Below are 72,089 nucleotides of genomic sequence, written 5' to 3'. Positions count from 1 at the left end.
TGTTGTCACTTCTTTCAACGTTTGCTCCTATTGTTCGCTCACTATAGAGAGCTATTTCGAAAGTGCAGCCAATTATGTGATTTTGGAACTTGACTCTAGCTTACCTCCTTTAAGTCTTTGATTTCTTTTTGTTCCTTCTCATCTATTTCAATGACGTTATCATTGAGAGCAATGACAACTTCAAGCCATGCATAGTGAGCTTGAGTATGTCCTGCAAACTTCAAATCCAGCCTTGTCTAGAATACACATCTATATTCATTTTTTCACATGATCCCATGGATGTAATTAGTGTACTCTTCATTGTCGTTAGGAGGGGCCATCCATGAGGTGTCAACCTCCTCTTGTCCTCTTAAGTCACCTTCTCCTTGGTTACCTTTGGCTTGGTTGTTCTCTAGATCTTTTTGTGTCTTCTTGTAGATTAGCCCCTTTGTGCTCTATTTCTTTTGGATCCTCTTTGTATATAGGTGATAGCATAACAAGTTCTGTTGCATATTCTGATGTGCCTTTGGCTTCTTCTTGGGGTGGTTCTACAGGTGATATAGTAATAGCTTCTTCCATTGGCTCGATAGTAGGAATGGAATCTTCAATGCTTGCTTTGCCTTTTCTAGTTTCGTCAACCTTTGCAAGGAGTTCCTTTGATTTTTTGTTCTCTCCTTGGGTTCACACTTCTTTTTCTTCCTCATAACGGAATGCCACCTTTGCTTGTAGGTCATCTTTTTGTTTCTCCTTCCCTTTTTGACAGCTTGAGGGCTTCTACCACTATGTCTTTGAAGAAATTTTCCTCAACCGGTGTGTTATTGAGGTTAGATATAGTAGCATTTCTGTCTTCTTTGATGGATGATAGTAACTCATAGACCCTTTGGATATCCACATTGCAAGGTAGTAGCTTTAGAAGTTCCTTCACGCCCACCTTCTCTAGTAAAGGCTTTGATATGGGTGCCTTAGCCAAATCTATGGCCTCTCTTGGTAGCATGTGTAAGTCAACCTTTTCCCCATCTACATCCTTGAAGACCCCATGGTAAACTATTACCTGCTGAGCCACTCACCCATGTGACATTCACTTCTTTCAATGATGCTCTTATAGCTGGTAAGGTGGCACTTTTGTCACCTTTGCCTTCATCGATTTCTTCTTAGGGGATACCTTTGCAATAAAATTTCTCTCATAATTAGGGCCAAGATAGAAGATTTAGTGTAGGATTTTCTTTTGTGTGGTTCTAGGCAGCTCAACACTTGTAGCAAAACTACTAGGAAGCATGCATAGAGAAGGGAAACCAAAAAAATTAAAGTTTTTAAATTATAATAATAGGTGCACCTATTATAAAAATGTGTGCATATGGACTTGGAATTGGTGCAGCTCATAAGTGATGGATACTTAAGTATTGTAGAACATATCTGTGAAGTTTGGTTTGGTTTGGAGTACACTTGTGGGTGATAGGCTTAGAACATGTCTGTTTTTCCGCTATCTAACTTGATATGGGGTTATCTTGAGGTGTGTATGGACATTTTGAATAAAACTTGGCAAAGGGGTATGGGATCATGTGTACATGTTAGCCAAGACTCGATGAAAATTTTCCCCCAAACAAGGTACATGGATATCATGTGTGCCCAGTATTTAATAGTTGGTGATTTGAATTTCAGAGTTTGGACAATGGGTTCTTGGAGGTAATTCATGGCCTTTCATACATTTTACCCTTCACATGGTTGATTGGGATCAATGTTTTCTCAAATTTGGCTTTGTGTGTGTTTTTGGCCTCTCATGGGTTGGATATGACTTTTAATGATGATGAATGTGCCGAATGTATATGATATGAGTGGAAAAACACGTGAAAGTAAGATGAGGTGCACCAGATGAAAAATTTTAGCTTGGTCTAATAGAAATTTACCAAAATTTGACTTTTTCTCTTCCCTACTTCCATACATGGTGTCTAGTAGCCTGTTGAAGTTTGTTTGTAGCCCTCATTTGTTCCCATGATGCTTGAGTTGACTCCTTGGTGCTTGAGGCCTTTGACCTGGCTAAAAAGTGGTGTGGTACCCATACATTACTTTGTTGAGTAAGTGGGGTTGAGAGTGGGTTAGACATGTGAAGATGACGTCATGATTAAGCCCCTATGAAGTTTAGTGGTCATTGGGCCAGTAGTTTCCCGTTGTAGCAAAATGACACTTTGTAATTTTGAAGGGAACAAGAGGGTAGATCTGCTTGCTCAAACCTATAACTTGTCCCAACTACTCCAATTATACTCTACATGGGGCAACCAACAACTTTGCTAGATCACTTTTCCCAAAGGACCCCCTAATAATAGACGTGCCTATTATCCTAGGTCAAGAAAATAAGGTTGAATTTGGATTTTGGGTGCATACATGTGTTTTTTACTTATTGAAATGCCTTGGTTCACTTTTGGTCCAATTTGGCCTAGTGGCCAGGCCGATATGGATTGTTTTCTATCCAAAATCTTGCACTTTGCTTTATATTGTCTATGACCATTCTACTATCCAGTTATCCAAATTCGCGATCAAAACACTTTTAGACAGGGTTAGAAACTTACCCCTCAAGTTTGTAGTGGATAAGAGATCGTAGGTCATGCATGTGAGCTCATGGAAGATTCTGATAGGAAGGCTCTCTACTTTATCTCTGAGCAAGCAAACTATAGAAATGAGCTTGGAAGTGACCCTATTGGCTATACTTTAGAAATGACTTGGAAGTGACCCTATTGGCTATACATACCATGGATTTTTGTATGTGATTGGATATTAACTTACCCATTGAACTTGTTAGCTCATGTAATATACTCTTGAATTGTAAAATCTGAACTTTGACACCCATATATGTTATTCTCGATTGTATGTTGTATGTTGTTCCAGATTGAGTCCCAAACCAATAAGGCCGTTCGTTGATGTTATCAAAATTGATCCAAACTTTTTTCATCCATTCCATTAGGTTTAAACATTTGGGGTTTGAATTTAGAATATGATTCCAACATGCTGATTTATTGATTTATTTTAAACTTTTATTGAGAAAATAAATAAAAACTACAAGAAACCACTTAAAAATATCCAACTTGATTCAAGAGTTCTATGAAAAATTACTCACTCACACTTGGGCCAATTTTTTGATAATTTTCCTCACTTTTCTAGGTTTTATGGCCATTTTCAACAAAATTTGACTTTATTTTTGGAAGCAAACAAACATATTTACATATGCACACTTGGTTAGGGCTCATATTCAACTTTTGTCTCTCACTTCGTTTATTGGCTCTCAGTATGGGTATTTATAAGAGTTTTGGAAGTATCTACACTCAAACTTTTTTTTGTGTGGAAATTAACGGCTTGGAAACAATGCCCATAATTAGTATATTATTGTTCTATTGAGTTTAAATGTACTCTACCTTCCCCCTCCTTTATTCCTCATGGATGATGGGTGATCTCTAAGATAGTGTAATGCATGGGTAGGAAAAATGTGTCTATGTGTAGACATAACGGGCTCTACCATGCAACTAAGGTCAATGAAGTTCAAAACATCATGCTATGCAAGATGAGGATCTTGAGCAATGTACTCAGACGTATCTGATGATAAGGTTTGTTGTAACCACAAGGGCAATGCACAATTCAATTATGTTCAAGTGATTATCCTTATATAAAACAATTTGAAGACCCAACAATGCAATTGCAGCATCCCATTAGATCATTCTCAAAACAAGCATGCAATGCAAATATCATCTATCACCATTGATCCAATTGGCCATAATATCCCAAACTAGTGTGGAGAGTTTGATTGCTCCAACGGGAGATAGATCTTCAATAATGAATGGCCCATTTCCCTTTTTTAAAAAACTTTGGAATATGGTGTTTCAATGAGTATGCCAAAACAAGTGAAGTCGCGGTGCGGAGCGTGGGTCGACTCTCTCTCACACACACACACACACAGTGAGCTTACACAGTACAGTACGCAGAGAACTGTTAGAAGGGTTATCTCCCAATTCCTTAGTATTCACAAAGTATATGTGAGTATATATAAAGAGTTAGAGGTAAGTGAGTTAGGCGGGCGGCCAGCCATATCCGCATAAGAGGCCACTTGGGCTTTAATCCCAACAACCTCCCACTTAAAGTCCAATGTGGCACTTTAAGTAACTGTAAAGCTATGAACATAAATGTACAAAGATTTACATGGCTGCCATCTATCCAATGCCCAATAACTCACGACAATGCACAAAGCCCTCTCCTGGAAGTCCCTTTGTGAGTAGATCAACAGGATTGTCCTTGGTGTGGATCTTCAGCAGTTGTATCTGCTTGTCTTCAAGTACTTCCCTAATGAAGTGATATTTCACATCAATATGCTTAGTCTTCGAATGGAACACTGGATTCTTTGCCAATTGTATAGCACTTTGACTATCACAATATAACTCTGGCATATCTGCATTGATTCCCAAGTCTGCAACCAATCTACCAAGCCAAATAGCTTCTTTGCATGCCTCATTTGCTGCAACATACTCAGCTTCTGTAGTAGACTGCGTAACACAATCTTGTAATCGAGATCTCCATGATATGGCACCTCCAGCCAATGTAAAGACATAGCCTGATGTAGATCTCCTCTTATCCAAGTCTCCTGCATAATCTGAGTTAGTGTATCCTCTGACACTCAAATCCTGACTACCATAGCATATGCGCATACTCTTTGTATGTTTTAAGTATCTCATGATACCTTTCACTGCCTCCCAATGTTTCTTGCCGGGATTTGACATATATCTGCTAACCACTCCCACTGCAAATGCAATATCCGGACGTGTAGCAATCATTGCATACATCAAACTGCCCACTGCAGACGCATATGGAATCTTATCCATTTCAGCCTTTTCTTCCTCAGACACAGGACAATCTTGTTTGCTAAGTTTCACATATGGTGGCAATGGAACACTCAATGCCTTTCCCTTCTCCATATTGAAACGTTGCAAAACCTTGTCAATATACTCTGTTTGAGATAACCAAATCAACTTCTTTGATCTGTCTCTCTCAATGCGCATACCAAGTATATGACTTGCCTCACCCATGTCTTTCATGTCAAACGATTTTGCCATCTTTGACTTCAAAGCTGAAATTTCTTCCAAGTGTTTGCCAGCAATCAACATGTCATCCACATACAAAATAAGGATCAGCCAACTGCCATCCTTAGCCTTCTTTGTATATAGACAGTGATCGAACTCACTACGTTTGTAGCCTTGAGAAAGCATAAACTGGTGGAACTTATGGTACCATGCCCTCGGTGATTGTTTTAAGCCATAAAGACTCTTTAACAACTGGCATACCAAATGTTCCATGCCTTTCTCAACAAACCCTGCTGGCTGCTGCATGTAAATTTCCACATCTAAATCACCATGCAAGAACGCTGTCTTGACATCCATTTGGTGCAACACCAAATCCAATATAGCAACCAATGCAAGAAAGCATCTCAATGTAGTCATCTTGACCACTGGAGAGAAGACTTCATCAAAGTCAATGCCTTGTTCTTGCTTAAAGCCCTTGGCAACAAGCCTTGCTTTGTACTTTGGCTGACTATCATGAGCGGTGATCTTATATCTGTAAACCCATTTACAAGGTAGAGCCTTTTTGCCCTGTGGTAATTTAACCAACTTCCATGTCTGGTTTTTATGCAGAGCTGTCATCTCTGACTGCATGGCCAACTGCCATTTTTTCGAGTCAACCACTTGTAATGCTTCCTTGTAACAAGATGGTTCTCCGCAATCTGTGAGCATGACATAATTTAGAGATGGCACATAACGATCAGGTGGTTTGGAGACACGCTCAGAACGTCTCACCACAATTGATTCTGCCTCTCTAGCCAATATAGGCTGTTCCTGAGCCTGACCATGCTGTCTTGATGTGCTAGCACTAGGTCCATCTTCCTTGAAGACAACTCTTCTGATCTCCTCTGTCTTCTCTGGCTTAGCGTGAAACTTGGCTTCATTGAAATGCACATCATTGCTACGAATAAGCTTTCTGGACTCAGGATCCCAAAGCCGGTAACCCATCTCGCCCGATTCTCCGTATCCAAGAAATATACACTTCTTGCTCTTTGGTTCTAACTTATTTATGAACTGCTTAGGAATATGGCTATAAGCTTCACAACCAAAGACTCTGAGATGCTTATACGAAGGTGCCTTGCCTGTCCATAGCATCTCGGCCACTGCACTCTTATCCAGAACCCTACTAGGAGACCTGTTGATCAAATGGACTGCTGTAGCCACTGCTTCCGCCCAAAATCCATCAGGCAACTCAGCATTTGACAACATGCTTCTGACCTTCTCTTGTATGGTCCTATTCATACGTTCTGCAACCCCATTCTGTGAAGGATTATATGGTGTAGTAAGTTCCCGCTTAATCCCTTTTGCTTCACAAAAGTCTTGAAAAGCTTTGGAAACGTACTCTCCACCATTGTCAGTTCTCAAGCACTTCAGCTTCTGACCACTCTGATTCTCCACCAGCTGCAAGAATGTCTTAAAGACCTTGAGCACCTCATCCTTGTGCTTCAAGAAGTAAACCCATACTTTGCGAGAATAGTCATCTATGAATGTACAAAAGTACGCTGCTTTCCCTAGTGACAAACTAGGCATTGGTCCGCATAGATCACTGTGTACAAGAGCTAACGGTTCGTCCCTACGATTCCTCTTTGATCTGTGCGGTTCCTGTGTTTGCTTACCATAAACACAATGCTCACAAAACTCGAAATCTTGAAATGAAAATCCAGGCAAATAACCATAATGAGAAAGTATTTCCATTCCTCTTTTTGACATATGTCCCAACCTACGATGCCACAGTGACACACTTGGCTGCTCAATCACATTAATTACATGGTTTTTAACCTCTGAAACATGTAAAGTGTACAGAGTTCCTGACTTGCTGCCATGTGCTACAGTGATCGAACCTTTGGAGATCTTTTAAGCGCTGTTCCCAAAAACTGTCACATAACCCGCATCATCCAACTTCCCTGTACTAATCAAGCTCTTTCGGATTGCTGGAACATGTCTGACATTCTTGAACCATAAAGAAGAGCCATTCTGAAACTTCAACTGCACATCTCCCACTCCAAGTATGTCACAAACCTGCTCATTGCCAAGTCTAACATAATCTTTAGTAGCCACATATGATGTAAACCACTCTTTGTGCGGAGAAACATGTAAAGATGCCCCTGAGTCGATAATCCAATCACTCATAGCATGTCCATCCTCTGCAGTCAAGAAAACAGAATCAAGATTGCTTGTAAGGAAGATGTCACCAGCTGCTATACCAGAATCACTGTCTGAGCCAGATCCTGTGACATTCACCTCTTCAATCTTCACTGAACTCTTCTTTTCATCTTGCTCAGAACTCTTTTTTTTGCCTTTTTCTTGTTTCCACTTCGTACAGTCTCGCTTCATGTGACCCTTCTTGCCACAATGGTAGCATTCTATGTCATCCTTTGACTTCGAATCACGAGACTTACTTCGGTTTTGTGCCTTCTTACCCTTCTTCTCTTTAAACTGTTGTCTCCCTCGAACGACCAAAGCACTATTGCCTTTGCCTTTGTCAATGTTCTTCCTGTTCACTTCCTCTGTGAGCAAGCTGCCTTCTACATTGGCACTTGTAAGACCTTCTGGCGCGACAGAATTACTTAACGCTGTACGAAAAGTATCCCAACTGTCTGGCAAAGTGATTAAGAGAAACATAGCCTTTACTGAATCTGGAAAGACTATCTCCTGTGCTGTTAACTGGCTGAAAATTGAGTGAAATTCATTCAGATGATTTGACATGGCTGTCCCTTCCTTCATCTTCAAATCCACCAATTTCTTGAGCCAGTAAATCTGAGAAGCAGCACTTTGTTTCTCGTACATATCACATAGCTTTAGCCATACGCCATACGCTGTAGTCTCTTCTGCTACGTTGAAGTAAACATTTTCTGCCAGTGTCAGCATGATTGTGGAACAAGCTAACTCGTCAAGCTCTTCCCACTCATCTTCAGCCATAAATTCTGGTCTCTCCCCTTTGAGCTTCAGTGGCTTCACTTGTTTTTTCTGCACCAAAACCTGCCAAATCTGCTTCTTCCAGAATGGAAAGTTTGTGCCATCCAGCTTCTTTATGTTGTAAAGAGTCTCACTTTGAGAAGATGCCATATCTGCCAAACTGTTTACTCCTGAGAAAAATCCGGCAGAGTTTCCCCTGTAAACTGGCCTCTGTACGCAGTAAACAAGCTGTAATCAACAAGCTGAACACCTCTCCTCAGGAACTGTCAGTATTTTGAAAATTTTTGACTGAGTCTCCCCTGTAAACTGAGCTCTGGGAACCAAAAGATAGCTCAAAAAACAATCATAAATAGCTGACCAGTGACAAATCCTGTAAGCATACACTGTCTCCTCTCTGGGCGATGACAGAACCTGTATCTGTCTCAAGACTGAACCCTGAACAATGCCTCAACGGCCTGACGCATAAGATGCAATCCAGTGTCTACACAAAGTCATACATCCTAAGGGATAAAAGTCGCCGAAGAGGATGCGTGTAGAGGGGAACTCCAGCAACCTAATCCACCTCACACTTGGTAACCCAGCCCCCAGTGCTTGGCTTCAAAAAACCTCACACACGACCCTCTCAGATGGCTCAGCAAACTGCCCAGAACTAGCATACATCCTATAATAGACCAATCACTGTCCTATGACCGCTGCGGCGGTCTGTCTGCTAGCGTGACTCACAACTAGCAGACCCACAATCACAGTACATCAATCTGCAATACATGCCAGTGGTGTCAAGCCGTCGTATGGCCACACCTCCCCTGGAACCTGGCAAGCACAAGAAGTAACAATGCAGACTGCAATATATATATCTGATGATATATATGTGTACCTGGTCTATAGATGATGCTCTGAAGACTAATAGGTGATGTATGTCGATGCCGATATTGATGTCGACCACCTCCTGCTTGCCAATCTACACAAGACGGATTTCTTTGCGGCTGAAATCTATCTTCTGCTCTAGTGCTCAGAACGAAATTCTGAGGGCATAAACGGCTTCGAAAGGGGGGTAAAACACCAGGTCACCTGATGGAAACGCTCCCGGAACGCCGAGTGTGAATTTTCGAACTCCGGATCCAGAATCTGCTGGAAAAGTGCGCGCGCGCGATTGCGCAAAACCGCACTGAACCAAGGCTCTGATACCGATTGAAGTCGCGGAGCGGAGCGTGGGTCGACTCTCTCACACACACACACACACACACAGTGAGCTTACACAGTAGAGTACGCAGAGAACTGTTAGAAGGGTTATCTCCCAATTCCTTAGTATTCACAAAGTATATGTGAGTATATATAAAGAGTTAGAGGTAAGTGAGTTAGGCGGGCGGCCAGCCATATCCGCATAAGAGGCCACTTGGGCTTTAATCCCAACAACAAGGTCCCCTTTTTTTCATTCTTTGGTGAGGACTTTTGAATCATAGAACTATGATAGATCATTCAGAACTTGCATGCAATTCAATAATGAATGGCCCATTCAGAACTTGCATGCAATTCAATTATGAATGACCCATTTCCCTTTTTAAAAAAAATTTAGAATACGGTGTTTCAATGAGTGCCAAATCAAGGTCCCCCTTTTTGAATTCTTTTGTGAGGACTTTTGAATCATAGAACTATTTTTGTTTCCTTTTCTAAGTGTAGATTTAGGTGATGGTCCATAGCCTACCTTCATCAAGCTTTTCAAGTTCATTTAGCATGTTTGATAGTTCATGGCCATCCCACTCAAGTGTTTTTGCTACTTTCGATTTAATAGAAATATGCCAAGACTAGATTGGCAGGGTTAGGGATTTTCATACAATCCAACCCTGGTGAAATGCAACTATTGTACCAAAGATGAACCCAAGGTGAGCTATGGTATAAACACATAGAAGAAAGGGGAATGCATGTGACCAAATATGGTGGGCCAGTCAAAATTTAAAAGGAAATCGTGAATCTTCTTCTCAAGAACTCATTTAGAGTAATGTAGTGTTAATGGACATGGATTAATTACCTAAGATGAATACAAGACATGAGTTATAGAGATGTCAAATGAAAGGAAAATCCTTAACATCAAAAGCAGTTATCGGTATGGAATGTGATTGCTCTAATTGCAAAGTGTTGGAATCTAAAAATTTCATAGGAAAGCATCTAGTTCGGAGACAAAAATGAATGGAGTGAATTTCAAAGCGATTTTTTAAGCGGCATAGTATGCCCATAATGTATAGTGTAGCTATATTTCCCAATTAGTTTGTTGCATGCTAACGACCTTCATGAGAATAGAGCTCAAAATTTTGTTGGTGTGTTTTTCTTGTCCATTAGCTTGGGGGTGTTAGAGAGCCAATTTGTTGTAAATTACCTTGAAGTCATTTAGCAAGTATACAATTACCTCGTTTAGGAAATGAGTTCCCCTATCATTAACAATCTCATTTATCAATTGTAGAAGATAGATATTGTAGACCTTAATAGGCCTTAGTATAAGTGGAGATGTGAAAAGGTAACTCAAGTTTTCAGATTTTATATAATGATTCATTCTCCTAAATTGCAGGTGTAATTGATGTAGTTGAATCCTTGAAATATGATGTGAATGGCTTGTGTCATAGTTGTCATGTGTTTCTCTAGGTTATGAGAGTCTATGGGAGTGCTCTCTATTTAGAATGAGAGAGAGGTGTGTGTGTATTGTTTTTCATGAGTTCAATAATTCAATATTCAGTATGTATGTGTAGTTGAAAACCTGAAGGGTAGTAAAGTATTCTATGTGTGTGTGTAGCTCTTGTGTCAAGATACACATTGGTGATCTTATGAGTTCATATCTTGATGTCCGGTAGTCATCCTTGTGATATGCGTGTGAGGAATTGGTGTATGTATGTTCGACAAGGATGAAATGAGAAGGACATCAAGGGTTGCTTCACTAGATAGAAGAGCTGCTTTGCAAGGGAAGCAAGTGTCAATGGAGGGTCTAATTATCTAAAAGAGGAGAATTTACCAATCAACCCATTTCAGTATGACGAGGTTGAAGAAACATCAGGATCAGATTCAGAGTATGAAGAGACATTTGAAGAAGAAGAAGATAATACAGTAGTTCCATCAGCAATGAATCAGAAAGTTGAGGCTTGGTTACACTAATTAAAGATGAGGAATACGCTACAACATTCAATCAAGAGCAGATATGTGGTAATTCCCTTGCCATTGAAGTAATTTTGAGCACATTATTAGTGTTGACGATAATAAGGAGATTTCAACTTAATGCTTTAAGTGTGAGGCATAGAAGACCAATAATGATGCAAGCAAACCCAGCATTTGCGCCGGCAACCCTCTGATTTAGGGGAAAAAGATCAAAGGGAAACCGAAAGAGGACCCTGACTATCATGTGGTTCGGGTGCAGATTAGATGGGTGGCTAGTGAATATAATGGGATGTATGGGAATGCAATGAAATTAACACAATTTTATGCTACCTTGGAGGGGAAGGCTATGATGAGATGTTAAAGTCAATATGGTGCAGCCCACTTTGCCAATTTTGATGCCCTTAGGGATGCCTTCTTTTTAAATTCAAAAAGGACAAGACACGATGCCTAAAGAAGTTGAAAAAGATGAAGCAAAGGATAAGCTAGTAGAGGACTTTTCTCAAAAATTTAGGAGTATGATAACACGATTAGCTGGGGCAAATAGACCAGTATAGGAAACTTTGGTTGATTATTTTCTTAAGGGCCTTAGATAAAAAATCAAGGCAGCAAAGGCTTATGTGGATTTGGCCTATGGGTTGGAGACTATAGTTACAACAGCATGAAGATTAGAAAAGAGGCTATTGGAATTAGGGTTGGAAGAAAACACACACAGCTTGGAGAAGAGGAATTGGAGAAGAGGAAGGAAGCTCAAGGCACACAACAGAGTGTATATTACTTATTGTACAATGGAACGATTGATAGCCCTAGAATGATGTGTGTATATACAATGCACGGGGGGAAAAACCTCCTAGTGAGGGAAAAAATACCCGATGGTCCTAAGTGTGTTCACACACATCACTACCACATTTATATGGTAACAAATCCCCCCTGGAGTGATGCGATGAACAAGAGCTTGCACATAGAGTAAAAGGAAGTGCCATGTCCCGAGGACATGATCAGTCCACAAGGGGGAGTAAGCCCAAAGCTTTGTGAAAGCTTCGAACTTCTCATAAGACAATGCCTTTCTGAAAACATTTGCAAGGTTGTCTTGTGTTGGCCCATAAGCCAAGCTAATCTCACCGGTTGAGAGCCTCTCCCTGAGATAGTGGTAATGCACCTCAATGTGCTTTGTGCAAGCATGTAAAACTGGGTTTCTTGCAACTGCCAATGCACTCTGACTGTCAATGTAGATAGTGTTGGCAGTGTCCTGTCCAACACCTAAATGAGCCATAAGGCATGTGAGCCATACACACTCAACCGTAGCTATGAAGAATGCCCTGTACTCAGCCTCACAACTAGAAGTGGCCACAATAGGTTGCTTCTTGCTCAAGAATGATATACATAAACTGCCAAGCATCAAACAAAAACCACTTGTGGACACTCACATGTCAAAAAACCACTTGTGGACACTCACATGTCAAAAAAACTAGCCCAATCTAAGTCTGAAAAAGCATGTAAGTCTAGCGGCAATGATCCCCCCTTGGGATAAAACAAGAGAAGATGTAAAGTGCCACTCAAGTAGCAAAAAATCCTCTTGACAACATGTCAATGCTTAGACCTTGGGCTATACATCAATATGCTGACATTTGAGACTGCAAACATAATATCCGGCCTCGTATTGCATACATAAATGAGACACCCACACATCAGTTTGGTAAAGAGTGGCATTGGCAGGATACCCAGCATCATGAAGCCTCAAATTCAAACCTATTTCCATGGGAGTGGCAATAGGTTTGCAATCCTCAAGTCCAAACTTACGTAGCAATGTCTCTATGTAAATTTTCTGACACAAGGCAATACCACCATCAAATTGCTTAAATTGTATACCAAAGTAATGATGCAATAGCCCCAAATATTTCATCTTGAAAGTAGCATTTAAATCAGCCTTAAATTTAGCAATATGTCTCTCATTTGGTCAAGTGATCAACAATTCATCTACATAGAGAACCACAATGAGAAGTATATCACCCTCACGCTTTACATACAATGTGCTTTCTGTTGGGCTGTTATGAAAGCGTCATCCTTCTCATACTAAGCACAAGGAGATTGCTTCAACCCATACAAAGCTTTCTTACATCTACACAATTTATCCTCTTGTCCTTTCTTGACAAAACCGTGAGACGGCGTTATGTAAACTTCCTCAAATATGCACCATTCAAGAAAGTAGTAACAATGTCTGATTGATGTACATCCCAACCAAAATGATCTACCAATGCACATAGAAAATGCACAATAGTCATACAACAAGTGGGAGCAAAAGTTTCTTCATAATCTATGCCTTTTTGTTGTGCATAACCCTTTGCAACAAGTCAAGTCTTATAGCAATCAATCTCACATCCGGCTTGCGTTTCAACTTGTAAACCTACTTCATACCAATGGCCTTTTTGCTAGGAGGCAAATCACATAAAGTCCATGTGTCATTTCCTATAAGTGCATCATATTTGATTACATGGTAGGCATCCAATTTTTTGAATTTTGTGCTTCATCAAAAGACAGAGGTTCCTCAACATCATGTAAGCTAGACACAGCCAAAGCATAACAATTTGATGTATAAGATGCACGGTGAGAACATGAACGAGTACGACTAGGCAAAAATATATCCAATTTACTGTCATGCAAAGTATGCACCAACAATTTAGGCATACGTCTAGACTGCTCATTCTCAGCCCTTTCCTCATCAAGTACATCATGTACATCTGCATCAGTAATAAGCTGATCTGTAACATTCTCAGAAACCCCCATAGGCTGTACATTTGCCTCATTGGAATTTACATTCGAACTTCCACAACTAAAAAGAGGCAACAAAGTGTCATAAATGTCCTATGAGCTTACATTATTGTCTCTAGTACATGACAGCAAGGGTTGAACAAAATCTTCCACAAATATAACAACCTATGAAACCAGATACGCTTTGTTTGTGGATGATACAACTTGTATCCTTTTCTTTTAGGACTATAACCAACAAAAATACATTTGACAGCCTTATCATCCAACTTTATGTGTTGTGTTTGTGGCACCAAAGCATATGCCAAACAACCAAAACCACGCATGTGCTTAGTAAAAGTCTTTCTATCATGACATGCTTCATATGGAGTGATAGAATGCAAAGCTTTTGTAGGAAACTTTTTTAGTACATAAGTGGCACACATGATAGCCTCAAGCCAAAACGAATGCGGCAAAGCTTGACTTTTGACCATACATTGTGCCATTTTTGTAAGTGACCTGTTTTTCCTCTCAGCAACACCATTTTGCTAAGGTGTATAAGGCACTGTCCATTGGTGTTTTATCTAACGACTAGCCAGAAATGCATTAAATTCATGAGACATATACTCCCCCCCTTGATCGGAACGGAGTGTGCCCATAGTATATTTTGAGACATTTTTAGCCATAGCCAGAAATTGTTTGAAGCACATAAAAACTTCAAAATTCTCTTTAAGAGGATATGCCCATGCATGCCTGGAGTAATCATCAATAAAAGTCACGAAGTAAAGGTAATTGTCCAAGGATGGAGTTTGCATGGGCCCACAAACATCACTATGCACAACGTGCAACCTGCATGTGGCCCTAACTGAACCATCCTTTGGAAACTTAGAATGCTACATCTTACTCAAAATATAGTGTTCACAAACATGTTTGACAAGTGCTACAAGAGGCGGCAAAAAAGAAACCATATCAGATTTCTGCAAACGCAGTAAACTGGAAAAATTCAGATGTCTAAAATGTGCATCCCAAAGTTTTGCATCTGAAATAGCCTTAGAATCTACAAATGTATTTGCAAAATGTTTCCCACACTTGTCATACAAAGTGAGCTTATATAGCCCATGGCATAAAATGCCTGATGCAACAATCTCATCACCAAACTGAGATTGTGGACTATACATCTGTCATCCAAAAATTTGACAACAAGACTAAGTCTAGCAAGTGTAGACACATACAAAAGATTCTTCTTGATCCCAGGTACATACAATGCATCAACAAGTGTGAAAGAATTTCCATTTGCAGGCAGTAAGCACAATCTTTCCAGCTCCCTTGACCGGATAAGAGGCATTGTTGGCACAAGTGACTAAATTCCCATGAGGGACATTCCCGAGAGAGGTAAACAATTCATGATGAGAGGTAATGTGCTTTGTAGAACCACTATCAAAGTACCACACTTGAGCATCTGCAGCAACTGACAAACATGCATCATGGACATTAGGATCATAAGTGCACTCTGTACTAAAAGCCCATTCTGCATCATGGACATTAGGATCATAAGTGCACTCTGTACTAAAAGCCCATTCTGCATCATCAACATCACAGTCTCCGTTTAATTTTTGCAATTTTCACTAGAATTTCCAAATGAATCACTACCAGTAGAAGCATTAGAAATAGGTTATTTACCACTCACAAAAGAACCATGAGAAGTGGCTACATTACTGTTATCACCTTTTCTTTGAGCATCAATAAAGGCATGTTCAATTGCACGCTGTCTACTCCTTCTTTTTTGGGAAAGTGACTCTTGCCAACAACAATGTGCATAATGCATGAAACTTGATAACTTCAGGATTTCCTTGGGTCATAAGTCTCCAAGTACTAGCAAAAGTCTAGTAAGAATCTGGCAAAGCATCAAGAACAATCTACACAGTCGAAATGTTTGAAATGACTTCACCTACAGAAATGAGTTGCTCATTGATATCCTTGACACTGGCAAGGAAAGTGTCCATGTAATCATCCTCATGCATAATCTTTGACTCTAGCTCTTTACGTAGCAATGCAATTTTTGCCTCATTGCAACTTGCATAAAGACCAGCCAAAATATCCCAAGCTTGTTTTGCAGATTTCGTTGAATGAATGTGGGGAGTAATAGTATGCTTCACAGACAATGTAATCAATGCATGAGCTACACATCTTTTACATCCCAACGAGCTTGCTGAGCCGTAGGCAAAACAACTCTAATGTTCAACAACAATCCTTGCAGCAAGACCTGCAACATCCTCAACATCGCATGTATCCTTAGAACTAGGATGTACATTAGTGCCCTGCACAATGTTCCAAATTCCCTTTGACACAATAACATGTTGCATCATATAAGCCCACATAGGGTCTTTGTCCCCATCCAATCTGTCCTCATCAATCTACACTTCTCAAAAACTTTTCGTAAGCATTATAGATGTTCTTTCCAAGAGGAATAAACACAAAGGTCATCTAAGAAAGCTTCACAAAACTCCCTCAAATATTCTCTAAAACCAGTGTTTATTAATCTTTAAAAGGTAGCAAGGGCATTGGTTAAACCAAAAGCCATAACACGAAATGCGAACACTCCAAATTCGGTTATAAAGGTTGTTTTATCTTAGTCCTCTAGTGCAATTGTGATTTGATTGTAGCCAGAGTACCCATCTAAAAAGTTATAAGCTTCCTTCCCTGCAACTCTTTCAAGCACGTGTTCTGAATATGGCAAGGGGTAATGGTCCCTCCTAGTGGCGGCATTGACCTTCTTGAGATCCACGAATTGTGGTTCTTTATGTATATGATTTGCTGATCACTGGACCAAATGAGAGACATATTGATGAATTTAAGGCTGATTTGAATGCTACTTTTAAGATGAAAGATTTGGGGATGTTGCATCATTACTTGGGTATACAGTTGAAGCAGTGTGATGGTGGTATTGCCTTGTTTCAGAAAAGTTACATAGAGACATTGCTATGTAAGTTTGGACTTGAGGATTGCAAACCTATTGCCACTCCCATGGAAACAGGTTTGAAATTGAGTCTTCATGACGCTGGTGATCCTGTTGATGTCACTCTTTACCAAACTGATGCTGGATGTGTATGCAATACGAGGCTAGATATTCAGTTTGCACTCTCACGGGTCAGCAGATTTATGCATAGCCGAGGGTCTAAGCATCGGCAGGCTGTCAAGAGGAATTTTCTGATACCTTAGTGGCACTTTACATCTTAGCTTGTTTTATCCCAAGGGGGGATCATTTCCGCCAAATTTACATGACTCAGATTGGGCTCATTGTTTTGACACGCGAGTGTCCAAGTGGTTTCTGTTTCATGCTTGACAAATCATGTATATCATGGTTAAGCAAGAAGCAATCTACTGTGGCCACTTCGAGTTGTGAGGCTGAGTACAGGGCAATCTTCATAGCTACGGTTGAGTGTGTATGGCTTGGACGCCTTATGGCTGATTTGGGTGTTGGATAGGACACTGCCAACACTATCTACATTGACAGTCAGAGCGCATTGGCAGTTGCAAGAAACCCAAATTTTCATGCTCGCACAAAGTACATTGAGGTGCATTACCACTATGTCAGGGAGAGGGCTCTCAGCAAGAGAGATCAGCTTGGCTTATGTGCCAACACAGGACAACCTTGCAGATCTTTTCACAAAGGCATTGTCTCATGAGAAGCTCGAAGCTTTCCGCAAAGCTTTGGGCTTACTCCCCTTTGTGGACTGATCATGTCCTCAGGGCATGGCACTTCCCTTTACTCATGTGCCAGCTCTCGTTCACCGCATCACTCCAGGGAGATTTGTTACCATATACATGTGGTAGTGATCTGTGTGAACACACTAGGATCGTCAATGCATTTTTTCCCTCTTTAGGAGGTTTTTTTCCCCCGTGCATTATATATACGCCCATCACTCTAGGGCTATCTATCTTTCCATTGCACATAAGTAATACACTCTCTATTGTGTGCCTTGAGCTTCCTTCGTCTTCTCAAACACTAAAGAATTGTATGAGAAGCACGACAGCCTTACCGATACAGAGCTGAATATGCGTAGGTTAAGTGATTTTACACAACAATTTCAGAATGTAAAGCCTATAGCCAAATGTAAAAATTAAGAAGCTACTCCTTACTCTATATTGCTTCTCCACTAACCATATGAACAATTTATTGAGTTGCAATTACTATAGTGTTACAATTTTTATTGAGTAATAATAGTACGATAATCTAAGCGGTTATATTATTCTCCGTACATTGTTATGGGTGATTTTTAATTCAATACAATTCAAAATGCGTTTATACATAGAACCTATTGTAGTTTGCATACATTATAGTTAATAAAACATACTCGTCTTTTAAGCGGAAAAAATATAACCTACTTGACAAAATAAATTATATCCAAAAAAAGATAATTGTAAAAAAAAACTGCAAATATACCAACTAAAAAATTTCACTGAGATTTAAATTTGAAAAAGGTAGTAAATCTTAGTAATAAGCTAATTACTATTCCTACAATATCTTGTTTGTACCATCTTCACTACTCCAAAATATTCTTTAATAGCATTATACCCATATATGTAGAACCTATTCTAATTTGCACACATTATACTTAATAAAACATACTCGTCTTTTAACACTAGGTTGGTAACTTAACAGGACATAAAAGTGTCCTTTCAGGGTTTTGAAAAAAACCTCCAAAACCATAGTAGATCCACTCATTTTGTAAAATCCTTTCATGAGGTTATAGTTCAAGGCCTACTACACATGGAAAAAATAAGAGACTTGTAAAATTTCTCATCTTTTGGTCACACCAAGCCTCCAAAGTTGATGGACCAATACATTTTCATCAAAACAGTCATTTCTTACGATTTTTTGTATAAAAATAAGATTAGGGATTTTTGTAGGACTTGAGATAAATTCCCTTGTTAACTTCAATGGGTTGGTGATCAGAACATATGATTGCTTCTCACTCACTATTTTTTGTTTTGCCAAAAGAAATAGGTACAAAAAAGTTGAATTTTTACCATTCTGCAAACCTATCATCAAAGTTTCTATAGCCACGCTGAATAAAAATAATATATGCATGTTTTCTTAGTTCCCTATTTTCCTTTAGGTTCATAAGGAGCCATGGAGCATGTCAAAAGAATAATACATCTCTTACCAAGGGGAACCTTGGGGACAAAGATGAAGTGCTAAATACAACAAACATGAAAAAATGGGTTCAACATTATGAGTTGTAGAATCCCATAGAAACTATTGAATATCTAGCCAAATTTGATCCTTATGACTAGATATGGTTACTACCTACAAAATGCATATAGTTTTCACAAGAAACTAGCAATATTGAAAAAGCTATACTTGATATACTAGAATGTTTTGTTTTCTTCTATAATAGAAAAAACCAACCATCGTTGTGTACTATGCAAAATAGGGTATTAGGTGCCCAAAAACTCAAGGAATATTAGCTTTATGTTACGATATGAGACATAGAAAATCAAAACTACATTTGGATATCATGAAAGCCACCAAAAAAATCATAGAAGAGCTAAAATTGGCTAAAAAACAGGATTTGACAATTTTTGTAATTTGGTCATAACTTACAACTTTAACATTTATTTCTCCCTAGAAGCATCAGGACATGTTAAGGACTACTAAAGATAGTTCTCTAGCATTATAGACCTCACAAACATGAATTCTAGAGTGGTATAGTTGCAAAAAGTTGAAAAAAGCCAAAAACAGGACCCGTTTTTTCACACAGTTTAGGTTGTGAAATGTTGTGCAAGGACAAGGTTAAAGATGGAATTGATATTTCAAAAAAATGTCAAGTTTTTTTCAGCTCATGAGACAACTTTCTAGATAGATAGCACCTCAAAATCCATTTTGAAACTCTTGACATAATTCAAGGAAAATGGTCACTTAACAGGACATAAAAGTGTCCCATTACCAACCTAGTGTTAAGGCGGAAAAAATAGAACTTACTTAACAAAATAAATATTATTAAAAAAAGATAGTTGTAAAAAACAAAATACAAATATATCAACTTAAAAATTTTCACTAAGAGTGAAAAAAAGGTAGTAAATCTTATTGATAAGCTAATTAGTATTTCTACAATATCTTGTTCATACCATCTTCACTGCTCCAAAATATTCTTTAATAGCATTATACCTATATATATTCTACCTTTTTAATCGACACTTACAATGAAATTTTATGTTGGTATTGCCTTTAGTCATTCCATACACTGATCGCTTACACTTATTAGCTTACAAACGTCTACGCTCTCTTCGGTTCTAATTTACCTTCATGGAAATACTTATTGCAAAATATATAACCGACCACTTCAATTTTGTTGTGTCTCTTTCTTCAGTCCAATCATTTGCCTTGGCGTTTGTTTTCTATTGCAACTGCTATGTCCCCACCGTTTATTAACTGTGAAGTAACATTTAAACTTTAGTTGGTATTCTAAGTACACGTCATCTTGATTTATATAAACCATTCTTGACTTTTTTACGTCTTAAGACCAATGTCTATTACTTACATTTCCTTCTTTGTTTTAATTTATTCACAGAAGGGAAAAAAAAAACTTGAAAAATGGAATCATTCGGTATCGAACAGGTAAGAACTTACATTGAAGAGAGTTCCATTTACTTTGTAAAAGAAATTGTATACAAATTAGTGGCTTATTTAGGCCTAGATTTGTAACCGAGCTAAAAATAAATCTAATAAGAAATAATATTAATAATTTCTTTCCCTTCCTCTTTTCTGACCTCATTTCTTCAGATTTTTTAACAACCAGATTGTTCCTAGTAGTGCACCTGTAATGAAGGTTGGAGATTTCACTGAACAAATGAGATCTGGATTAGTTTTCGAAGGCTACATTCTTAATAGGTACGGAACATACGACCAAGCTCTTGCTACAAGCATGACTGCGTTCCTTCAAGCAGATCTCGTTGATGAAGAATGATTTGCAACAATTACGCTACAAATCAGTAAGTCCCAAATAAGCAAGTTTGAAACCATTATTCAAAAAAGGACGTGGGTTAGAATAGAACGCTTCTTAATCCAACTAAAGAAATCTTTATACAATAAAGGCGACACTCCAGTGATCATTGTTCCTGACAACAATATAGTAATACGCAGACTTCCCACGAAGAGCATAGAAATTAATTTTTTCTCGAATGCAAAAATCGTTGAGCTAACTCAAAAAAAGAGGACACAATTTCTGTTGTAGTAATTCAAGACGGAGGCACAAAACTTACAGGCAAAGATAAGATGATATTTTACATACAGTTCACAGATGGTGTAAACGAATATGACCGGCATACTGTAAGTATCCAACTCGACTTCCTACATAATACTTGCACAAAATTCTATATACTCGCTAACACTTAATTAAATATATATGTGTGAAGATTCTTTTTATGAGTGGATGCGAAGAAGACCGGAATTTTATTTGGAACGAATTCTACAACCAACACTATGTAATGTTCGTACTGAAAAACTTGTTCTCCAGCTCATACAGAGGCAGACGCTCCTTACAATTCCGAACTTCTTCAATTGCAGTTCCCGTCACTGACGATGACTGTAAACAACATTTACAAAACATTGCGGACTTTCAGAAAATACTGAAAGAGGTAATATATAGTATTATATATGGTTCTCATATTCGTAAACAAAAAAAAAAATCTACGCATTTACACTTCCATATATACATACATAGATATGAAATTTAAACTATGCTTAGTTGTATAGCTCAATGGCTGTTTGATATTCTCTTCTCCAACTCGGTCATTCTACATAGGTTGTGAATGTTGCAGCTCCAGAGTTCAAGATAGTTCTTGCTCTTTATCTACCATCGACATAGTGGAACTATATTGTACACGATGCACCAAAAATACTCGTGTAAAACTCATCTTGTACTTAACGAGAACAATTCAAAGTGATGAAATATGTACGAATGTATCTATTGTAAACGAGTGGGTGAAAAAACTTCTTGAAATAAACGAACCAATCCACATATTCTTCTAGAATCATAAAAAAGACTTTTACAAAAAAGTAATTACCGCACATATCCAGAGCCATTTCAAAATAGATAACACGAACACTATTGTTGATTATGAAGGAGGTTCTTTTAAGAAAGCTAAAATTGGTGAATCGTCACAAGTATGTATCATTATTTTTCTCATTTTTTCGTATATCAATTCAAAAAATATCAAACAATAAATTATTAACACGTTCTAAAGTTGGTATTATTTATTGTACCATTATAACAAATATCAAAAAATAAAAATCCTCGTCAATATGCAAGTACTGGTCTTTTTCATGTCATAAAATCTAATATCTAACCAACCCAAATGATTTTCTTATATTAAATTGATCCCTTAATGTGGGAGAATAAACGGGAACAAGTGTTAAGATATAGACATGTGCTTATAGATCTATCTCAACACGGGGCCAATGGTAAAGGGGCCCAAATGAGAGATGGTCTATCAAAGAGCAAGGCTAACAAATGGAGCATAAGACCTTAGGGTTAGCTTCATTGAAGACCTCCAATAATGTGTGTAAAAGGCCTTTGACCTTAGGTAAGCTAGGGTTGATCTTGAGGCGCGGGAACCCGACCTAGCTCGAGGTGCTTGTCCTGCTTGTCATGCTTGATGATTAAGGTGCTTGATGATTGAGGTGCTTGAGATGCTTGAGGTGCTTAATTATTGAGATGATTGAGGTGCTTGACATGCTTGAGATGCTAGGGTTGCACTTGAGGTGAGAACCCAGCCCAAGCTTAAAGTGCTTATGAGCCAAGCTTGTGGTGGGAACTGGGCCTATGCATGAGGGGTTGAGGTGTCAAAAAGTCAAAGATTCAATCCCTACAAGGAGGGGGCGAGCCCTACACGAGGGGGAATGAGAGAGAACACCCACACACTCACACAAGGCATGCATGGTACAAAGAAAGCAAAAGGGACACTTGTCAAGTTCCTCCTCATGTTGCCCTCATGGTGTGCCTGAAGCCTACTGGTTAGCCACCCAAGGGGTCCAATAATAATTTAGGATATTTAATTAATTGATTTAGCATTTATCTAGCCTCTCTCTCAAAGGGGAAAGGGGGACACTTGTCTCAAGGCTACCCTTGCTGCTTGTAATGCCTCCTGCTTGTGATTGGCTAGGCCTGGAGGGGTCCAATGAGCTTCAAGCATGAGCTACAAGGGGGGTCGACCCAAGCAAGCTAGGGGGTTGCTTAGGGGGTATACTCACCCACACACACTCACAAACACTCTCATTGGGTGCTATGCAAAGTGCAAGAGCTCCCTCTCCTTCTCCAAGCAAGTAGAGGTTGAGAGCCTACACCAACACTCTTGGATATGGAGTGCAAATCCAACCAAGAGCCATGCTTCAATGCTTAAGCTTTCCAACTCCTTCTTCTTCATTACTATGCTATTATATATGCTAGCAACAAGAGTTATGATAAGTGAGGAACTAATTCTTTCTCCTACGAAATGTTTCTTCTTCCTCTTCCCTACCCTCATTCCCTGCTAGCTCTCTTCACCTTCGAAGGTGTTTGAGGTCTTGGGATAGTTAAAGCTTTCTTCAAGTTTATGTTATGTTTGTGATGCATGAAGCTTTCCATCTTCATTGCATCACCTAGGTCACAAGGAACACAAAGACTGTATTGTAACAAGTCTCTCTTAATGGGGGAAATCATAATACAAATGCCTATTGGAGGGGGGACCGGCTCCACATAAATCCGGTCCTCAACTGTTGTCATGTTCTCTAAATTCTCTCTCTTGCAAAAGTATTGTTCATGCCAAGTTAACTAATTGTTATGATTATGTTGCTACCTTCAATTATGTTCAACCGCTATGCTCACAAAGTCATTTCTCAAAAGTACTCTCTTTAATTTCCGCTACTCTCAAATTAAATAGGCCAATTCCATTACATTGGTATCAGAGCATTTGGTTTCTCTTTTCTTGCTTAAGAAGAGAGGTCCTGAAGTAGCCTATAAATGGTTGATGTTGTTAATTATATTAGGGTAAGTGGAACTGGGATCTAATATTGGTTTTGTTGAGCCCACTATGTGGGGGATGGTGCACACCTCGGGAGCTTTGGACTTAATAATGGAGTCTTTTTAGACTTGCCTACAGCTTTACCAGTATTGAGCCATAAGAAGTCCGAAAGGAGCTATCCCTTGGCAACTCTGCTATGTTAGACCTACTCCTCTACTCTCTATAATTAACCATTTCGAGCCGTGGGTGTAGATACTTAAGAGCCGATTTTCAAAGGCTAAGAGGAGTGGCAAGTAAGGTTTTGAATTGCCAAAGCATACACTAAGTACATACATAAATTTTGTTAACATGGCTGACAATAATCAAGAGAGTAGAATGAACATTGATAGCTTTGATTTTGCACATGAAGGTGCTAATGATGATGCTCCCATGTTTGTGAATTATCTCGTTACTAGGTTGCAGCAAGCTATGGGCAACCCTGCTTTGCAAGCTGAAGTTACTCAACAACTTCGTGCTTATGGAATTTCCCTTCCTCTCCAAGAGGAGAGAGAGCTTAGGAGGCCTCTTGAAGAGACCCCCAAAAGAAGACTCTCTCCCATTCGAGAGGAGGAATTCAAAGAGCAAGAAAGCAATGAAAGTTTAAGTTCCTCTGAAGATGTGGCTCCACAAAGATGGCGGTCTATATGATCGCCCACTCCTCCCAAGAGGAAAAGATCAACACATAGTCCTTCTCCTCATCACTCTGAAAGGCAAGAGAGGAAACAAAGGAAGAAAAGGGTTAGGAAGAGGTCACCCTCTTCTCCTTCTTCTTCACCTTCCTCCTCTTCTGACGAAAGTTATGGTTATTCTCCTAGAGAATACAAGAGGGGAGGACATCGCAAATCATTTCCTGCATGGCGAAGGTCACAAAAGCTTAAGAAGTTCAAGGAGCGAGGAAAGAGTATCTCTTTTCTCACCTATGATGGCACCTTCGGTGCTACCGACAAAGTGTTGGCCTTCATCCAACAATTTGATGCGGCCTTTGGAGATGAGGGCTTCACAGAGTCCTCCAAGCTACGCCATGTAGCTATGCACTTCCAAAAATTAGCTCCTCAATGGTGGGCTAGCCTTCGTGGCAATGGTGAAGCCCCAAAGACATGGAAAACTCTACGAGTTTCCATCATGAAGCAATTCCTTGCAAGCGATGCAAAGGACAAAGTGCTTACCGAATGGCACAGCTTGAAGCTCCTCTCCCATGAGTCTATCCACAAATATGTAGACAAGTTTTGGGATTTACATCTCAAGGTTACTGTCTTTCAAAAGATAGAATTTGCCGAGCAAAGGCAACAATTCTGTGCGGGATTACCTGAAGAGATGGCCGAATACATCAACTCTCAACGGCCTGGTACTATAAGCAAAGTAATCCATCACACCATGGTTGCTTCACGCATCAATTTCCATCAAGGGGCTAGACGTAATGTCAAGCCCATGGAGAACAAAGACAAAAATGATGCAAAGGGGAAAACCAATGTTCAAAATACTTCTCGAGCCAATTCCAACAACAACAACAATCGGTCCAAGGAGAAGGGACTTTACAAAGGTAAAAACAAACTCTCTCCTGAAGAGTTTGAAGCTTTTCGCAAGGACCATAAGTGTTTCAAGTGTAGGGAGCAAGGACATGGCTATCGTTCTTGCCCCAAGAAGAATACTCGCAATGAGACTCCTAGGGCTTCCACCATCGAAGCTCCAAAAAAGGATGCGCATTGCAAAGGATCATCACTTTCCTATGCTTGGGGAAAGGTAAGAGAGCATGATGCCTTCATCTTGTTTTACCCTGGCTCTACTCTTAACTTCATATCAATGGAGTTGGCCACCAAGTTTAGCATTCAAACTTTTGAGATGGGAGATATAGTAGTGGCTAATGTAGCTTTCAAGGGACAACAAGCCTCCGTTACTCCCTTGATTGGGAAGTTGAGGCTTCATGTCCAAAGCTATGTCGACAAGGAAGACTTCTTCATCTCTCCTCTCCAACATGAGGATGTTATCCTAGGGGCACCATGGTTTGATCGCATGGCTGCCAACATGAAGTTCCCTGAAAGGAGAATCTACTTCACCTACAGGGGAAAGAACATGTATATAGATGCTAGTGAGCGTGGTCGTACTATTCCACTTGTAAATCCTCTTGCTTTTGATAAGTCAATGAAGAGCTCACTTTCTGCGTACGTGATTTTTGTGAAAGAGTCTCTAAAAGATACTAATGTTTCATCAAATGTAAATGGTAGGAATCAAGAAGAGTTAGACTTGTCTAATTTTCTAAAAGGATTCCAAGATGTGTTCATCGATGATATCCGTATGGACTTACCTCCAAAACGAGGGGATGATGACCATCGCATTGAGCTCCTTCCTGGAAGCTCACCACCTAACAAGCCTCCTTATCGAGTCTCACAAGCTCAACAAGAGGAGATCATGAGGCAAGTACAAGAGCTGGTAGACAAAGGGATGGTGAGGCCTAGTTCCTCTCCCTTTTGTTCTCCAGTCCTTTTAGTGCAAAAGAAAGATGGTACATACGGTATGTGTGTGGACTATCGAGCACTAAACCATATCACTATCAAAAATAGATTTCTCGTACCTCGGGTAGAAGATCTGTTTGATAAGCTACAAGGCTCGACCTACTTCAGTAGGATTGACCTAAAGAGTGGCTATCATCAAATAAGGATAGTGGATGAAGATATCTTAAAGACCGCGTTTCGCACAACGTTTGGTCTTTATGAATATCTAATCATGCCTTTTGGCTTGACTAATGCACCAGCTACGTTCAATTGTTTGATGGAGAAAATTTTTAGACCATACCGCAAATTCACTGGAGTGTTCTTTGATGATATCATCATCTACTCCAAGTCTTTGGAGGAACATAAGCAACATCTCCAAGTGATTTTTCAAGCATTGAGGGAGAACAAGCTTTTTCTCAACCAAAAGAAAAGCGAATTCTTCCTTCAAGAAATTCAATACCTAGGTCATATTATCTCTAAAGATGGTATCCAAATGGATCCATCAAAGTTAGAGGTAATAAAAGCATGGCCTAACCCAAGAAATCTACATGAGCTAAGAAGCTTTGTTGGTATGTGCGCATACTATAGACGCTTCATAGCAAAATTCTCTCAAGTAGCAGGACCACTGCATGACTTAACTAAGAAGAACGTTAAGTTTGTATGGATCGCTAAGGAGCAAAATGCTTTTGAAAAGCTCAAAGAGAAGCTTACTTCCCAACCAGTCCTCGTGCTTCCGGATCTCTCAAGCCATTTGAGGTCCAATGTGATGCTTGCGGTGATTGCCTTGGAGCAGTTTTGCTTCAAGAAGGGCATGCCATAGCATATGAGAGCCGAAGGCTCAATATTGATGAACGAGTCTTGGGCATTTATGAGAAAGAGCTTTTAGATGTTCTACATGCCCTAGACACATGGAAGCACTACCTATTGGGGACTCCATTTATCCTACGAACCGACCACCAAAGTCTCAAGTATTTCATGACGCAAACCAAGGTTTCCGACAAACACATGAGGTGGGCAAATTTTCTTTCGCGATTTAATTTCCATATTTCCCACATAGCTGGTAAGCACAATCAAGTGGCCGATGCACTTTCACGACGACCAAAAGTTAATGCGGTGTCTATAGCTACTCACAATGATCTATCCTCTATGATAGATGAGTATGTTACTGACCCTGACTTTAGAGACATAATGTCAGCCCTTGCTTTGGGGAAGAAAGAGGAACCATTCACCTTGCAGGATGGTTATCTTCTCCATGGCAATAGGCTATGTGTGACCCATTCCCTTCGTGAGAAAGTTATGTATGAATCCCATGCTCCTCCATATGCAGGGCATAGAGGCATTCAACCTACTCTCCGAGGAGTAGAGACGTACTTCTATTGGCCTACCATGAAAGTGGACATACAAGAGTATGTTTCAAAATGTGTAGTATGCCAAAAGACCAAGTATGATAGAGGGAAGCAACCTAGATTACTCCAGCCATTGCCTATTCCAAATTCACCATGGGAGAGTATATCCATGGATTTCATCTTTGGATTACCCAAGTCTATTCATGGGAATACAGGAATATGGACAATAGTCGACAGGTTTAGCAAACAAGCACATTTTATTCCTGTCAAAAAGACTATTAAGGCACATCAAATGGCAACTCTCTTCATATTTCAGATTTCAAGTACCATGGATTACCCACATCCATCGTGTCAGATAGAGATCCTAGAATGACCAGTAATTTCTGGAAAGGTCTTTTGAAAATCTAGGAACAAGATTGAATTTCTCTTCGGCCTATCACCCACAAACGGATGGCCAAAGTGAGATAGCCAATCTTACGATACTCGATCTACTCAAAACTTATGTTACCGAAGTAGATCAACGCTCACAATGGGAAAAGTACTTGCCTCTTGTAGAGTATGCCTACAATAATACTGTACATACTTCTACGAGAAAAGCACCTTTTGAGATCATTGAGGGAAGACCTAAAAGTCCCTTGCTACTCAAAGTACATGGGAAGATCTTCGCCGCCGCCGATGAGTACAGCCGTGACCTACAAGAATCTTTTCAAAAGATTAGGGAGGCTATATCCATCTCTCAACAAAGGCAAAAAGCTGCTGCTGATAAGCACATAAGAGCCTTAATGTTCAAAGAAAATGATTGGGTCTTACTCAAGTTTCTTAAGGCTCGATTAAGGCAAACGACGGGCAAAAATCCTACGGGCCATCAAAAGTATTATGCCAAACTAGCAAAGAGATACTATGGTCCTTTCCAAATCTTGAAGCCCATCAATGAGACGGCTTATCAACTCAAGTTGCCCAACCATTGGCTCATACACAATGCCTTTCATGTAAGCCTACTTAAGCCCTACAAAGGAGATCCACCAACTGAACCAATTATTGAAGACCCTCCCGAAGTTGAAGACCAAGAAGAGGTGCTACAACCCGAAGCTGTTCTTCGGCATGAAGACAAGGTACTACGACATGGTAAGATTATCCGACGGTATCTTATTAAATTCAAAAATTATCCTTTTGAAGATGCTAGATGGATGCAAGGAATACAGCTTAAGGATAGTATGAACCTTGTCAATGCTTACAATGCTACATTAGAGTAAGAAAATGTACAAATTTCTTTTAAATGACTCATGTTTTTGTCTTATAAGACTAGTCCTCTTTTTAATTGTGCACAAATTTAACTAGTATGCATGCTTAGAATCATGTTTGTGATGACGACGTCTCTCAAACACCAAGTAGAATTTGTCACTCTACTTTGGGAGAATGAAATGGACTAAAGAGCAGACATGCTTACGGCAGCTATGTCTCCCACACACCAAATGGATTAGTCATCCATCTTGGAAAGATGTCGTAGGGTAAAAAGGGATCTTCTACCCGCTAAGTAAAATTGACTAATGATTAAGGCTTTATCTCTTCTACCTCATAGTCGAGGACGACTATGATTTCAAGAGAGAGGTAATGTCATAAAATCTAATATCTAATATCTAACCAACCCAAATGATTTTCTCATATTAAATTGATCGCTTAATGTGGGAGAATAAACGGGAACAAGTGTTAAGATATAGACATGTGCTTATAGATCTATCTCAACACGGGGCCAATGGTAAAGGGGCCCAAATGAGAGATGGTCTATCAAAGAGCAAGGCTAACAAATGGAGCATAAGACCTTAGGGTTAGCTTCATTGAAGACCTCCAATAATGTGTGTAAAAGGCCTTTGACCTTAGGTAAGCTAGGGTTGAGCTTGAGGCGCGGGAACCCGACCCAGCTCGAGGTGCTTGTCCTGCTTGTCATGCTTGATGACTAAGATGCTTGAGGTGCTTGACATGCTTGAGATGCTAGGGTTGCACTTGAGGTGAGAACCCAGCCCAAGCTTAAAGTGCTTATGAGCCAAGTTTGTGGTGGGAACTGGGCCTATGCATGAGGGGTTGAGGTGTCAAAAAGTCAAAGATTCAATCCCTACAAGGAGGGGGCGAGCCCTACACGAGGGGGGATGAGAGAGAACACCCACACACTCACACAAGGCATGCATGGTACAAAGAAAGCAAAAGGGACACTTGTCAAGTTCCTCCTCATGTTGCCCTCATGGTGTGCCTGAAGCCTACTGGTTAGCCACCCAAGGGGTCCAATAATAATTTAGGAGATTTAATTAATTGATTTAGCATTTATCTAGCCTCTCTCTCAAAGGGGAAAGGGGGACACTTGTCTCAAGGCTACCCTTGCTGCTTGTAATGCCTCCTGCTTGTGATTGGCGAGGCCTGGAGGGGTCCAATGAGTTTCAAGCATGAGCTACAAGGGGGGTCGACCCAAGCAAGCTAGGGGGTTGCTTAGGGGGTATACTCACCCACACACACTCACAAACACTCTCATTGGGTGCTATGCAAAGTGCAAGAGCTCCCTCTCCTTCTCCAAGCAAGTAGAGGTTGAGAGCCTACACCAACACTCTTGGATATGGAGTGCAAATCCAACCAAGAGCCATGCTTCAATGCTTAAGCTTTCCAACTCCTTCTTCTTCATTACTATGCTATTATATATGCTAGCAACAAGAGTTATGATAAGTGAGGAACTAATTCTTTCTCCTACGAAATGTTTCTTCTTCCTCTTCCCTACCCTCATTCCCTGCTAGCTCTCTTCACCTTCGAAGGTGTTTGAGGTCTTGGGATAGTTAAAGCTTTCTTCAAGTTTATGTTATGTTTGTGATGCATGAAGCTTTCCATCTTCATTGCATCACCTAGGTCACAAGGAACACAAAGACTGTATTGTAACAAGTCTCTCTTAATGGGGGAAATCATAATACAAATGCCTATTGGAGGGGGGACCGGCTCCACATAAATCCGGTCCTCAACTGTTGTCATGTTCTCTAAATTATCTCTCTTGCAAAAGTATTGTTCATGCCAAGTTAACTAATTGTTATGATTATGTTGCTACCTTCAATTATGTTCAACCGCTATGCTCACAAAGTCATTTCTCAAAAGTACTCTCTTTAATTTCCGCTACTCTCAAATTAAATGGGCCAATTCCATTACATTTTCATATTCAATAGAGTGGAGCCAACAACAAATAAAAGAAAAACTCAAAACTTTTTTCTTCATCTCTTGGCCATAAGCCAATATCTATGTCTAAATAGGCACCATACTAATGAGTATTTCTTAATATAGTATACAACTCATAGAGTGCAGATCTCTTCATTGGATTTATATGAGTACAAGTGTGGCTCCTTTGGCTTTGCATGAGAGAGGCCTTTGAGGCTTGCAAGTTACCAACCTGCTTTCTCCTTGTTTCCCCTCTTTGGGAGTAGAAGATAGTTGTGTGTGTGCGTGCGTGTGTGTGTGTGTGTGTGTGTGTGTGTGTGTGTGTGTGAGAGAGAGAGAGAGAGAGAGAGAGAGAGAGAGAGAGAGAGAGAACTAGTCTTGCTTGGTGGGCCTTTCTATATAACATCTATAGAATATAACAGGACATATGCAATTGACATTTAGCATCTAGCACTGAAGGGAAAAAGAGCATGAATAATTTGGCAAGGGCGGCTCTGCGTGAAAGGAATATACATTCGAAAAATGCTATAATGTTTATGGGAGGAGACAAAGTTAAGTGCATCAATTACTAGAGGTTATAGGGATGGTTACAATTGAGAATATATCCAAGCGAAGTTGTACTACTATGTCTACGAATGAGTGTTTTTTTCTAGTATACGTGCTACACGTAAATTCTTGCAAATGAAAGTATTTCAAAAGAAATTTTTCATCGAATGGTTGCTAGCGCAAAACGTCGGTTCACATGTTTGAAGGTGAATGTCGAGTGTGTTTTGTCTTTCTTCTTTTGTAGTTATTTGTTTTGTGTTTTAACTTTCTCTTTTGTAGTTATTCTCAGTACAATGAATGAGAACACTGATACATGTAACTTCACCTTTTGTATTCTGTGTTATGGCATCGACAATGCATGTTGCACCGTTTGCCGCACCTATTGTCATGTCGATGTTTTCAGTGATCATGCAACGCATGCCAATTGCGATTGAATCCAGCTCATTGAACTTAGAGTCTAGGATCCTCTGCTGAAGGACATTTATGTTACCTGCGTTCGTCTTAATTTTAACTTTTGTAATGTCAGTTTGATTGTACAACTTATTCAAGGCAAGGTTGTTATAGTGTTGGACGTCTGATTTGTAAGTACAAATTATCGTAGTAGAGTTGTTGATATAGTCATGCACATGCGCTTCATCTATAATACATGCACCCAAGGTACAATTGATCTCATCTACGACTGGTTTTCTTTCACAAATAATGGTCAAAAATTGAAGCAATTTAGGGTTCGTTGCATGTCTTACAAAGCATGACATCTTGTACAAAGTTTCATGTAGCCAGTGGACCGAGCTTGTGATATGGGATGTGTTACAAAGCTCCCATGCGTGATTACAAACTGGGGATGGTTGGGCAAGATCATCGAGCAAGAGAACACATTTAATGTTGAAGGGATCTGCCAATGTACTTCTTGTTACGCTGACATGTGGTCTTACAATAAATATTGCTCATCGGTCTCATGACAATAGAGAGGGGATACTGTTGATTTGTGGTTGGTATCTTGAACTGGTACTGGACTGTAGATGCAATGCTGCTAAGTCTTGTTGATGCCCTCCGATGCCAAAGCGCCCAGCAATAATATAAAAGTGAGGGGATACTGTTGATTCATGGTTGGTATCTTGAACTGGTACTGGACTATAGATGCAATGCTGCTAAGTCTTGTTGATGCCGCTCCGATGCCAAAGCGCCTAACAATAATACAAAAGTGAGGGCAGTAGGAGTGCGTATTTCATTTGTTTGTCAACCTCTATATATGTGAGGTATGCTACCATGCAGAAGGGCCATATTTCTAGTTTGTGAGAAAAGATGTCACATTGCATGCTCCAATCTTTATATAATGCAGTAATTTTAAACCACGACTTACCATATGGATGATAAACTAGTTTCAAGTTGGCTACAGTTTGCTCCCTAGCTTATTGATGCTTGGATTGTAATCTTCTAGGTCTTGAGAACTTCATACTGACACCTAGTACGAGAGAAACAAGGACATATATAGTACGATATCGATTATTTAGACACCTAGTATGGCATCAATTATTTAGAGCTAAAGTAAAGATGCACAAGGTGAATTCACTACTGCGATACACTACATGCATTCACTACTTATGTATTCAATATTGTTATACATCATATGCATTGGTTAGCAACCATATGCAAAGAGTTGCGTGTGTAACTAACATGTGCAAATGTTGATCGACATCGAGTGTATAGTTCTGAAAACGAGATCCAAATAAACTGAAGCAAAGGAAGTAATGCGGAAGATTCTAAAACAAGAAAATAGATAAAGCATGAATGAACTGCACAATAAATGAGGTGCTTTACTGACCTGCAATGTTGAAATGTTACTTTTCGATTGTCCAATCTATAGGCCGATATTTGAGTCAAGCTACAAAAAAGCAATGTGAATAGTTAAACATATCGTCTTGCAATGAAACTCACAGAATGGAAGTGCAAAGTATACAGTGCACGTCATACAGAGGTGCCATACACAAGTATGGTGGAGAGCTGGCACTGTGGTCTCTCCAAAAAATTATAAGAAACAGAAGCCGTGCCCTGTCCCGTAGCGTTTTTATGTGTTGCGCCAAGCAAACACATGCGCATGGAAAATTTGATGCAGATAATGGACCTTGTAGTGTTGTCGAGCTGGAGTTGCGCTTGTGCAATTGGAATGTGCAGTATTGTGAATATATGTCCTCCCTGCTATACAGAAAATATGCAGATGTAACTTTATGTTTTATGTCCTCAAATCAGTATTACTTTCTCTCTCTCTCTCTCTCTCTCTCTCTCTCTCTCTCTCAAGCTGCTTATGTCTTCTTGCCTCTTTGCTGACTAACCCATGTTATGTATCGTTCTTCCTAACTGCACATGATAATGGGCATCTTGAGGTCGGTATCTCCATAGCGGAAGGCACTATATTCAGTCCGCTCATCAATAATCGAAACGCGCATCTGACGAACTACTATTACGTGACGCTCATGGACATAAGTACAGGGGGCGTTCCGCTTGATATTGCTCTCTGCAATTTTCTTCAGGTTGGCAAGATTGTCAGGACCAAGCTGATTTATAATGCCTGGTAAGAGGTGATGAGCCACTCACAACCCATGTCTTCGCCGCAATTGAAGCTTGTCCTTTAGGGTTCGTAAAAATGAATGACCGTATCATCCTTGAAGATGTCGACTTCCTCAATGCCAGGAATAATATTTACACTCAATCTTTTCAAGGTGTTCTGCAATCTCTTGTAATCTGTTGTGGTTGTCTTGTGGACAACCTTCTTCTTTCTTCTTACAATGCCTTTGCCTCTAGCGCGTACGACATTGGTCATCTTCAAGAGCTTCTCTCTATTCATCTTGGACAACTGAATGAAGAAACATTGAAGCTCTTAAGGATGGGCTCGGGAAGGTCAACCGCTCATGTAAGAGACATGCATAGCCACAGACTTGTCGCAGAAGCTGAAGCAGAAGCAGGGAGAGGAGTAGATGATGAAAGAAAAGTCTCTCTCTGTGTGTGTGTGTGCGTGTTTCAGGTTTGCCTTCTATTTCCTCTTCAGCTCCCCTGCTCCTCATTTCGACCTTCCACGACATTCAACTGCTACTGTGGCTGTCCAGTAGCTCTGCAAACCAAGATACACATACCAAAAAAGCCCACAAAAAGGTCGCACTAGTTTATTCTGCCATAAAACTGGACTCGAGTCATACAAGAGAGAGAGAGAGAGAGAGAGAGAGAGAGAGAGAGAGAGAGAGAGAGAGAGAGAGAGACGAAGAAGATCTCTCCTCGAACGACGCAAGAAAAGCAACTTTCTTGTTTTCTTTTCCAACTTCGACGCTATGCAATCTTGAAAAGCAGCGCCGTTCTTGTTTTTTTTTTCAGCATAACCTCATTGGGGGCTTCTGACCATGCGATTGGAGCCGTGGGCAATGGCTCAGATCATGCCAAGTGGACCTCCTTTGGCTCACCAAGGAGGGAGAGAGAGAGAGAGAGAGAGAGAGATGCTTATATAATGAGACTTAAGGCCTCCTGTAGGAGGTACGTTCTCACCTCTTTCTTTATGTACTGGAATATGCAGGTTACCCCCAATGTCCCCCATGCCCTCTTCAATGAAACAACTGGCAAAAGGAAGAAGACACATACAAAAGTGCTGGTTCCAGATTGCCTCATCCCGTCTTTCTTTTCCAATCCAATATGTCTTTGAACATGGCAAGCTTGCAAAGGTGCATTATGCAATATGTACAACAAGTTCGTCTCTCTCTCTCTCTCTCTCTCTCTCTCCACGCCACAAACAAACAAAACACCCCCCCCCCGCCCCCCCCCCCACACACACACACACACACACAACTACAATAGAATTTTGCCATAAGAACTGTTCAAATTTCCGTGCAAGATTATTTCTGCTTTTCTGCTTTTTCTTGTTCGAGGGTCTGCTTTTCGTTCTGCATTCCTGTTGTCTGCTTCTTGCAGCAGCCCTGAGGCTGCTGAACAGTGCTGATGGCGCTTTGTCCTCTTATCTGACAAGAAGCCTCTAATGGGCATTGACCGCTAAGATACCCATGGGCCGTTGGGCTGGGGCCATTTCACACACGCGCGCACACACTCTCTCTCTCTCTCTCTCTCTCTCTCTCTCTCTCTCTCTCTCTCTGTGTCTACCCGCGCTTGTCTGGGCGGTTTGATTTCAGAGTACTTCGACTTGTGACAGATTAATGATCGCCCATCGCGGTAAAAAAGGTTCCATATTTTTTACATTGTACCCGGCATGGTACCCTCCTTTCTTGTCTTTGCAGTAGGTGAAGAAAAAGCAAGCGCTTCGTAATGACAGATTATCACAGAATGATTGCGAAGATGGGGTAGTCAAACAACTAAGTAAGTTGGGTTACTGCCTAAATGGCTCTGCTTGCAGTCTTAACTATCTGGGTTTCTTCTTGTAATCGTGGCGCTTAACCCGTGTGTTCATGCGCAGCAACCATAGTAAAGCATCTCTGCACGTCGCTCCCCTGTTGGGCAGAAATGTAACTGTCTGCAATTTGATAAAAAATAAGTATCATATTTGACATTAAGGTACCTTAATATACCGTGTTTCGATTGAATGAATCCATTCTTTTGGTCGTTTTCTCAGGTTTAATTGCAACCTTCACAAAATTCCATTTCTATTTCTACATATTTGTATTTCCTCTGTGGGACACGGTGTGTGCACCCACAAATATTTAGTATCAATTCTAATCGATTTCATTCAATAGATTGGCTTGTTTGTGTTTCACAATGCTGTTTCAGAACAATTAAAAACACCAGTTGTGCTATTTACACCAGAATTTGAATATGCTAGGATCCTTTCAGTCATGGTGGAGAGGCGGCAGTTAGGCGTCGTCTCAATCCTACTTCTTTTATCGACAATTTTTGTACATGCTTTGAGCCCTGATGGTGAGCTTCCTCATGCTTTTGAAGCACTCCTCGTCAGCACAATGTATTCACTAGGTACATGATCATGTTTTATCAACTCTGTGATCACTTGGCACCACAAGATTTCTTATTGTTTTTTATCATTGCAATTCCTTCATTTGGCCTTCAACACTCTATAATGATGATATTGTGGTCTTTTGCCTTTTGCTCTTGTATTTAGTTTGAAATTGTTCAAAGCTTGCAATTACTTCATTGGCCTTTGACACTCTGTAATGATGATATTGCGGTCTTTTGCTGCCGTATTTAGCTGAACATTGTTCAAAGCTTGGGGTTTTATTTTTTTCTCAGGCCAGGCTTTGCTCAAGTTCAAGTTAGCTATCACGTCTTCAGATGGAACACTAGCGAATTGGAATGAGGATGATAAGGACCCGTGCCTCTGGCCTGGAGTCACTTGCAATTTGCAGACAAAACAAGTGATTGCTTTGTAAGATTTAAGGGAGCTTATGGATTGGTTTTACACCTCTAATCACTGTAAGGTATTGATTTAGTTTCAAATCAATGAACTATTCTTACATTTGCCTGCAGAAATTTACCATTCCGTCAACTGTCTGGCTCTATAGCACCATCTCTTGGCAATCTTACACAACTCAGGAAACTGTATGTCCTGACTACAAGGCACAAAGATTGATTTTGTATTCTTTTTTGAAGTAATACTCCCAATGTTGTACTTACGTCATATTTTGCACAAGCAGTGGACTTCATCACAATAGTTTGGTTGGCTCCATACCTCCTGAACTTGGCAGCTGTAAGAAACTCAAGGCCTTGTGAGTCTCTCTCTCTCTCTCTCTCTCTCTCTCTCTCTCTCTCTCTCTCTCTCTCTCTGTGTCCGCCCGCGCGAGCAGACATCTCGTCGGCTCAAATTTAGGTGTGAAAAAATGACTTGTTCAATACTTTCTTTTAGATCAGCCTTCAGGTTGTACGTGTGTATATGAGAAGGCTGGTGAGTGCACATGCTAGCATCGGTTATGCTTTTGAGCGGGAGAAAATGCTGTATAAATGTTTGCTAAAGGGAAACTTAAGCAGCGGCCAAAATTCTCCATGTAATTGTGCATCATGGATAAACAAGAAGATACAGATCGGGGTATCATGTCTAAGATTTTTAAATGTACAAATATGATCAGCTAGGGAGATCCATCGCAGAGAGAAATACTTGCTGGAGCAGCGGTTTTGTCTTTCCGCCTGCTGTGGTGGTTCCACCACCTTGCTGTCCCAAAGTCTATGCATCTCCTTGGGGCAGAGGTCTAGAAACTTCTTCTCTAGATAATTCATCACTTTCCAAGGTGGTCCAAACCTCTAAATTTGATGAGGTGCTCCTCGGACCTCCAAATGGTGCGCGCGTGCACACACACACACACACACACACACACACATAGATGTATTCTAGTATTGGTGGGAACCCAAAATGAGGAAAACCCATGACATCACTAGCGAAGCTTCGAAACTTAGAAGCAGTAAACCTAAACTTCATAACTTTGAAGGGAGAGGTTATCCAAATCCAAGCTGACATGCAGTGATTGACGTAGAGAACTCTTGAAGAATCAGCAACCTCTTGATGAAACATGTGGAGATTACGAGATCTCCAAATTGTCCAAAACATGTAATATCTGACTCAAGTAAAGAATGGCATATACTCTTCTGAAGATGAAGAGATTTCACCAAACAACCATGTAATATCTGACTCCAAGTGAAGAATGGCATATACTCTTCTTCTGAAGATGAAGAGATTTCACCAAACAACCGGAAATGCTTCCAACAAACACCACCCAGAAAATGACTGCGAAGACATATGAAAATTTGAGTGTCAACTCCCTAGTGTTTGTAATGTGAGAGTAAATGGGGAACAGTCTCAGATATAAATGATCACCGAACACAACAAGAACGTGCAATTCTTGGAGGATTACGAGATTGGCGGTTTCACCGTTGTGCTATGTTTACCGTAACTGCTAAACAAGTGTATGCGAACCTACAGCTGCCTCCTTGGACTGCTGGGCATTGTAATGCATGCTGGAGCATGCATAAGCGAGATAAATAGTGGCAGAATGTAGTCTTGACCATTTGGCAAAATAAGCGCTCTCTAAAAAAGCGCCTGTTTTTATGGAGATGTCTTATTACTGGTTTGCCTGTTGCGTGTCTTCTTTATGCTCCCAGAATTGCAAGTTCTTCTTTTGAGACCGTTTCCCATTTATTCTCACATTACAGACGCTAGGGAGTTGGCACTCAAATTTTTCAGTCTTCGCACTCATTTTCTGGGTGAAATCTCTTCATCTTCAAAATAGTATTCCCATTCTTCACTTGAGTCAGATATTGCATGTTTTGGACAATCTAGAGATCTCGTGTCTTCATGTATCCTCACCCTAAAGTGGAGGAATTGGGCATAAGGGAACAAGCTATTCAGAACTTTTATGCTAGTTACCGATTTGGCCCATTGCCATGAACAAAGCCGTGTCATGTTGGTGGAAATTTTGCAGGAACCACTTGGCAACAAGCTGCAGGAGATTCTGTTGCTTATGGAGCTCTAGTTGCTTGAATTGCTGTAGGGCCCCTATGAGAGAGCAATTGGAGATATTCAATTGGATACTTTGGTGCCACATGCTGGCTGGAAGCAGGGCATGCAAGGTAGGAGGACACTTGGGACACCACATGCATGGCACATGCAAGGGAGGTGGACACTTGCATGTGCCCATGCACGGCACATGCAAGGCAGGTGGACACTTGGATGGCACATGTAGAGTAGGTGGACACTTGGACAAGGCAATGCATGGTAGGTACCTGGTGGCACTACATGTATAACAGGCCTTGGGCGACTCCAAAGCTGCCATTTTTAGCCAAGGCGACCACACACACACTTATGTGCCATGAAGTAATTGGCCACTTGTCCAAAAGAGCCCATTGCAGGCTTAGTTAGAAGTAGAAGCGGCGCGCAAATGACACATTTGCCATATTTGAACACACACATTCACACAAACCTATTCAAAGGGCTGCCTAGCAAGTTGTACAAGTCCTTTTTACTCTCTCTCTCTCTCTCTCTCTCTCTCTCTCTCGGGCTGCACTCCCATAAGTAGGGTGCCACCTCTGCCGAGTATTGTATTTACATATTTTTAATCAAATTAAGAAATATCGAAGGGGGTGCCTTTTGATTGGCCATCTCTCTCTCTCTCTCTCTCTCTCTCTCTCTCTCTCTCTCTCTCCACACATACTCGGTATACCTTCACGAGGGAGACGGATCCCGTGTACATTGATGAGATATATAGGCAGCTATGCACTCGGGAGCCAGGACGACCACTAGATGAGAGCTCACCCAGGTTCTGACAGAGACGCTCCATGATGCAGCATCAGAGGCATATCCCCACAGCCAGCCTATATGCAGACGATCTGGGAGCATGCCACAGAAGAGTTGGTATGATGAGGAGTGTAGAGAGACGAGGATCAGATTACATAGAGAGGTGCTCATGGGTACTACTACACATAGACAGTCACGGATTATCTTTCGCCGCCTAGTGTGACGAAAGAAGAGGGCTTACCTATCTCAATTAGACCGTGATTTGTATTAGCTGTTTATGAGTCAGGACTCTAGTGAGGCATGGAAGCTTTTCAATGAGCACTCTCCACCACCAGCCATCACTTCCACAGAGACATGGGGCGAATATGCTACATCTCTCTATACAGCATCAGGGCAGCCACCTTGGCCTGACCCTCCAGCAACATGCCGAGAAACATGTACTTTCTTTATTGCTGAGAGGGTAAGGAAAGCCATTGACAAGATGAAGACAGGAAGAGCACAAGATCATGATGGTATGGTAGCAGAGCACTTTATCCATGCCAGAGATATGCTTGCAGAGCCTCTTGCTATGATGTTTAATAGAGCCATGTATGAGGGTTTCCTTGAGACTTGGAGTATGTCCACTATTGTGCCTATCTTCAAGTCGGGAGATCCTATGCTTCCCGAGAATTATCGAACCATCATGGTTGGTCACACTCTGGCTAGGCTATATGCATCAATTCTTGAGCATGAGTTGAGTGGATGGGCAGAGAGAGAGAGGGCATACGGGCAGCAGGATAGGCAGGGTTCGGGAGAGGTTTCTCCACTCTTGACCAGATTTTGACACTCGGAGACATTATTGAGGAGGGTAGACACCATGGCAGGATGATATATTGTAGCTTTGTGGATTTCCGCAAAGCCTTTGATACAGTGCCGCGAGCCAGACTCATACGCAAATTGCAAGACATGGGGGTGCCCACAGAGCTGATCTGGGGGATCTTAGCTTTATACAGGATAGTGGTAGGACAGGTACGCGCTACTTAAGGCATGTCCGACATGGTTCACTCCACCATTGGTGTGAAGCAGGGTTGTCCCCTATCTCCGACTCTCTTTGGGATATATGAAGATGAGTTTTCAGATTATGTACAGACAGAGGGTGAGCACGTTGCTTGCAGGGACATGGATTCCGTTGCTATTATATGCTGATGATATTGTGCTGATCTTAGATTCTCCAGAGGGGATGCAACGTCATTTGGATGCATTGCGTGTTTGCACGGGACAGTGGATTGTCTGTGAACCTTGGTAAGACCAAGGTAATGGTGTTTAACACCACGGCGCAGTGGATAAGGAGGTCCGCCCCCACTTTTACATATGGTCGAGAGACCGTGGAGTATGCAGATACATACACTTATCTTGGGGCAGTTTCAGTGGTCAAGTATTTTCCCTGAGGCATGCAGCAGATATGCGATTGACCAGAGCCTATGCATTATTGGGGAGACTTGAGAGGATATGTTCGCAGGTTCAGTTCCAGGAACCTCGGACAAAGCTTTGGCTCTTTGACACTTCGGCCACTTCGGCCATGCTGTACGGAGTGGAGTTATGGGCCCCTTAGTTGATCATCATAGCAGAGCTGGCAGTACTGATGGATGGAGATGTATGGAGAAGCCCTTGGTGTCTATGATTTGTCGGATGATTAGGGCCAAGGCCTCTGTACCACATGACATTGGTAGGGCTGAGCTCGCTGCTCCTCCATTGGTAGTGGAGGCACTCACTCCATCGGTTTCATTTATGCATAGCACTTGGGCTCTCCCTAGAGACAGATATGCTCAATTGCACTAGAGTCTTCGTGACAGCTGGCATTGCAGGGAGATAGATCATGTTGGTATGCAAAGATGGCATCTTGGTTTCAATTACATGGTTTTAGTATGGATCGGCTACCCCCATTTCAGTACTCTCTGGATGCACCCTCCATCTCCCTCACTAGGGCAGAGATTACGAGGCTCATCAGACAGGACTTGATTCAGTTGGATACGAAGAGGACATGGATACAACCTACACATGAGCTAGGTACGAAGATAACTTTCTATAGAGAGCATCTTCTCCAACTCACGGAGGATGGTTTTGTGATTAGACTAGGATACATGGATACTCATCTATCCCACGGGATACGATGTGCTATTGGTCAGATAGGCACATCCTCACATCAGCTAGAGATCGAGATAGGCAGATTTAGAGGAGTACCCGCTGAGTTCAAGATTTGTCAAGTGTGCTAGATAGAGCCAGAGACAGAGCTACATTACATATGTCACTGCCCAGTATACTATGAGATACGAGGCCTCTTTCATTGTCTATTCAGAGAGGGTTTTGGGCCACTTTCAAGAGTCATGAGATACCAAGATTAGAGATGCCTCGGATTATACTTACTGGAGATTTGCAAACACAGAGAGGATCTCTTGAAGAGGGGCACAATGAGAGAGATCCAGTGACAGCGGAAGATTACAAATTTCTTTCAGTCTCACAGACAGAGGAGTTCGAGCAGCCCCCACATATAACAAGTTACAACACCAGATGCATACTGCTTGATCGGGCGATAGAGTTGGGGTGATCCCGTTGCCCACGGATGAGGGGGCTCTTTCGACATTGACGCAGATTGCGACAAAGGATCCATACCATACTGGCGTGACATAGGAGCCATTGTGACAGAGTGCCTACCTTGGAGGACATTGAATCTCTATAACCTTTTGGATACTGATGCATATGTATATGATGCCTCGATTTTCAGAGAGCTCCATTGTATCAGCTCACCCTTTGTATTCCCTTTGTATCAGCTTTCACCCCACCCCTACCCACTATTTTCTTTTCAGTTCTTTGTACTTTTTGTACCCAGACCTGGTATTAGATTCACCACATGTGACCTTTTGGTCTCATAGGTCATTTTGGCCTTTTGAAGAGGTTAATATTACATTTCATCTCTCTCTCTCTCTCTCTCTCTCTCTCTCTCTCTCTCTCTCTCTCAATTATCTTGTCTACTATCTTCAACAAATGTGGGCTGATTTTATGGTTTTCTCATTATCAGTACAAGCTGATCACTGTTTTTGCTTTCCGATACCACCTGGGTAGTAGGCTAGTCGGTTACAGTGGTATCAGGCAACAATTGAATTGCTCTTCTATGGGAAATTGGGCAAAATCCTCAAGATGCCAATAACAATGTGCAGGAGGAGAATCTTGGAGAGAGAAATGACGACGAGAAGGAGGTGCAGTATGAGGAAGTATGGCGAAGTTGAAGTCACTAATGATGAAGCTACTAATGGCAATGATCAAGCTTCCAATAGTGATGCGGAAAGAGAGACAGAAGTTGATAACTTGCTAGAGCATTCTGTTGCGTATAGCAAGGATCCCCGTTATGTCAAGCGCATGGAGAGAGAGCTATGAAGACCATTTTCAAGCAGTGGAAGGATTTGGCGGTCCTCTGAATCCTCAAATCAAAGTAACTGTCGCGAAGGTAAAAGCCCCTAAAGAGCCCAATTTCTTTGCAGACAGACAACTGATGGGTGGGAATACCAATTTTCCGGGTTTTGTGGGAGGAGTCCCTACTTCCTCTGGAATTGCAGGGCAAGGAAATCCTAGGATGCATGATGGGGTCTTTGGATCCAACATGCTGGGACAAAATAATGGCAGGCATTTAAGGACCTAATCACAACTCCATTTTTGGAGGACAGTCTAGAGGCTATGGAGGAGGTATTGCACCTCTTTTTTGTTCAACCTTTGGAGGTGTGGGTAACACGTTGCTACGACCCACCCCTTATGATCAACTTACACCATGGGATGTTCAGAAAGACTACACGGAAGGAGGCCAAAGTGTCAAGTTTGACATCTTTCACGGTCTTCAAGATGGGGAGAGGGCTTCAGCCTTAATACAACAATTTGATGCAGCTTTCTCTGGAGGGAACTCCACCAAAGCATCTAAAGTCGGAAAAGCTTCCTCTTTCCTGAAGGGAAATGCTCAACGATGGTGGTTCACTCTTTTGTTATAGGCAAAGCCCCTAGAACGTGGCTTGAATTTGAACAACTATTTGTATCTTCATGGCTAGCTTCCTCTGTTTAACTTGATGTCCTTTCAGATTTGAATCAACTACTTTTGAAGAAGGAGAAACTTTCCAGGAGTAGGACAAGAAGTTTTGGAATTTCTATTTTCTTGTTGCTTCATTTCACTTAGTCACCTTGGCAGAGCAATTGGAGAAATATTGCCGTGGGCTTCCTCAAGAACTCAAAAGCTATTGTTTGAAGGAGAAGGCAACTAGCTTCAACAAATGATGACTTGTGCTCACGATGGGTACAACCTCTTGGAGGGGAAGCTGACATTCGGCAAGAAGAAGAAGCCTAAAGATCAGTCCAAGAATAAGAACCAGTTTCAGAAGCAAGATAACAAGAAGAAGTTTTGTTTTTAGAAGAGGAAAATCAGCAAAGGACCTAAAGATGCTGAAGAAAAGATGGAATGGTTCAAGCAAGGAAAATGCTTCACGTGGGGTGAGGTGGGACAAAAGTCTGCTGATTCCTCACTAAGTACTCTGAAGACAAGTCTGAGTCCTCCAAAGCTGAGGAGGAGTGGCAAAACAAGAATGCCAAAACAATAGCTTGATTAGTACCTGATATACTGGGCATGCAGACTGAAGCAGATGGAGCCAAGGTGAATTTTATTTCTACCTAAATTCTGGCAAAGCTTAGAGTGAAGCTAGAGGAAATGTGGCACAAATGGACGCTGCCTTGGTAGCACTAGGACATGAAGTGGCAGTTACTCCTTTGATTGGAAAGCTGCAGTTGCATGTCCAAGGTTATGTTGGACAAGAAGACTTCTACATCATCCCTCTTGAAGAGTGCGATGCCTTGTTAGGAATGGCATGGCACCATAAAAACCATGTAATGATTGATAAGAAGCTGCACTTGCAGCATAGAGGCAAAAAGCTTGTGCTCAATGTCAAACTTCAAGGCGAGCCTGTTATAGTTGTATCTACTTCAGTAGTTTCCAAGTTGATGAAAACACATCTTTCCGCTTGCTTGATTTTTTTCAAAGAGAAGATTTTCTTCAGATAATTCTAATCTTTCACAAATGGATCAAAGTTGCTTAGAATTCTTGTAAGACTATGTGGACTGTTTCTCTGAACAATTACTAGAGGAAGGTCCTCCACAGCGGCGAGAAGATCATATCATTGATCTCATTTGAGGGAGTTATAGGGTGAGTGCTGCAACAAGAGATCATGATTGTTTTTTTTTGAGAATAAGATCCTTCCATTAGTTAAGAAAACTGCCCATAGGGCTACAATCACCTCTACGGGAGAGGGCTACATCGACCATAGGGGAGACTCTCCCAATGAAAAAACAACATATGTACAATGAGGGCTAAATTAAGAGATGGGAGGAGGGAAAAGCCACACAGGTGGACGGTAGTGCCATCTAGGCTCACCCCGGACCATGGTGAAGAAAGGCCCAGGGCACCAGAGTCGGAGGAACGCCTCTCTGTGCTCCCGCATAAGGTTAGAGCTGCCTTGAAGTCTCTCGAACTGTCCCCTTAGAGTATGGATCAACTCCAGCCAAAAGTCATGAAGTCTCCGCTGGTGGGACAGGGTGAGCCTTGAAGATGCGGAAGCAACGGGCCCGCCAAATGAACCAGAGTGTCAGGCCATAGACGAGCTCCCAACACACCTCTCTCTCACTGCACCACTCCTGGGGGTTAAGCTCTGTAATAAACTGCTTATGTGTCAAAGCCTAAAGAATGGAGCCAACTTACAGATGTGGCCGAGGGGCCTAAACCCTAAGAAGAACAAGTAACAGAAGAAGTCCTACCAACTTATGGGGACCCCGTTCGATGGGGCCCCGAGTGACATAAAGGAAGAAAATAAAGCAGGATCCGGACACACACAAAAACTGATGACGTGGCAGATTTTCGAAAATTGCGTTGGCATGATGACGTGGCAGGCTGTACAGATTTTCGCGTTTTGCGCTAGTTGATGACGTGGTAGGCTGTACGGATTTCCGTAAATTACGCTGGCAGCTTTTGGCATTGCTTTTTGGACCAGAAGCTTTTGAGTTTTAAATGCTTTTTACTGTAACTTCTTTTCAGGCCAAGGGCCTTTAAATATGAGGCTAGGGCTCATTCTTTGGCATGCTTCCTGGAGAAGGTGCAGAGTCTCGAGTACCGGCTTGTACTATGTTGATGCAATATAAAGAAATACCGAAAGGGGCGCCAAGTTTTGGGGCCAATACTCTTTGGGGTGGAATTCCGCCACTCCGTGTCACGTGTCATTTCTCTCTCTATTTCAGTTCAGTTGTTTTTGAAGTGCTAAAAGTCTGTTCAGTCTATTCTTTTCTATTGGCACGTCGTGCCCGTTTTGTGACAGTGGTAGTGTGCTTTTCTGAAAGCATATCGGTCCTACAAAAGAGCAGACAGAAGCTATTGGAATTTATTTGAGGTATCTTGGCCCTTCTACCCAGACTTGTTAGCCACTCCCATCCTTCATCGCGCATCGGGCGCGCTCCCGTCTTCACTGCTCATGTCTTACAGGGCATAAGCCATTAAGATCACTTGCAAAGAAGGATCCGATATTTGTTTCGAGTCACTGTTTTTCTCAAAAGCAGTGCCATGCAGATGTTGATGTCTACAACTACCAAGCAGCATACTCCAAGCACTTGGCAAGCTTTCAAGAAAATTTTTGGACATCTTCCTTCGGAGTGCAGCTTCTGGCAAAGTGGGGTATCCTGAAATGCTTGCCATGGAAACCCTAGCAGACTATAACTTGAAATTTCTCGACATCTCTCAGTTGATGTCTCTTCACGAGCAGATGACCTTGGAGGTTCGGTGTGATTGCTATCTTTTGGGACTACCATCGCCGCCAAAGAAACACTGTCTGTCCAAGAGCTGATGTACCATGCTGTGCTCGGCTACGACCTCATGGAAGGAACTGAACCCTAATTTTTGGTGCAGGTTTCAAGATGGAAAGTCAGCCGACTTTTCAAGCTCGACTGATGTCGAGATTGCTTTTAAAGTTTCAAATCTGTTTGAGAACCTGTTTGGTGATCCTGTTTGGAATTTGTTTGAAATGGATGCTATTTGTTTTAAACCTGTCTTGGTGTTGATTTGAATTGTTTGACTCTGGTTATAATACTGGTTTCAATGATTGGTGATTTTACTCCTGGGTGGAGAGGTGAGAAATACTGTTTTGGTATTGTTTGAACCTTGGAATGACGCAGGCCGATGCCTGGGGAGCGCTTCGTTGTATGTTTGAAAACCTCGGAACGACGTAGGCCGATGCCTAGGGAGCGTTCCGTTGTATGCTAGAAAACCTCCGAACGACGTAGGCCGATGCCTGGGGAGCGTTTGGTTGTAAGCTTGAACCTCCAAGCGACACAAACTGCGGTTTGGGGAGTGTTTGGTTGTACAGTCCTCTGAGCTCATGGCCCGGACCTTTTTAGGTTATTTGCAGGGGGAGTGACGAGGTAGTCATTGAGTAGCTTCATATCGTAGACCGTTTGTCTCGGGGGAGTGCCCAACGGCGTTGTTTGTTGTGTCTTGTAACATGCATATGTAAGCATTTGTGTTACATTGTGATGTGCCAATTACTAAATATTCGTAATTGGATGAGATTGCATGGGTATGTAATTATAGTGCATCAAGACACCCATGGAAGATCCGTAGGGTCTGGGTGTGATGGCTAATTTTACTACGCCGGAATATCAAGAGTTCCGATATGGAAGAAAGGAGAAGCTAACTCCTTGATCAAAACAGGCGAAAGGAGAAGCTAACTCCTTGATCAAAAGAGCAGAAAGGAGAAGCTAACTCCTTAATAAAAAGAGCAAATTGATTGTCCCTTGGAATGTCCCTCGGAATGACCCTCCAAAATTTTTGAGCTAACTTGAGTTGTTTTGCGGATATGCTGTAATCGCGGACGATTATACTCTTTCAAGAAGGGGAGATGTAACAAACTGCTTACGTGTCAAAGCCTAAAGAATGGAGCCAACTTACAGATGTGGCCGAGGGGCCTAAACCCTAAGAAGGACAAGTAACAGAAGAAGTCCTACCAACTTATGGGGACCCTGTTCGATGGGGCCCCAAGTGACATAAAGGAAGAAAATAAAGTAGGATCCGGACACACGCAAAAACTGATGACGTGGCAGGCTGTACGGATTTTCGTAAATTACGATGGCAGCTTTTGGCATTGCTTTTTGGACCAGAAGCTTTTGAGTTTTAAAGGCTTTTTACTGTAACTTCTTTTCAGGCCAAGGGCCTTTAAATATGAGGCTAGGGCTCATTCTCTGGCATGCTTCTTGGAGAAGGTGCAGAGTCTCGAGTACCGGCTTGTACTGTGTTGATGCAATATAAAGAAATACCGAAAGGGGCGCCAAGTTTTGGGGCCAATACTCTCTGGGGTGGAATTCCGCCACTCCGTGTCGCGTGTCGTCTCTCTCTCTCTCTCTCTCTCTCTCTCTCTCTCTCTATTTCAGTTCAGTTGTTATTGAAGTGCTAAAAGTCTGTTCAGTCTGTTCTTTTCTATTGGCACGTGGTGCCCGTTTTGTGACAAGCTCTGTTAGTAGGCTGGATCTCTATCATCCTGCTGGTGGAAGATAGCTCAAATTGTAGTGCAGGGTCCGTGAGGGTGGACCAAGCAGCTGCCCTCCAAGTGTATTGTCGCGCTGTGGATAGAGCTGGCATCAACCGAAGGACTCGAAGCCAAACCTGCTGTGCCATAGGGCAGTCTCACAAATAGTGACGTTGACCCTCCAAAAAATGGTCACAAGCGGCACATGCTACCGAAAGGCCACTATGTACTAGCCAACTCCCCACTGCTGTAGCTTTGTGTGCAACTAGCCACTAGAACAAAGTGACTCGCCGCGGCTGTTTGGGGTCCCACAACCTTGCCCAAAAGCCTTACAAGAACTCCAGCTGTGAGACCCTCCTCTTGTCAATGAAGTGCTACAGCAAGACAAGCCTCTCCCCGTGCTGCCAGTATGTGACGGCCCAGTCAAACAGTGTACTGAAAGAAAGGGATCCCAACGTGGTCGGCTGAAGAGAAGGGGTCTCTCCAAAACCACTCTCCAGGATCCCATTGCACTCGTGCCAGAGGGCAACTCTTTCAAGCCCAAAGCCTCCAGTGGCTTGTCTCAAGAGCTGCTGGGTTAGGATTGATGACACAAGTCCTCCCACAGATGCATACTACTTGAATCCTCTAAAAATAGCACTTTGCAACTGAAACCGGCCCGTAGGGCGGTAGGCGTTGGCTTTCACCCGAAATTCTTTACTTTAAGCACACACACAAAGCACTTTGCAAAGGAGACCTGTAACGGGAATTAACACTTAATCACACACACGGCTCGGAAGCTAGAATGCTCTGAGCAGACACCGACAACCTGTAGGCCCCAAAATTGGCGCCCCTTTCGGTATTTCTTTATTCTTTATCAAAGGGAATAAAACCTGTGATCTCCCACAAGCTGCCCCGCACAATCTAGGCTAAGAAACACCTGTTCTGGCCCGATTTCGGCAGCATAACTGTACTAGGACGCTTCACAGTCAGTATTTCCACGCAATAGGTGACTTTCCCGACGCATACGGACACTTTGCAAAACCTGGCGAGAATCTGCAGCACGCTGAATTCTCTGTTTTCTGCCCCGAAAATGCACCAGTTCACTTGTACAGCGGTCCCCTTGCGTCCCCGAACCTCCTGGGGGTATTAGGGTCCATTTAGGGCCGAAACCCTAAACCTGCAAAAATACACAGCAGGCTGTAATTCCCTGTTTTGGGCTTCGTTTCGCGTGCCGGTCAGATCCGTAGCAAGACCTCGAGCTCCCGCACCTATAGGGCTACTTGCCCTTTGAATCGGACGAGATTTCTGGCGTGAAACCTCTCCGAATTCACCTGTACCTGCGGGGGATTAGCCGCTAGCTAATCGAGTACCTGTGCAAGAGGCTCTTGCCTCGGCAATCGCGCATGAACCCACATAACTGTACATTGGTCAAATGAAAAGCCCACTAGTGGGGCATAACATACTGCTCGTAGGGGAGAGAGAGAGCAGTGTGTAGCGTGCAGGGCATCACTCCTAGCACCACACTGTACATGAGAGGGAAAGGAAGCACTCCATAGCTCTTAACCTGTGACAGGCTCTCAATGAAGCATCCCCCCCGCATAAATCGAGCGCCCTCTCTTCTGCCCTTGACCTGTAATGCATCTGTGAACAAATAGATGCAAAAAGGAGAAGATTTCCATGGCTGCCAAAACCTGCGTATCGCTGAAAACGCAGCAAAACAGCCCTGTAAACACGCATTTGATGCCTTCCAATGCTGAAAATGAGCTCCTTGGACCTAGGCAAAGTCATGGGAAGCTCAAAAATGGAGAGAAATGGCTGAAAATAAGAGTTAACAGCCTCCAAAACTGCTCCAAAAAGTCAGTTACGGGTTCTGTTCTCCCAGACTTGGCAAATTGACCAAAAAGTGCCACTTGGCACTCATGCATGCAATTTCCTCGCATTGGGCTTCTCGCTTAAAAATCTCTCAACAGGTGCATCAGTTGACTTTGCAACAGAGTTGTAAAATGTTCCCTGATCATACCGAAGGTAATGATGCGAACATATTTCACGGCCCAAAATAGAAGTTCCCTAATTTTTAGGAGATGCTTCCGTCGGGCTCCCGTTGGTCTTCTGACCATCTATCCTCATTGGGACCGCATCCAAAAGTGCAATGTGGCCCAACTGTCGGATACTTTCTGTTGGTGATCCCACCTTGACTTTATGCCTTTATTGAGTTCACTTCCTAGTATCCACCAACTTGCTGAGTGCGACGGGGGGACCTACATGATCTTGAACTGAGCCTAGAAATCCTTTTACTTTACAAGTTCCAGTGCTGACCAACTTCCCGTCTGCGGGTGAAACTACCATTCACATTGGCCAAACAATGTCTGACCATTTGCAACTTCAAACAGAGGGTCTCAAAAATTAAACAAAAATCATTGGAAAGAAACCAACAACTAAGGTTAGCAGTTGCCACGTCCTCGTGACAGCAACCTCTGGAGCCTCTACTGAGACTCTTATTCAAAGATATGATTTGCCGAAGCAAATCATGTTGATTACAGCGGGGATCAATATGAAAATTGCAAGAGTTACAAAGTTATAAGATCGATAGCATAGTTCCATCTATCCCCCAGTCCTCCTCGACCTTCAATTTGTCTTCCATTCTCTTCCCAATCTGCGGACATTCATTACAATAAGCATCTAATGATCGACAAACCATGATGTATTGAAAATGTGGTGGAAGGATTCTCACCTTGTGACCTTGTAAACGAAATTGTGCTTGTTGAAGGGCCTCAAAACCCATAATAACCAAATGTTCTCGAACATTACTGAGACTCCAATGCTTGTTCACTTGGACTGCCTCCAAAGCATCGTTGGGCATCTTCACTGCAATGTCAAAGCTTGCAATAGCGCCGTCTACACTCTGTAAGGGAGTCCACACTCCAAGCTTGCACATCCAACGATCATAGTGAAATCGTATGTACAAGGAGGTGCGGGATTTCAAATAGCGCATTCCAATACCTGAAGCTCCAACCTTACAACGGTACCGGTCCCCGTTGTGCATGCCCTCCACAAAACCCCAGTCCTCTTCTAAAAGCCTTCCTAATTCCTCGTAATGCACATCTTTACATACAAGCATTGTGGTAGTCTCCACAAATCCAAACTCTTTAAAAATGTGCACAAAACAATGAATAGGAAAACACCAGCTCTTGCTGTGCACCCCTCTCATGCCCTGGAGTAGCTGGATGCTCTGTATCTCCTCTGGCAAACCTGAGAACTGAAGCCAATCGCCTAGAGTGCGTGCTGGACCCTCTGCCATGGGACCACAAGAAACATGAGGCCTACTACCAACCAAGTGGCTTCTCTGAGTGCTAACCATGCGGTTCCAAACAAGGGGCTGTCTCAAGCGCTCCTCCGTGCAAGTGGGCGGGTGCTGCTCCAGGCCACATCGCAACTGCTCTTAAGAGCGAAGCAGACTCGCAGCAAATCGATCCTCTAGTCTCCTGCTCAGACTAACTCTACGCATCTCTATAAAGATCCATATGATGGAAGGTCTCCAAGGGCCTCTTGCGTGAGGCACTCGAGCTCTAAGCCACTGAAGCAAGAACTCCTTCAAGGGCTACTCCCCTAGAAGCAGTCCTATGACAACAAACTTCCCAAGAAGAGCTCTGCTTTGCTGTGCTAGGTCTATGATCCCCAAACCCCCCTGAGAATATGGTAGAGTAATGACCTGCCAGGCTACTTTGGCCCGGGCTAGCTAGGTGTCACGTCTTCTGAGCATCTTGGAATCCAGAAAAAGAGTCAAACATAATTGACTGTCCACCTTCTTTAAATTCTCTTACTTTCTTGCTTTTATCTTCGAGGAAGTCTTATTGGTTGGCTTTATAAAAATGCTTCTTCTTTGCATAAAACATGTGATCGTCGGAGTCCGAACTGTCGGAGGTTGAGTCCTCTGTAGAACTGTCATAAACTGGGCGAAATTTAGGCTTCTTTGCCTTTTTCTTACCCTTTCCGAAGCTTTGCTTTTTGCTTCACTTTTTGCCTTTTCTATCTTCGCTCGAATCAGAAGAGCTAGAAGAACTGTCAGAAAAAGAAGAAGAAGAAGAACTGAGTAGTCCTTCAAATCGTACACGCTTCTTCTGCTTTCTTGCCGATGCAAAAGTAGATTAACGACCCAAATAACCCGGGAAGTTAGTTCCTTTCTTATGCTTTTTATCGTGCTTTTTGGATTTGTTGTTTGCGTCCAAAAGCCGGCTGATCTGTGTCTGAACCACCTCTTGTAATTCTTGCTCTGTGTGTCCGGGGTTAGCCACGTCACCCATTTGTGACACGTGATATGTTCACAGTTCACAAATGGGGATTCTTGGACGTAGTGTGGTCTACAACTCAACTTTCTAAAAAGGCAACTGATGCTCAAGATAGCATTCTTCTAAGGTACAAAGTTCAAGGTTGCAAAATTGAGGTGTATCTAGTAGTCGAGGGCCTTCTACTGGGGTGTCTATGGTAGCTTCTTCATCGACTTGGTCTCACTATTGATGTCCATTGTGAGTTGCAAAGAGGGTTTTGGTATCTCAAGTGAACTGCCCAATGTGATCCCATTATTTCTTTTGGCTTTTTGGTATTTATTTTACTTATTTGTCAAAGTTTGGGTAGGACAATTTACTGAGCTTGCTATATAAGCAACCCCTTGCCTCTATTGTATACACATTCAATTATTCATTGCCAAGGTTGATTGGTTCAAGAGACACTCTCTCTCTCTCTCTCTCTCCCCCCTTGATCTCTACGCTTCCGCATTGTCGACTTTGACAACATGATGGCTTCGGGGAGTAGCATATAGTCAATCACACTATCCTCATTGTGTTTTCTACATGTACATTGTAAATTCATCGGTTCCACTTCACAAAGATACACCATTGGCAATGAGCATACCCGTCCTATTGCACATGTGTAAAAGTAACTTTCCATAGTGTTCCGGTTCTTTCTCATCCATTGAAGTACAATCATACAAGTGAACTTTCTTCAACTCCCTTGAAATGTATGGCATATCAAATTGTTGAGTATCATGTTGCAATGTTCTTATGCGAGCATTCGTATCCTCAAAGACAATAACATTACCTTTGTCTTTCAAATAATGTCCTCCTCCAAATCAACAAATGGTCGATCTCTATTTATGCAAGCATAAAACGGGGAATCATGATGAGGAATGTAGCAACCGGCTACAAAAATGGGTGCTCTTCATAGTGTCATAATTTTCAGCCATACATATCGTTTATGCTTTTCATCTTTCACAATTGATACAAAATCTTCCAATTCTTTCTTAATCATACATGCTACCCCTCCTTGCCCTCTTCGTTTGCTTGAGATTCTTTGACCACATCAATGAATGTACATTGTAATCCTCCAACCCGTTACTCCTTTGTGTATCATGCTCCCAAGTTTCAACAAGAAGAGAGCGAGGGAAGAAAGTCGCCAGGCGGTGTCCATGCATACGTTTGTGTGCGGATCAGAGAGAGAGAGAGAGAGAGAGAGAGAGAGAGATTGAATTATCGTCCACGGAGGTCATATATGACCTATGGGACCAAAAACACAACATTACAACAAATCGTTCTCAGTGCGGGTTGATACATATCAGTTAAGGACTGAGGGTCCATCAAGAGGGTAGGGTAAAGGGAGAACAAAAAACCTAAGGGTCGCCGGCTAAGGGGAGAGCCGGTTTGGGGTTTCGAAATTCCTGGATGATCGCTTTGCCACCTCGGTAGACTGCCCATTTACCTTGCTTGCACGCTTCATGCATCTTCTTGAGCTCGCTCGCTTTACTCTTGAGTTGATTCATCTTAAATATGAGCCTCAAGAGCTGTGATTCGTGCTTCTTGGCGGGCAGCGGGGTCCTTTTTCGGTGCCACTGCAACCGCAAGAAAGCTCTTGCGTGCAGAAGGGGTACCAAAGGGCGACGACATCAGGCTGCAAAAGGGGGGGTTCTTGTCGAAACACACAGCGTGGGATCAGGGGCTTGTGATTTAAATTTTTGGGGGTGAAAGCATTGCCATGCCCTATGTACTGTGTCGGCGAGGTAACAGAGACAAGAAACGAGCAGCGAGGAAGGAAGCGGGCAAAGAAGTAAGGCGAGTAGAGCCTGGTTTTTACGGGCTGAGAGAGAGGGGATCTCTTTGACGAGCTGCAGGTCGCGGGCGTCCTGTGCTAGGTAGCGGGGCTGGGTTGTGGCTTAACGTCCCCCACAGGGCCGCCCTCGCCCAGGGGAGACACAGATGCTGTGGCGCGAGGAAGACGGGGGCTAGGTTACGGGCTGAGAGAGAGAGAGAGAGAGAGAGAGAGAGAGAGAGAGAGAGAGAGAGAGAGAGAGAGAGAGAGAGAGAGAGAGAGAGAGAGAGAGAGAGAGAGAGAGAGAGAGAGAGAGAGAGAGAGAGAGAGAGAGAGTGAAATGAAATGAAATAAAATGATATATTAACGTCTACAAAATGCCAAAATGACCTATGAGACCAATTGATTACAATGATGAGTCTAGTATCAAGTCTGGGTACAAACAAAGAAAACTACAAACAAAGAACGGATAGGAGTGCTACCGACTCCTATGGGTGGCTGGTAGGCTGAGCAATGGTATCATGCCATAAAGGTACAAAGTGGGGATAAGTGTCACCATGATACAATATAGCAGTAGCATGAAGCCTATCCTGATCGACACTCTGGGTGTCGTGCTAGAATCTTGTGGATCCTCTGCCGCAATCTCCGCCGGTGCTGCGTGGCTCCCCTCCTCAGTCGCGGTCGTCTCGATCTCCCTAACTCTATAGCTCGATCAATGAGAGTACCGCTGGTGTGTGTATGGGTGGGAACCGAGCTTTGTGGTGGTGGTGTCCCCTCTGCCTCTGTGGTACTCAGACTGAAGAAATCTGAGATGCGTCTCTGGGACCGTCTTTGTCTTTGCCCATTCAATAGAGCGTCTCTATGTCTCTGAATCTCAAGTAGGAATAATCCGAGACATCTTTGATCCTGATATCTCATGACTCTGTCTAACGAGTCAAAACCATCTCTGAATAGACAATGAAAGCGTCCCCGTATCTCATAGTAGACTGTGCAGCGACATATGTAGTGAAACTCTGTCTCTGGCTTTGCATGGCATAACTGACATATCCTACTGTCTGCTGGTATGCCTCTGAATCTACCTGTCTCAATCCCAAGCTGGTGTGAAGATGTGCGAATCTGGCCTATAGCACATCGTAACCTATGAGATAGATGTGTGTCCATGTAACTGGGCCGTGTGACAAATCCGTCTGTCGTGAGTTGAAGAAGATGTTCTCTATAGAAAACCCTCTTCGTACCAAACTCCTGTGATGGCTCTATCCATGTCCTCTTGCTATCAAGCTGGATAAGATCCTGCCGAATGAGTCTAGTAGTCTCCATCCGTGTAAGAGTCAAGGATGGTGCATCAAGAGAATACTGGAAAGGGGGCAGCCTGTCCATGCTGAAACCATGCCTCTGAAACCATGAGCTCATCTGTGCATACCAACATGATGTATCTCCCTGTGTCTGGATGACTCAAGAGCAAGCCTGGCATACCTGTCCCTGGTGGTGTCCCATAAGCTGTGTACAAATGATACTGATCTAGTGAGTGCCTCAACCTCCATAGGTGGGGCAGCCAGCTCCGCTCGTATGATGTCATGTGGGACTGAGGCCTTGGCTCTAATCAGCCTAGAAATCATAGATATCAGGGGTCTCTCCATATTACTCCATCCAGCACTGTCAATAGACGGTCCCCAAACCTGAACCCCGTAGTGCATAACTGAGGCGACCAAAGTATCGAAAAGCCAGAGCTTTGTTCGAGGTTCTTGGAATTGAACCTGCGAACAAATCCTCTCTAAACCACCTAGGGCTGCATAGGCACCCCCACATCAGCTCTGTGGGTACCCCCAATTCCATAAGCCGGTGCATCAATATGGCCCTCTGCACTGTGTCAAAGGCTTTGCGGAAATCCACAAAGTTGTAGTATATCCGTCTACCATGTGCTCGACCCTCCTCAATGATAGCTCTGAGTGTAAAGACATGATCTAGTGTGGAGAAACCCCTTCTGAAACCAGCCTGCCCAGGTGCTCGTATGCCCATAATCTCTGCCCAACTGCTCAGCCTATGCTCGAGGATGGATGCATATAACCGTGCCAATGTGTGTCCTACCATGATAGTACGGTAATTCCCCGGCACTGTGGGGTCGCCTGTCTTGAAGATAGGTACAATAGTAGATAATCTCCAAGACTCAGGGAAGCCCTCACACATGACACGGTTGAATAGCCGTGCAAGCATCTCTGCCAACAAATCCCCAGCATGTATAATGTGCTCTGCTACCAAACCCTCATGATCCTGTGCCCGTTTGGTCTTCATCCTGTCAATGGCCTCCTTTACCATCTTAGTGGTAAAGAAGGTGCTCGTAGCCGGACATGTCTGTGGTGGGTCTGGTAGTGGTAGTTGTCCATGTACAGTGTATAAAGATGCTGCATACTGCCCCCATATCTCTGTAGAAGTAATCACTGGTGGGGGAGACTTCTCATGGAATAGACGCCAAGCCTCTCCTGAATCTCTACTAAGGAAGAGATGATATAAATCTTGCTCCATCTGGACCAAGAAAGCTCGCTTCTTCCGTCGCACTAGTCGTCGTGTAGCAATGCGAGACTGTCTATAGGTGATCACTCCCAATGTAAGGTCCCGCTGTATCTGAGCTCTCCTCTGTCGACACTCCTCATCATACCAGTTGTTCTGAGGCATGTGCCCAGAACGACGTCTCTGCCCAGGCTGAGTGTGTGGATATGCCTCTGTCGCTGCCCCATGTAATGTCACTGTCAGCATAGATGTGATCTCCTTCACTGTGTATACTGGCTCTGATGTGCATAAAAGCCTACGTATCTCCTCTACATAGATTGAGTCAGTCTCTGGTGTAAAAGTATAGCATGGATGTCCACCACCCCGTGAGGCGTGAGATGTAATGTACTCAAAGGAGACTGAGAATGTTAAAAGTGCATGATCTATTGCTATCCCAACAGGCCTGGACCCCACTGTGAAATCCTGAATGTGAGAGATAAAGCTCGGATGTGTCAGAACATAGTCTACAGTGCTGGACCCATGTCTGTGTGGAAAACAAGTAAAACCTGTAGACAATGGGAAAGTCGTTAAGCCATTCAGTATGGCTAAACTGTGAGTAGTCGTCATCTCTCTCAGGTATCTCCCATACTCTGTATGCTCTCTGTCGTGTGAGCATCTCTCAAGTCCCAACTCCTCTGGCTCTAGCTCTCTAAGCATCTCCTCTGATGTGTCATAGAAGACTGTCTGTGAGCTGCCTGTACGGGCATTGAAATCCCCCAGGAGTATGATGTCTCCATCTCTGGAGAACTCCCAGATATCATCATCAAGTACAGAGTAAGGAGACTGTCCTCTGGGTGAAGCATATACTGAAGTGCTGGGAGGAAAATAGCATATGGCGATGTACAAGAAACGTCCAGTCTCTGCCCTTAGCCTCACCCACAAGTATCTGGCCTGATCATCTCTCCGAACTATGTGCAGTAGTGGTTGGAGCTCCTCTCTAAAAAGAACTGCTACACCTCCTGATCCTCTAGTCCCATGCGTAGTTCTGGTGCATGTCCTGCAAGCTGTCTCCCATCTGTATCCTGATATATGCGGCATCAACTGTCCTGGAGCTTGATGAGTCTCCGAGTAGAAAACAATGTCTCTGTCTCTGAAGCTGTCCTCAAAGGCCCCCACATCAAGTCTATACGAACCATTACAGTTCCAAACTGCCATCCTGAGAGTGGTCCCATAGGTCTCGCACCGTCATGTAGAGCGGTGCTCTGTAATCACTACTCGTCCATTTCTGTAGAAAGCTAACATCCCCTTCTCCCTTGCTGCTATAATCTCTGGCATGACCTCTCTCATATGTGCAAGCAGTGAGAGCGTAAGATCATCTCCTAAAAAGATACCTGTTTTCTTGAGGGTTGGCCTCTTCTTTAAAAAGTCTTTCTTTTCTTCCATGGAGGGAAAGCGCAAAATGAGAGCCCGTCCTTTTGAACTCTCCCCATTACCTTCACTCTTCTTGCCCACTCTCCAAGCTTGTGTGTGCGAGGGCTTCTCCATCCCCATCATGGACATGAGGCTCTTCACCTCTTGGTCCACCTTATCTGAATCTTTTAGGCCGGTCACTCTCACGTGTAGAGTGCGTACCCTTCTTCGTTGTTCCTCTTCTAGTGTTTTGTTGATGATGTCGGGTGTAGTCGGAATTTCCTTGCCCTTTCCCTTCTTGACAACTTCAATCCATTTTTCAGCCTCATCCATTTTCTTTTGCGTTTTGGAGAGAACCTCCACCCATGAGGTCTTCATTTCTCCTTCCTCCTTTATTTCTTTGACTTGTGCTCGTATACTATTCAGCTCGTCAATCATTGATGGCTGAATTTCTCCATCTTCAAGGTGTCTTCCCTCTTTGGTTTCGTCAAGTTCCTCCCGAAGGTCTGAGATGCTACTTTTTAAAGCTTGAATTTCATCCCGGAACTCCTTGCGTTCTAGTTCCCTCGCCTGTTCCTCCCTCTTTTTCCATTCGAGAATTAAATTTTTCTCTTTCTTCCACTCATCCATGTGGGCTTTGCATTCTTTCAACTCGTGTCATCCTCTTGCTTGTGACCATGTAGTGCGCCGCCATTTGTCTTGCCTTATTTGTTTCACTTTCTAAGAGAGAGGAGAGAGCAACCTATACGCACCGCATTATGCATACATATGTTTCCACATTCAGCCTACATGGCATTTATTTGCTTTCTGTATGTGTCAATTTGCAATTTCTGTGAGCTCTGCAGTTTCCAAATTCCTTGCAAATAAATCCCTGCAGGTCTGAAAATACAGGATTTTGAGAATGCGAAAATTCGGAAAATCCGGAAAGGCCGAGACTGAAAATTCCTGTGGGAATTCCACCTGTATTTTGAAATTTTGCCGTATGTACCTGCGGGCTGAAAAAAAAAGAGGGGGGGGGGGAGTATGTATCTACGGGCGCGCTGTCACAGCAGCAGGTGGGCGGGGGGTAGGGGAATTTGTGCGTGCTGTCACAGCAGCATGTGGGCGGGGGGTGGGGGAAACCTGTGCGCGCTGTCACAGCAGCAGGCGGATGGGGAGGATGCACAGCGTGAGGGGACTGTGTTCGTGAATTACAACAGCAGGCGGGGGGGAGTGTATGCGCAGCGTGAGGGGTGCAGCAGGCTACGCGAGGGGTCTGCAGCAAGTTACACGAGGTGGGTGCAGGAGGTTACGTGGTGAGAGAGAGAGAGAGAGAGAGAGAGAGAGAGAGAGAGAGAGAGAGAGAGAGAGAGAGAGAAGCAACCTTCGCGAGAGAGGAAGAGAGAGAGAAATGAAATGAAATGTTATATTAACGTCTTCAAAAGGCCAAAATGACCTATGAGACCAATCTGTTTCAAAATGGTGAATCTAATACCATATGTGGGTACAAAAGAACTAGATACTACTACTAGAATCCATCCTCATCTGCACTCTTGATATCGAGAAAGTATGGCTCGAATCCTCTGTTGTAGTCTCTGTCGATGCTGTGTAGCCCTTCTTCTCAATCGTGGCCGTTCGGATTTCTGTAGCTCAAGTGCTCAGTCGATGAGAGTGCCAATAGTGGCTGAATGAGTGTGGGCCGAGCTCTGCAATGATGACTGCTCCTTTGGTTGTCCCATATCTAGTGAAAAGAAATCTGTAATCTGTCTCTGGGACTGTCTCTCTCTATCTCTCCCCAGTAAAGTGTCTTTATATCTGTGTAACTCAAGTAGATATAGCCCAAGATGTCTCTGATCCTCATAACTCATGCCCTAGAGAAAGCACCGAAACCCTCTCTGAATAAGCAATGGAAACGGCCCCGTATCTCATAGTACACTGTGCAATGACATATGTAATGTAGCTTTGTCTCTGGCTCTAACTGGCATAAGCGGCATATCCTGCTGTTTGCTGGTATCTCTCTAAATCTACCAGTTTCAATCTCAAGCTGATGTGAGGATGTGCGTATCTGACCAATGGCACACCACAAACCATGAGACATATGTGTGTCCATGTAGCTGGGTCGAATCACAAACCCATCTCCTGTGAGGTGGAGAAGATGCTCTCTATAGAAAGCTATCTTCGTGCCCAACTCCTGTGGTGGCTCTATCCATGTCCTCCTGGTATCCAGCTGGATCAGGTCTTGACGAATGAGTCTAGTAATCTCCACCCGTGTAAGAGACATCGAGGCCCGAGGGTGCCTGAAGAGAGTACTGGAAAGGGGGAAGCCTGTCCATGGTGAAACCATGATGTCATCTGTGCATACCAGCATGAAGTGTCCCCCTGAAGAGCTAACTGTCTGGAAGACTCAAGGGTCAGTCTAGCATATCTGTCTCTAGTAGTATCCCACAAGCTGTGAACAAAGGAGACTGATTTGGTAAGCTCCTCAATCTCCATAGGAGGGGCAGCTAGCTTTGCTCGAATGATAGTGTGGGGTACGAAGGCCTTGGCTTTGTTCAGTCAAGAGATCATGGATACCAAGGGCCTCTCCATATGTCTCCAACCGTCGTGGCCTACAGAAGGTCCCCATGTGTGCACCCCATACAACATGGCTGAGGCTACTAAGAGAGAAACCGACACGTCGCCTCCTCCTTTGGTGAAAGCACGGAACCAAAAGAGAGTGTATCTCAAAAGATACCTCAAATTTACGATTTTGCAAAAACATACTACATACTACATATTGGCAACTCTTTCACTTATTAGCCGGAATCTTTACAGATTCCCACAACACAGATGAAGCAAAACCCTCCTCTCTACCTCCTCACACTATAGCACAGATGAAGCAAAATTATCACAGCACTTGGGAGTTGAACTCTCGCGAGCCTGATTCGAATGGAGTTGTAAGGTGCAACGGAAGTGAATGTTGACTTTGCTCAAGATGAGTGCGCCGAACTGTGCTCAAGCTTACGGAAGGAGCCTTCCGTTCCTTTAGTGAGAGAGTGCAATGATCACAAACAAAGTGAATGTTACTGTGAATGAAGTTGCTGTGAGAGAGAGAGAGAGAGAGAGAGAGAGAGAGAGAGAGAGAGAGAGAGAGAGAGAGAGAAGAATACGACACCAGATGGTTCTCAAACCCTCCTCCAAGGGCCCCCCTCTCTATGGCGAGAGAGGTCTGAAAACTGCGGAAGCGGGCTGAATCTGAAAACGCTGGCTGATCTAATGGTACAGCGAGGATCTCTTGCGGGTAGGTGAGATCTGCGAGGCTAGGGGCTGGATCTGCTATGTCTAAGTGCTGAAAACTGAAAACGCTGATGTGCTTGGGCTGATCTGACGCCGGAATCTGCAAACGCTAGGCTAAGTGTTGCAAACTGAAAACGCCAGTTGATCTGTGCACATTAGAAATGAGAGGTAAAGAATGAATAACTTTCTCACCACAAATGATAATGGGAGAGTCACTTTTGGCATTTAGAGTTAGCGTATTGTCTGCCCAATCAATGAGAGGGTTATGCTCACAAAACCATCTAATGCCCAAAATCATGTCACATCCTGAGAGAGGAAACACGACAAATTTTCTATGGAAGGCAGCTTGTTGAACAGTGAAAAACAAGGCATAACCGCTTCTTGGCCGTATACCATTTTGAATGGCGTACAATTAATAGCCACTTTATAAGCAGTACGATAAGCCCATAGAGCAGATGTCAACTTCAAATCCCAATCAGTGCGATGAGCTTCTACCGTCTTGGTTAAAATAGAGATTAGAGTCTTGTTGGTGCTCTCGGCTTGTCCATTAGCTTGCGGGTAATAAGGTGTAGACTTATGGTGGGATATCATAAAGGTCGTGGTAAGCTCTCTTATTACCTCATTTATAAAATGGGTACCATTATCACTAACAATTTCAAAAGGGCAACCAAATCTTGTGATAATGTTCTCAAAAAGAAACTTAGCTGTTGTCCTCGCGTCAGCTTTTTGTGAAGCCTTAGCTTCAGCCCACTTTGTTACATAGTCCGTAGCAACTAGAATATATCGAGATTGAGTGTTGCGAGCTGCGGGACTAATTGGACCTACAAAGTCTAAGCCCCATTTTTCAAATGGTTGGGTTACTTTAATAAGGCTCTCTCTACAAGAGAGTCACCAATCACATCATGCGTACTGCTTGAATCAAACAAGATCACCATGTGTTGACCATTCACATGACCCTAACACTTCAGAGACTCACCAACTAGAGGATCATGAGAAACTTGGGACACACCAGTGTTCTCATTTATGGCATTAAGAGAGGATGGGTTCTGTGGGTTCTTTAGGTTCGTTGGATTCATTCTTAGAACATGTCTTCTTTATATGACCCTTGATGTGACATTGATAACAACGACCTTCCTTAGAATAAATGACTTGTTCTTCCGCCGTTATGTATCCTCCTATAATTCCTTGTGCGGCTTTTTCATCCGGGGTTAGCTTAGGTTTAGCAGGTGTTTAGCTTTACCGTTAGATTCATTTTGACAGTTCTTTTCTGAAGGATTAGAGGAAGATTGGCTAGAAGAGTTACCGTTCTTACCATTCTTAAAGTTCTTACCGTTCTGTGGGTTCTGAGGAGTCTGAGAGGTACTGTGAGAAGACTTGTTCTCCTTAGGCTTTCCTTTGTTGTGCTTCATCTCTTGTGCGAGAGCAATCGCCACTGCCTGGTTGAGATCCACGGGATCGAGTACTTTGACATCAAACTAGATATACTCGTCCAATCCATAAAGGAATGCCTCTTTGCGCTCATCATCCTATTTGCGTAATTGGGTGCCGAGCTGCAAAACACAATTAGAGAAAGACATAATTGGCATATCATTTTGCTTGAGACTGCGCCAATCATCTTTCAACCGCGCTAGGTACTGAGGTGGCATAAACCGTGCCTTGAGCTTGTCTTGGAAGTCGGTCCAATTGAAAAAAAGGAGCACGCCTTCTTTGGCTTCCTTTAGATGCCTCTTGCCATGCGTGATACCAATCAATGGCATCACCAACAAGATACATGGTTGCCGTCAAAACCTTGCTATTTCCTGTTTTCTTAGCTATCGCAAAGTAAGCATTAAATTGATGTAACCAAAAATGAATAATAGTAGCATCCATCTTACCGTCATACTTACTGAACGTCAACTTCTCAGTGATGGGGTTGTTGGAATCTGCTTCTCAACTTGTGCTACCCGATGATTCGCCAACGTCCTTGAGTGGCTCGGACTTCGAGATGAGTACCCGTAGGATCAACTCTTGCATGCGTTGGACTCTCTGCGCCTCACATTCTAATTCCAAGGCCGCTCGTCTTTCTTCTGCCGCCAAGCGCGCTTGCTTACGCTCATGCTCACGCTCCAAGGCTACCCTTCTTTCTTCGGCCGCCAAGCGTGCTTGCTCACGCTCACGTTCCAAGGTTGCCGTTCTTGCTTTAGCCGCCAAGCGCGCTTGCTCACGCTCACGCTCCAAGGCTACCCTTCTTTCTTCGCGCTCGCGATCTGAGACTTCCTTTCTTTCTTCGCGCTCGCTATCCAAGATTGCCTTTCTTTCTTCGGCCGCCAAGCGCGCTTGATCACGCTCGCGATCCAAGGTGGCGCGTTGCGCCTCTTGTTGTAACATCATGTCCATCATCGACTTGACTGAAGCCTCCACAGGATTTGGTGCAACCCGTGGCGTAGATAGGGAAGGGGGAGGGTCGGAAAATCCTTTTGGTGGGGAAAATTCTTCGTTACCACCTCCATGCTCATCACCTTCACGCAAAGTATCCATTCCGCTTCGGGTGATGACCATACATTGATATCTTGGGTTCTTAAGTTCGCGAGGAACTTGGGTTCTTGAGATTCTTGAGTTCTTGAGGTTCTGGAGTTCTTGAGTTCTTTACCTTGCAATCGGTGTTTGAGAAGGCTTTTCTCTTACCCGAGCTCGACTCTTCCCTGCGGGCGCACCCTTTGGCGGCCTTGCGCTCACACCAAAGTTGCTTTTTCCCACCTCACGTCGATTGGCCGGCCGCTAAGTGCACGGTCCGCTCTCAATGAGTGAAAAGAGGAACAAGGGGAGGCTGGACAAGCCCTTCTTTCTTGGATTACCTGTCACTCTTCAAAAACACGATTAGGAATCGACACGCCCAAGTGGACTTGGGTTACATGCGACCGCAACAAGCAAAAAATTTCTTGTGGTTCTTTCCTTGAGTGAAACAGAACACTGCCAAAGCTCTGATACCATTGTCAGGTACAACGGAAGTGAATGTTGACTTTGCTCAAGATGAGTGCTCCGAATTGTGCTCAAGGGTTCCTTTTACTTACGGAAGGGAGAGCCTTCCGTTCCTTTAGTGAGAGAGTGCAAATATCACAAACAAAGTGAAGAGAGAGAGAGAGAGAGAGAGAGAGAGAGAGAGAGAGAGAGAGAGAGAGAGAGAGAGAGAGAGAATACGATACCAGACGGTTCTCAAACCCTCCTCCAAGGGCCCCCCTCTCTATGGCGAGAGAGGTCTATGCTATTGATTGCACAAATTTGGTACAATGTCTAGATGCAATGGACTTGCCGACGACAATGATGAGGACGACGAGGACAGGCTGAAATCTGAAGACGCTAGGGCTGAAAAGCTGAAATCTGCTAATTGCTGATCTTCTGCTGAATACTGACACTGTATCGGCGAAGACGGCGACGATGACGACGCGACGACAATGCGTTGAAAACTCAGATGCTACAAACTGCGGACAGTAGGCTGAAAACTGAAATCTGCGAGGCTAGGGGCTGGATCTGCTGTGTCTAAGTGCTGAAAACTGAAAACGCTGATGTGCTTGGGCTGATCTGATGCCGGAATCTACAAACGCTAGGCTAAGTGCTGCAAACTGAAAACGCCAATTGATTTGTAGCAAAAACGCCAGGCTGATCTGCAACCTGAAAACGCTATCTGCTTAGGACATCCTGCCGGTCTTGCTGAGAAGGCGCACTGCAAGTTGCTAGAACTTCTTCTGCCTCTTCTGCCAGAAAGTGCTAGCACTAGGTTTCTTTTATAGTAGCTTAGCAAATTTGCCCTACTCACTTTTCCAACAAAGTCACTTATTAAATAATAAGTGAAAAATGAGTAAATAGGAAAATTGGGTTCTGTGCACTATAAAATGCTCATGATGGGTACTGAATGTCATGCTCATGATCATGCTGTGTGCAACCAACTACTAAAGTGCCTGGACATGCACGGCCTGCGCATAGGCTCACAAAGGTGCCAGAACACTTCCTTAGCTGACTTGAACCCTAGACCTGAAGTAGCTTGTCCACATGCACATAGGGTTAGATGCGCACGTGACAGGAGTCATTCGTGCTAACCATCGCAGCAAAGTCACATCACCGTTTGATGTGGCCACGGCCTTAACATATAAAAAAAGCGCGCGCGCGCGCACACACACACAGACACAAGAACTTTACCACTAGGCTATGATCGTGTTGGCAAGCTTAACCATTTTGAGAGTAAACTCTATTCTATAAACGCTAGTACCCTTGTAAAGCAATCATGCTTTTTAACTCCAGTTTTCTGAACTTTGTACGGCAGGTACTTGCAGGTGAATTATTTAAGTGGTCATATTCCTGGTGAGCTTGGTCAGTTGCCCAAACTTATGATGTTGTGAGTCCCATGACTCTTTTGTATCATATAAGAAGGCCATTAATTAAAATCGCATTTGAAATTTTCTCAATGTCGGACTGCAATGGTTAATTCAAGCCATAGATGCACTACTTAGTTTTTTACAAGACTCCTTGGTTCTCAGCAGGGATCTTTCAAGCAACTCTCTTAGTGGCAATATCCCTGCATCTCTTGGAGATTTAAGCAAGCTTTCCCTTTTGTGAGTAAAAGAGTTGGGAGTGTATTTGAACAAACTTTGGATCACAGTTGTGGTCATCAAATGTGTTAATAGTCATGGAAGGATTATTCTGACTTGAGCTATTGTCAAGTACTTAATGTGCAACATTTCGCTTTTGACAATGAATTTTGTCTGGATTGTAGCAATGTCTCCACAAATTTCCTGACCGGTGAGATTCCTGAAGGAGGAGCGCTGAGTAAATTCGGCAGCAAATCGTGAGTTTGCTCATAGAATTCATACAAAATCTACATTGGAGTAATTTTCATTGTTAAATAATTGTGATTTCTTTCTAGGAGAGAGTTATCCCTCGCACAAAGCAACACCAGACTAAAAGCTCTGATTATGGATTTACCTCCCCACTTTGGTCGTCTGCAGTTTTCTTGGAAACCTGAAATTGTGTGGCTTACAAGTCGGTGCAATTTGTATAAGTCAGCTAGAGGGGCCTTCTGCAAGTCCTGACACTATTACTACTCCTTTGATAGGCTTAGAAGGTGTTCCGCCGAACGGTAAGTAATGACTTTTTGGTTGCAAGTGGGTGCTTAGATCATTGTTAACTCTTTTTTTTTTGGGCTATAATGTCTTAAGGAAATAGAAATCTTGTCTTCTGTCTAAAACGAGAACCAATGATTGCTCATGAAGAAGCATTTTGTATTATCTTCCGTCTGCCCAGGCCTTCCAAGAAAATCTCGCCATTACTCGACTCAGGTCCTTGTCAGTGCGCTTGGAACTGTTGGAGTGTCCTTGCTCGTAGCACTAATGTGCTTCTGGGGATGTTTCTTGTACCATAAATTCTGGAAAAAGTCGAAGCCTTACAACACGTTTGCAGAAGTAGAAATTCCCCCAGGTATATCGTGTTCAGTTTAATTACGAAAAGAAGGGGTATATGGTTTTATTGTCACAACATTATTTAGCTCGGAAGTATGCAATCTTTTTTTATGATTAATGAAGTCTAAATCTCACCATGTTGTTAAAGTTGGTTTTCCAGACCCAAAAGTTGTCTTATTTCATGGAGATTTACCTTATACGTCGAAGGAAATTGTGAGAAAGATCGAATCACTTGGAGAAAGCAGTGTCATTGGTTATGGAGGTTTTGGTACCGTTTACAAGCTCGTGATGGATGATAGCAAGGTGTTTGCTGTAAAGAAGATTGAAAAACAGAATATAACAGATAGATTTTTTGAGAGAGAGCTGGAGGTTTTAGGAAGCATTAAGCATAGGAACTTGGTCAATCTACGAGGATATTGCAACGGACCATTAGCAAGACTTCTCATTTATGATTACCTACCTGGAGGCAGCCTTGCTGAAGTCCTTCATGGTAAGGCAGAGACGTTCTGGTATGCTTCACTGACATTTCGAAATTTGGTAAATAGTTCACAGGAAATTAACATGCCTATATGCCATGGCACTGGTTGTAAAGTGTTTGTGATCCCTCTAAATGTATGGGTCCTATAAGGTATAGTAGAAAGAAAGATAATTAACGTCACGTAAAGGCCAAAACGACCCATGAGACCAGAACAAATTACAACGATGATGATATCTCTCACCATAAAATGTAACAAGAAATGAAGTCTTATCTTAACCAAATCCCTAGCTAGAATAGGAAGAAAAAATCTTGAACGACTCTAGAGCTGTAGGCGACAACTGACAAGTCTTAGGAGTGATCTTTACTCAGCTATAGTGTCTCCATCATCTTTACCTCGAGGGGGAGAGACCACTAAGTTGGCCTGCATTGTTCCTTCGATGGCAAGCAATGGCTCGTATCTGCTGTTGGTGAGGAAGCTGTAAGTGACGTCTCGCTCTACATATGGCAATGGACCTGTCTGATGTGACTCCTTTAGAGAGACGTCCCTGACAGGGTAGGCCATTGGACGAGAGGGCAGTGTACTAGGAAGAAATCACACCTGCAAAAGTATGGCAAACAATCAATACAATCTTTATATCATGCTTAAGATCTACGTAGAACGCGAATTGGACTTCTCAGTAGTTGGGCAAGTATGACAGATACCCTCTTTAGTTGCAAACTCTTGCACAAAGCTCCTTCCAAACCAAAAGTAGCAGGTGCTCTTGAACGGGAGGCTCAGCAGTAACTTTTTGCTGGCTTCCAAGTGTTCACAAGATGAAGGGATGCTGAAAATTATCCCGCAGGATGCCATTCTGATATATGCTCAGGTAAGCGCGTAGTAAATATTCAACTGTTTGTCTCTTTGTGCTCTCGCATTTTATCAATCCCCCCCCAAAGCTGTCACGAATGACCATGGAGGGTCCTATTGAATCTTGGAGTCTTTCAGACAATTCATGTCCCGTTCATTCAAGTAGTCAATAAATGAGAAAGGTGCAGTCACTCTTTCAATGCTTCCTCCATACACGAATTTAGCAAGATGAGAGTTCTTCAGCTTATTAGTGTATGTATTACCGTATATGATTTGTTTTGGTGACTTTTCAACAGGCATTAGCATTGTGCAATGGATGCTCAGTTAGAAAACTCGTTTAAATTTCTTCATTCTTGATGGTAATCATTCCACTGTTACCTCCTTAGGAAGTTTCTAGTAACCTTCCCAGGAATTTGAAAGGGGTTGTCTGGGTTTTTGACGAGTATCCTGATTTTTCCTTTGAAGAGGGGCTGATGTGACGGATATCCTTTAGCGTGCCTTGCATATTCGAGACTTGACAAACCAAGAGAGCTCAGTTTATGATGGGTTCAGTTAAGGACTACTTTTGCAATCAGAGGGAATCTTTCAAACATGGAAGACAAGTTTCCTAGCCAACTAAAAGAACAGCCATGGGTGCCTTTGTAACAGTTTTTACTTACACCATTTTGGGTGTTACAAGAGGGGTCCAGTAATAGAATTTCAGCTATCCTTCTTTCAAAAAAAGAAAAAAAAACCATTTGTTGATTGAGGTAAAATGGTTGGTTGTTAGAAAGTGGTACAGCTGAGGTACAGTTATTATGGTTTTGCAGAACAAGATCCAGCAGAACTTTCCTGGGCATCTCGGCTGAAAATTGCACTTGGGGCCGCACAAGGACTGGCTTACTTGCATCATGACTGCTCTCCACGCATTGTACATCGTGACATCAAGTCCAGCAATATCCTCTTGGGTTTAAATTTTGAACCACATGTATCAGACTTTGGATTGGCAAAGCTTCTGGAAGACAACGAGACCCATGTAACAACAGTTATCGCTGGAACTTTTGGATACTTGGCTCCTGGTAAGTAATATTACTCCCCACTGCAAACTCTGTAAGTAACATGTGCTAAAATTGCTTGTAAAAGTATGGAAACAATGCTTTTGATCATGCTGATCGATAGCAAAGCATGTCATGAATGTCTGCATGCAGAATATCTACTCAATGGGAGAGCCACAGAGAAGGCAGATGTGTACAGCTACGGTGTAGTTTTACTCGAACTTATAAGTGGAAAAAGACCAACAGACTCTTCCTTTGTGGAAAAAGGATTGAATATTGTTGGATGGGTCAGTTCATTTGTTCAAGCTCAAATACACTAATTTACAAGATCCAACACCTCTAGCATTGAAGCTAATGCATTTTCTTTTAAACAGGCCAATTCTTTGATGAAAGAAAAGAGACTGAAGGATATTGTCCATCCGTCTTGTGAGTGCGCATCAATGGAGAGTCTAGAGGCAGTGCTTGCTATCGCCACAATGTGCATAAGGTCAATACCTGATGAAAGGCCAACAATGCATATGGTTGTGAAATTGTTGAAAGCACAGAGCATGTCCCCTTGTACAAGTGATTTTTACGAATCCGAATCAGAATAAGGTCAGATTCAATTTTCGAGTCTTGAGGTTTCAAGGTGTAAATGAGCAGAGGCACATGATATATTCAGGGCTTGAGCAATACTTGAACATCAACACAACGTAAATATATCATAGGTCCTCAATCATCAAAATCCATTTGGGTGGCAAGGCATGAAGGCTTTCGAAAATCAAATTAGCTGATAGCACTATCCAGAATGTATATGGCCATAGATTTCTCTCTTTGCAGCTTGCCCCCGAAATCCAAGGGTTTAAAGCGACTATTGGCGCTAATTCCTTATAAAGAGCATAGGCACAGAAAATGATGAATGGCAGCTAGAGGATGGATCTCTATGTTGCTTTATCACAGAGAATTTTGTCCACATAGATCCAGCTGCCCACATAGGGGCAGCTCAAAATGCTCATCACGAAACAAGCAGGGTGGTATCAGCAATAAATTGGGCAGATGACAAAATGAGAAATTTTTCTTTGGGTAGTTCTTGAGCCACTTTTTGACTACGTTCCGAGATATGGTTAAGCAGCACTAATGATAATGGTGTTGCTCTCTCAAAAATTACAAGCAAACTATTTGCCATGACAAGCCAGCCATACAAGGGCATATTTATATGCATAACATTTTACTGTTGTACTACCACTAAACTGGACTATAGTGATCTTCATGCACAGACACATGCATGCAAACATGCATCTACACACACACACACACACACACACACACACACACACGCACTGTGTTTTTTTGGGGGGTGTAAACTCAATGCTTATCAAATCATTAAATTGCAATTGAATAGTACCATGTTTTCCATTTTTCCTTCTTCCATCGAGCATAAGCTAGATTCCTAACTATTTGCTGCAATTCATGGCTAATCATGGTGCCTTTGTCCGTGCTTGTTGTAGTCACACTTGGCATTCTTAGCCATCTAATAGATTCACACACTTGTACTTGGTCTTTCTTTAGGACCTATGCCTAATTGTCCAATGCTCGAGCTTCATTCTTTTTGGCTTGCTCATAATCTAACATTCTTGATGTAGAAGTGCATTTTCAAATGTACCAAGAATGCTCTTTCTATAAACCAAAAAGATTACTTGTGGTATATTAAACAATGACCATTAACTTTTTAAAGTGCCATTCAACCATAAATTATTGTTGTAACCATCTAAGAATACTCTTATTTTGAAGTGGATCAAGACATCTTGGTTAAAGAGATGCTAGCTTTGCATAAGGGGGCTAAATGTAGGGTTGTGTACTTTCACTTCACCTACAAACTCAAATGCATGTACAAGCTATAGATAACAATTTCTCAACGAGGCTACTATTAGGTGTCACCACAAATGTAACATATTCTTACTTACCCATTGTGAACATCGTATGCTAGAGTTTAGGCAATAAGTTAGGATACCCAATTGAAAATATGCATCTACTAGTTATAGTGACTAAGTGCTGGTTGTCATGTGGCACCCCACATGCGAGGCAACTAGAGACTGTATTGAGGTTATAAACTCCAAAGAGCGACCGACGTGGAGAGAATTGGAGAGCCAACATCTTGCTTGCACCTGGGTGGGCCACTTCTCATGCCTTCATTCAAGGGATAAGGGGCTAATTTTGTTGGTAGCTTGGATGACAAAACAACTGGTTGATGCTTCACTCGGCTCGACTTGCAAGGTCTCACTCGTGGCTTGGATTGGGCATCTCACGATGGGTTGAGCTCCTTGATCCTGCCTAACCTGAGGGAGTGTATCCTGCAGCCCAGCGCTCAACGCAATGAGAGAGAGAGAAACAGGCTGCATGAGAAGAGAGAGAGAAGCGGCCAAAGGCCGCTAGCAATACTAGTAAGTTTTAAATATGCAAGTGTCATGATGGGATTAGCATGAGATACAAGAAAATTTTGACAGGGGCTTTCTTTTCACATAAGTTTCACTCAAAATCATTAAATGTGGAATATTGAATTTTCCCAATTTGAATTTCTATCTTTTGGCTCTTACCTTTGAGTTGTCCTTGAGTTGGGGTTTTACCCTAATGCAGATTCCTTTCTTAGATGAGAGACAATCGTTGATGCTTCTAAGCTCCTAGCTTGGCTTACAAGGTCTCACTGGCAGCTTGGATGGGTTGGGTCTCACGGACAGCTAACACTAAGTTGGAGGAGAACCTAATGTAGATCCCTTCACTTGGCTAACGTGTAGTGTTATTACTACCCGACTTGATAGCACGCCACTCGACCCAGAAAAACGTAG

At 42.6% G+C, this 72,089-nt stretch overlaps 1 protein-coding gene across 21 annotated transcripts; it reads left to right on the top strand.

The window, feature by feature from the left end:
• Window positions 1-35,039: 35,039 nt before the first annotated feature.
• LOC147457426 (LRR receptor-like serine/threonine-protein kinase FEI 1) lies at window positions 35,040-70,662 on the top strand. Of its 21 annotated transcripts, none has more exons than XM_086512307.1 (16): window positions 35,324-35,826; window positions 35,924-35,972; window positions 36,080-36,147; window positions 36,298-36,381; window positions 36,709-36,844; window positions 36,946-37,017; window positions 37,113-37,184; window positions 65,777-65,848; window positions 65,991-66,065; window positions 66,227-66,298; window positions 66,459-66,589; window positions 66,754-66,927; window positions 67,057-67,417; window positions 69,026-69,291; window positions 69,421-69,554; window positions 69,642-70,662. In XM_086512307.1, coding segments are annotated over exons 2-16 (1,938 nt in total). In that variant the 5' UTR covers window positions 35,324-35,826; window positions 35,924-35,970; the 3' UTR covers window positions 69,861-70,662. The 21 variants fall into 21 exon arrangements, with proteins under 21 accessions (XP_086368430.1, XP_086368428.1, XP_086368429.1 ...); XM_086512305.1 differs by having other exon boundaries at window positions 36,271-36,381; XM_086512315.1 differs by having other exon boundaries at window positions 35,327-35,826; window positions 36,287-36,381.
• The last annotated feature ends 1,427 nt before the right edge of the window (window positions 70,663-72,089 follow it).

Source organism: Adiantum capillus-veneris, chromosome 5, assembly GCF_014529385.1.
Source record: "Adiantum capillus-veneris isolate H3 chromosome 5, ASM1452938v2, whole genome shotgun sequence".
Classification (NCBI taxonomy): domain Eukaryota; kingdom Viridiplantae; phylum Streptophyta; class Polypodiopsida; order Polypodiales; family Pteridaceae; genus Adiantum; species Adiantum capillus-veneris.
Note: the sequence above shows the minus strand (reverse complement) of the source record. Positions and strands in the feature narration are given on the sequence as shown.

Coding starts and splice junctions, on each gene's coding strand:
- LOC147457426 (XM_086512300.1), top strand. CDS start 35,046: ATGTCCCCCATGCCCTCTTCAATGAAACAACTGGCAAAAGGAAGAAGA. Junction 37,018..37,112: donor CTTACACAACTCAGGAAACT/GTATGTCCTGAC, acceptor TTGCACAAGCAG/TGGACTTCATCACAATAGTT. Junction 66,590..66,753: donor AGAAGGTGTTCCGCCGAACG/GTAAGTAATGAC, acceptor CCGTCTGCCCAG/GCCTTCCAAGAAAATCTCGC.